At 35.6% G+C, this 72089-nt stretch overlaps 1 protein-coding gene and 2 long non-coding RNA genes across 5 annotated transcripts; all 3 read right to left on the bottom strand.

The window, feature by feature from the left end:
- Positions 1 to 29389: 29389 nt before the first annotated feature.
- On the bottom strand, positions 29390 to 36081 carry LOC131937278 (uncharacterized). Of its 2 annotated transcripts, XR_009386183.1 has the most exons (4): positions 35973 to 36081; positions 35394 to 35503; positions 31995 to 32968; positions 29390 to 30229 (listed from the first exon to the last, which is right to left on the bottom strand). It is a non-coding gene; the product is annotated as an uncharacterized LOC131937278 (long non-coding RNA). The 2 variants fall into 2 exon arrangements; XR_009386184.1 differs by lacking the exons at positions 35394 to 35503; positions 35973 to 36081 and adding an exon at positions 35232 to 35276.
- A 9809-nt stretch (positions 36082 to 45890) lies between these two features.
- LOC131937299 (uncharacterized) lies at positions 45891 to 47826 on the bottom strand. The gene is made up of 2 exons (XR_009386197.1): positions 47537 to 47826; positions 45891 to 46209 (listed from the first exon to the last, which is right to left on the bottom strand). It is a non-coding gene; the product is annotated as an uncharacterized LOC131937299 (long non-coding RNA).
- Positions 47827 to 50356: 2530 nt separating this feature from the next.
- LOC131937292 (uncharacterized) lies at positions 50357 to 59513 on the bottom strand. Of its 2 annotated transcripts, XM_059294580.1 has the most exons (6): positions 59415 to 59513; positions 57993 to 58150; positions 55337 to 55435; positions 52322 to 52445; positions 51497 to 51600; positions 50357 to 51259 (listed from the first exon to the last, which is right to left on the bottom strand). In XM_059294580.1, exons 3-6 carry the CDS (start codon positions 55381 to 55383, stop codon positions 50995 to 50997), a joined length of 540 nt encoding a protein of 179 aa, XP_059150563.1. In that variant the 5' UTR covers positions 55384 to 55435; positions 57993 to 58150; positions 59415 to 59513; the 3' UTR covers positions 50357 to 50994. The 2 variants fall into 2 exon arrangements, with proteins under 2 accessions (XP_059150563.1, XP_059150564.1); XM_059294581.1 differs by lacking the exons at positions 55337 to 55435; positions 57993 to 58150; positions 59415 to 59513 and adding an exon at positions 53086 to 53191.
- Positions 59514 to 72089: the final 12576 nt, after the last annotated feature.

Genomic DNA, 72089 nt, shown 5'->3' with positions numbered 1-72089 from the left:
AATGCTGTTAAAGTACCTTCTAGCGAAAGTTATGGTGTTCGAAAACGAATACTAGAGCACATATGAATGTTAGATGCCCTGAAAGACAATTTTATTACAGTTACAATTTTGGTAAAACGAGCGATCTTCGCACTTTTTTTCTTTTACTTATGGGACAGTACAATCACCTACCCCCATTCATTTCTGATTAAAGTTTCGTCAAAGATGTAGGTTTAAGTCTATAAAGGCACCCAAAGGTAATAGTTAGGAACTTTATATTTACTTTACTCTTGAGTACTAAAAAGGAGGTTTACAAATATGTAAAAAGTAAATCGATAATCAATACAATTTGTGTGGGCTAAGGCTTGAAACTCAGGTATTCGTATTTTGCTCTATGAATTGTTCACAATGCTGTGAAAATACCTTCTAGTGAAAGTCTATGGTGTTCGAAAACGAATACTAGCACACATATGAATGTTAGATGCCCTGAAAGACAATTATATTACAGTTACGATTTTGGTAAAATGAGCGATCTTCGCACTTTTTTCCTTTACTTATGGGACAGTACATTCACCTACCCCCCATTCATTTCTGAATAAAGTTTTGTCAATGATGTAGGTTTAAGTCTATAAAGGCACCCAAAGGTTACACTTAGGATCTTTAATTTTATTTTACCCTTGAGTACTATAAAGGAGGTTTACATGTATGTCAAAAGTAAATCGATAATCAATACGATTGGCGTAGGCTAAGGCTTGAAACTCAGGTATTCGTATTTTGCTCTATGAATTGTTGACAATGCTATGAAAATACCTTCTAGCGAAAGTCTATGTTGTTCGAAAACGAATACTAGCACACATATGAATGTTAGATGCCCTGACAGACAATTATATTACAGTTACAATTTTCGTAAAATGAGCGATCTTCGCACTTTTTTTCCTTTACTTATGGGACAGTACAATCACCTACCCCCCATTCATTTCTGAATAAAGTTTCGTCAGAGATGTAGGTTTAAGTCTATAAAGGCACCCAAAGGTTGTAGGTAGGAACTTTAATTTTACTTTACCCTTGAGTACTATAAAGGAGGTTTACATATAGGTAAAAAGTAAATCGATAATCAATACAATGGTCGTAGGCTAAGGCTTGAAACTCAGGAATTCGTATTTTGCTATATGAATTGTTGACAATGCTATGAAAATACATTCTAGCGAAAGTCTATTGTGTTCGAAAACTAATACTAGCACACATATGAATGTTAGATGCCCTGAAAGACAATTATATTACAGTTACAATTTCGGTAAAACGAGCGATCTTCGCACTTTTTTTCCTTTACTTATGTGACAGTACAATCACCTACCCCGCATTCATTTCTGAATAAAGTTTCGTCAAAGATGTAGGTTTAAGTCTATAAAGGCACCAAAAGGTTATAGTTAAGAACTTTAATTTTACTTTACCCTTGAGTACTATAAAGGAGCTTTACATATATGTAAAACGTAAATCGATAATCAATACAATTGGCGTAGGCTAAGGCTTGAAACTCAGGTATTCGTATTTTGCTCTATGAACTGTTCACAATGCTGTTAAAATACGTTCTAGCTAAAGTCTATGGTGTTCAAAAACGAATCCTAGCACACATATGAATGTTAGATGCCCTGAAAGACAATTATATTACAGTTACAATTTTGGTAAAACGAGCGATCTTCGCACTTTTTTTATTTACTTATGGGACAGTACAATGATCTACCCCCCCCCCCCCCCCACATTCATTTCTGAATAAAGTTTTGTCAAAGATGTAGGTTTAAGTCTATAAAGGCACCCAAAGGTTATAGTTAGGAACTTTATTTTTACTTAACTCTTGAGTACTAAAAAGGAGGTTTACATATATGTAAAAAGTAAATCGATAATCAATACAATTGGCGTAGGCTAAGGCTGGAAACTCAGGTATTCGTATTTTGCTCTATGAACTGTTCACAATGCTGTAAAAATACCTTCTAGCGAAAGTTATGGTGTTCGAAAACGAATACTAGAGCACATATGAATATTAGATGCCCTGAAAGACAATTATATTACAATTCCATTTTAGGTAAAACGAGCGATCTTCACATTTTTTTTTCTTTTACTTATGGGACAGTACAATCACCTACCCCCATTCATTTCTGATTAAAGTTTCGTCAAAGATGTAGGTTTAAGTCTATAAAGGCACCCAAAGGTTATAGTTAAAAACTTTATTTTTACTTAACTCTTGAGTACTAAAAAGGAGGTTTACAAATATGTAAAAAGTAAATCGATAATCAATACAATTTTTGTGGGCTAAGGCTTGAAACTCAGGTATTCGTATTTTGCTCTATGAATTGTTCACAATGCTGTGAAAATACCTTCTAGTGAAAGTCTATGGTGTTCGAAAACGAATACTAGCACACATATGAATGTTAGATGCCCTGAAAGACAATTATATTACAGTTACGATTTTGGTAAAATGAGCGATCTTCGCACTTTTTTTCCTTTACTTATGGGACAGTACATTCACCTACCCCCCATTCATTTCTGAATAAAGTTTTGTCAATGATGTAGGTTTAAGTCTATAAAGGCACCCAAAGGTTACAGTTAGGATCTTTAATTTTATTTTACCCTTGAGTACTATAAAGGAGGTTTACATGTATGTCAAAAGTAAATCGATAATCGATACGATTAACGTAGGCTAAGGCTTGAAACTGAGGTATTCGTATTTTGCTCTATGAATTGTTGACAATGCTATGAAAATACCTTCTAGCGAAAGTCTATGGTCTTCGAAAACGAATACTAGCACACATATGAATGTTAGATGCCCTGAAAGACAATTATATTACAGTTACAATTTTGGTAAAACGAGCGATCTTCGCACTTTTTTTCCTTTACTTATGGGACAGTACAATCACCTACCCCCCATTCATTTCTGAATAAAGTTTCGTCAGAGATGTAGGTTTAAGTCTATAAAGGCACCCAAAGGTTGTAGGTTGGAACTTTAATTTTACTTTACCCTTGAGTACTATAAAGGAGGTTTACATATAGGTAAAAAGTAAATCGATAATCAATACAATTGGCGTAGGCTAAGGCTTGAAACTCAGGTATTCGTATTTTGCTCTATGAATTGTTCACAATGCTGTGAAAATACCTTCTAGTGAAAGTCTATGGTGTTCGAAAACGAATACTAGCACACATATGAATGTTAGATGCCCTGACAGACAATTATATTACAGTTACAATTTTCGTAAAATGAGCGATCTTTGCACTTTTTTTCCTTTACTTATGGGACAGTACAATCACCTACCCCCCATTCATTTCTGAATAAAGTTTCGTCAGAGATGTAGGTTTAAGTCTATAAAGGCACCCAAAGGTTGTAGGTAGGAACTTTAATTTTACTTTACCCTTGAGTAATATAAAGGAGGTTTACATATAGGTAAAAAGTAAATCGATAATCAATACAATGGTCGAGGCTAAGGCTTGAAACTCAGGAATTCGTATTTTGCTATATGAATTGTTCACAATGCTATGAAAATACATTCTAGCGAAAGTCTATTGTGTTCGAAAAGTAATACTAGCACACATATGAATGTTAGATGCCCTGAAAGACAATTATATTACAGTTACAATTTCGGTAAAACGAGCGATCTTCGCACTTTTTTTCCTTTACTTATGGGACAGTACAATCACCTACCCCCCATTCATTTCTGAATAAAGTTTCGTCAAAGATGTAGGTTTAAGTCTATAAAGGCACCAAAAGGTTATAGTTAAGAACTTTAATTTTACTTTACCCTTGAGTACTATAAAGGAGGTTTACATATATGTAAAACGTAAATCGATAATCAATACAATTGGCGTAGGCTAAGGCTTGAAACTCAGGTATTCGTATTTTGCTCTATGAACTGTTCACAATGCTGTTAAAATACGTTCTAGCTAAAGTCTATGGTGTTCAAAAACGAATACTAGCACACATATGAATGTTAGATGCCCTGAAAGACAATTATATTACAGTTACAATTTTGGTAAAACGAGCGATCTTCGCACTTTTTTTATTTACTTATGGGACAGTACAATGACCTACCCCCCATTCATTTCTGAATAAAGTTTCGTCAAAGATGTAGGTTTAAGTCTATAAAGGCACCCAAAGGTTATAGTTAGGAACTTTATTTTTACTTTACTCTTGAGTACTATAAAGGAGGTTTACATATAGGTAAAAAGTAAATCGATAATCAATACAATTGGCGTAGGCTAAGGCTGGAAACTCAGGTATTCGTATTTTGCTCTATGAACTGTTCACAATGCTGTTAAAATACCTTCTAGCGAAAGTTATGGTGTTCGAAAACGAATACTAGAGCACATATGAATATTAGATGCCCTGAAAGACAATTATATTACAATTACAATTTTGGTAAAACGAGTGATCTTCACATTTTTTTTCTTTTACTTATGGGACAGTACAATCACCGACCCCCCATTCATTTCTGATTAAAGTTTCGTCAAAGATGTAGGTTTAAGTCTATAAAGGCACCCAAAGGTTATAGTTAAAAACTTTATTTTTACTTTACTCTTGAGTACTAAAAAGGAGGTTTACAAATATGTAAAAAGTAAATCGATAATCAATACAATTTGTGTGGGCTAAGGCTTGAAACACAGGTATTCGTATTTTGCTCTATGAATTGTTCACAATGCTGTGAAAATACATTCTAGTGAAAGTCTATGGTGTTCGAAAACGAATACTAGCACACATATGAATGTTAGATGCCCTGAAAGACATATATATTGCTGTTAGAATTATGGCGAAATGAGCGATCTTTGCACTTTTTTTCCTTTACTTATGGGACAGTACATTCACCTACGCCCCATTCATTTCTGAATAAAGTTTTGCCAATGATGTAGGTTTAAGTCTATAAAGGCACCCAAAGGTTACAGTTAGGATCTTTAATTTTATTTTACCCTTAAGTTCTATAAAGGAGGTTTACATGTATGTCAAAAGTAAATCGATAATCAATACGATTGGCGTAGGCTAAGGCTTGAAACTCAGGTATTCGTATTTTACTCTATGAATTGTTCAGAATGCTATGAAAATACCTTCTAGCGAAAGTCTATGGTGTTCGAAAACGAATACTAGCACACATATGAATGTTAGATGCCCTGAAAGACAATTATATTACAGTTACAATTTTCGTAAAATGAGCGATCTTCGCACTTTTTTTCCTTTACTTATGGGACAGTACAATCACCTACCCCCCATTCATTTCTGAATAAAGTTTCTTCAGAGATGTAGGTTTAAGTCTATAAAGGCACCCAAAGGTTGTAGGTAGGAACTTTAATTTTACTTTACCCTTGAGTACTATAAAGGAGGTTTACATATAGGTAAAAAGTAAATCGATAATCAATACAATTGCCGTAGGCTAAGGCTTGAAACTCAGGTATTCGTATTTAGCTCTATGAATTGTTCACAATGCTATGAAAATACCTTCTAGCCAAAGTTATGGTGTTCGAAAACTAATACTAGCACACATATGAATGTTAGATGCCCTGAAAGACAAATATATTACAGTTACAATTTCGGTAAAACGAGCGATCTTCGCACTTTTTTCCTTTACTTATGGGACAGTACAATCACCTACCCCCCATTCATTTCTGAATAAAGTTTCGTCAAAGATGTAGGTTAAAGTCTATAAAGGCACCCAAAGGTTATAGTTAGGAACTTTATTTTTACTTTACTCTTGAGTACTATAAAGGAGGTTTACATATATGTAAAAAGTAAATCGATAATCAATACAATTGGCGTAGGCTAAGGCTGGAAACTCAGGTATTCGTATTTTGCTCTATGAACTGTTCACAATGCTGTTAAAATACCTTCTAGCGAAAGTTATGGTGTTCGAAAACGAATACTAGAGCACATATAAATATTAGATGCCCTGAAAGACAATTATATTACAATTACAATTTTGGTAAAACGAGCGATCTTCACATTTTTTTTCTTTTACTTATGGGACAGTACAATCACCGACCCCCCATTCATTTCTGATTAAAGTTTCGTCAAAGATGTAGGTTTAAGTCTATAAAGGCACCCAAAGGTTATAGTTAAAAACTTTATTTTTACTTTACTCTTAAGTACTAAAAAGGAGGTTTACAAATATGTAAAAAGTAAATCGATAATCAATACAATTTGTGTGGGCTAAGGCTTGAAACTCAGGTATTCGTATTTTGCTCTATGAATTGTTCACAATGCTATGAAAATACCTTCTAGCGAAAGTCTATGGTGTTCGAAAACGAATACTAGCACACATATGAATGTTAGATGCCCTGAAAGACAATTATATTACAGTTACAATTTTGGTAAAACGAGCTATCTTCGCAATTTTTTTCCTTTACTTATGGGACAGTACAATCACCTACCCCCCATTCATTTCTGAATAAAGTTTCGTCAAAGATGTAGGTTTAAGTCTATAAAGGCACCAAAAGGTTATAGTTAGGAACTTTAATTTTACTTTACCCTTGAGTACTATAAAGGAGGTTTACATATATGTAAAAAGTAAATCGATAATCAATACAATTGGCGTAGGCTAAGGCTTTAAACTCAGGTATTCGTATTTTGCTCTATGAATTGTTGACAATGCCATGAAAATACCTTCTAGCGAAAGTCTATGGTGTTCGAAAACGAATACTAGCACACATATGAATGTTAGATGCCCTGAAAGACAATTATATTACAGTTACAATTGAGGTAAAACTAGCGATCTTCGCACTTTTTTTCCTTTACTTATGGGACAGTACATTCACCTACCCCCCATTCATTTCTGAATAAAGTTTCGTCAAAGATGTAGGTTTAAGTCTATAAAGGTACCCATAGGTTATAGTTAGGAACTTTATTTTTACTTTACTCTTGAGTACTATAAAGGAGGTTTACATATATGTAAAAAGTAAATCGATAATCAATACAATTGGCGTAGGCTAAGGCTTGAAACTCAGGTATTCGTATTTTGCTCTATGAATTGTTCATAATACTGTGAAAATACCTTCTAGTGAAAGTCTATGGTGTTCGAAAACGAATACTAGCACACATATGAATGTTAGATGCCCTGAAAGACAATTATATTACAGTTACAATTTTCGTAAAATGAGCGATCTTCGCACTTTTTTTCCTTTACTTATGGGACAGTACAATCACCTACCCCCCATTCATTTCTGATTAAAGTTTCGTCAAAGATGTAGGTTGAAGTCTATAAAGGCACCCAAAGGTTATAGTTAGGAACTTTATTTTTAATTTACTCTTGAGTACTATAAAGGAGGTTTACATATATGTAAAAAGTAAATCGATAATCAATACAATGGGCGTAGGCTAAGGCTGGAAACTCAGGTATTCGTATTTTGCTCTATGAACTGTTCACAATGCTGTTAAAATACCTTCTAGCGAAAGTTATGGTGTTCGAAAACGAATACTAGAACACATATGAATGTTAGATGCCCTGAAAGACAATTATAATACAATTACAATTTAGGTAGAACGAGCGATCTTCGCACTTTTTTTCTTTTACTTATGGGACAGTACAATCACCTACCCCCCATTCATTTCTGATTAAAGTTTCGTCAAAGATGTAGGTTTAAGTCTATAAAGGCACCCAAAGGTGATAGTTAGGAACTTTATTTTTACTTTACTCTTGAGTACTAAAAAGGAGGTTTACAAATATGTAAAAAGTAAATCGATAATCAATACAATTTGTGGGGGCTAAGGCTTGAAACTCAGGTATTCGTATTTTGCTCTATGAATTGTTCACAATGCTATGAAAATACCTTCTAGCGAAAGTCTATGGTGTTCGAAAACGAATACTAGCACACATATGAATGTTAGATGCCCTGAAAGACAATTATATTACAGTTACAATGTTGGTAAAACGAGCGATCTTCGCACTTTTTTTCTTTTACTTATGGGACAGTACAATCACCTACTCCCCCCCCCCATTCATTTCCTAATACATTTTCATCAAAGATTTAGGTTTAATTCTATAAAGGCACCCAATGGTTATAGTTAGGAACTTTAATTTTACTTATCCCTTGAGTACTTTAAAAGAAGTTTACTATACGTTATAACTAAATGGAAACTCAATACAATTGACGTACGCTAAGGCTTAAAACTCAATGGTTATATTTTCTTACATGTACTGCTCACAATGCTGTGAGTATACTTCCTAATCTAAGTCTATAGTATTCAAAAACTTATACTTTCACACATATGAATGCTATGTGTACAGAAAGAAAATTATATCGCAGTTAGAATTTTTGTAAAATGTGCGATCTTCCACCTTTTTTATCCTTAACTTATGAGGCATTATTTTTTCTGAATAATTCGTCAAAGATGTAGGTTTAAAACTATAGAGCGACTATAGAAAGTAAAGAACTTTAATTTTATTTAATCCTTGAATGCTGTAAATGAAGCTTACATATATGTACAATTCAATCAATTTTGCGTTACACATGGCGTACACTAAGGCTTAAAACTCCGGTATTCGTATTTTATTCCATGGAGTGTTCACAATGCCGTGAAAATACCGTCTTTAATATGCTTACACACACACACGCACACACACACACACACACACACATATATATATATATATATATATATATATATATATATATATATATATATATATATATATATATATATATATATATTATATTAAAACGATATATATGTTTTAATATATGTTATGAACACACTGACACGCCTATGCAGATTACTCAGTGCAAGACAAAGAACCAAAAGCATTCTAGAAAAGTCTGAAGTTTCAATAAATATTTGCTGACACGTCAATACACATTATCATTTGCGTAGTGCAATATACAAGGCTAAGAAACAAAACCAGTTTACAAATGAGCAATTATATTTAAAGGGGTATAACTGATTAAATTGTATATTTATATTCCATGAGTTATCTCCTCTAAAAGTGTATTTTGTTTTTGAAACAAATAGCCTATCACAGAAAATAGAAAAAAAAGAGAGTTAACTGATACTGGAAAGTTTATACGAGTAAACTCGAATTGCTTTTCTTTATAAAACAAAACATTTAATTTGTAATTCATTGCTTTACTGTTCAATGTCCAATTAGCATTAATACCAGTGTTATGAAATTTAATTTAAAAAATATTCCTAGTTAAACAAATATTTCTTGTTAAATCATGTTTACAAAAAGGACAATTATTAACTTTCTGCGATTTTACCTTTTTCTATATTTTAATGTGTGCATATAATATGTCAATTTTAATAATTTTTAGTTAGAAACAATAAATTAATGTATTGAATATTTGTATGTGTGAGCAATATGATGGGTTAATTCAATCTGCACGCATAATTATGATTAACACACGAACCACATGTGTGGTTTAACAAACATTAACATGTTGAGCTAAATAAAGCGATTGTATTAGAATAGTCTATTGTGCATTAGTAAAGTGTATAATTGTATACTTCAATTAAAACACACATGACAGAAACAAATAACCAGAATAGTGTATGTAATGATATCATATTTTTTTTTGTTAATATAATATCAAAAGAATTATAGTAAGTGTATTATATTATGTTTGAGTTATATTTTAAAACAGTATTGACTCAAAGAAAAAATGAATTCAAAAATGTATTTTAAATGGGGGGGGGGATTCTGTCCAGACTACCCCCCTACCCTCCATATACACAAACACCTTATTATGTTAATGAAGGTTCTTGGCTTTTGTCTCTTTCATTACGTACGAGGAGATAATTGCTTTAAATTACGGCTGTCGTGATTTTGTTCCATGGGTCAATGAATTTCTACGCTGCAGGACCGTAATTTACAGAAGCTCGAGGCGACGATGTTCATAAAATTATATCTATTCGACGCGCCTTTTTGTTGTTGTAGCTCATAGAAGTTCTAGATATTTTAATGGAGATGGGGTGGAATCAATTCAAGCCCCTACCCGCCGTCAGAAAAAAAAATCAATACTTTTCATTTACTCTCAGTCCACGCTCGCGTCAACATCGTTTCTTACTTATGGCTTAGAGTTTTACATTAAAGTTGTAAATGCTACACAAATGAACAAACATTATATATATATATTATATATATATATATATATATATATATATATATATATATATATATATATATATATATATATATATATATATATTATATATATATATATATATATATATATATATATATATATATATATATATATATATATATATATATATATATATATATATATATGTGTGTGTGTGTGTGTGTGTGTGTTTGTATATATTGGAAATATTGTTGCTAAAAGTCATGTAGCAATGTAGTATAGTATGAAAAAGAAAAACAAATCATAATAATATGAGAGAATGTTATTTCACATCTGTTATTTTTTTTGTCCAGGTCAAAATTATATTATTGTGAAATATTCTCAATCATTACTTTACAATACAATGTCGTATTGACTTTTATATTAGAGCTATAAAGTGTGGATATATTTATATATTTTTAAAAATATTATTCTGATTTAGAGTATAAATCTATGATGATGGTAAAAAAATAAAAATAATTATAATTAAACTTATATAAAATAAATATTTGATATATTTATATATAAATGGATCCCGCCTTTTTCAAGCTTAAATAGAATAGAATTATGACTGTAACATTGATATACTGAATTTTTAAAAAAATATCATAAAATGAATTTGTCATGTAGAGCAGCATGCTCAGACAATTTAATATTAATTAAGTTTCTAAATTATATGTATTAATAGAAATCTTTAATACATACACCTGACAAAAAATAAATATTAATTTATATTAAACTTGTGGGAAGGAGTGGTCTAGCGGTAGAAGGCTGGACTGCTAACCCGTAAGTCTCGAGTCCGAAACGGGGTTCAAGTCAGTAGACCGTCCCTGAGTCCACCCAACTGTGATGGGTACCTAACTCACATAAGGAAAGTAAAGGCGGCTGGACATAGTGCTGACCACACTATCTCTTCATATGCCGAGGTCACAGAAACAAGTGAACTCTACTTCACTTGCCCCATAGACCGTCAGGTTTGAAAGGGAAACTTTTTTTTTAAATATTAAACTTAACCTATAAATATTAATAAGCGTACGTGAAAACAGAAGTCAAATTGTGCATGTATGTTGTCTTCACATATATGTTATATTAAATATAATTTAATCATGTGAGCGTTCATGAGTCCACCCAGCTCTAATGGGTACCTAGCTTATATTAGGGAAACAAAGGCGGTTAGGCATAGTGCTGACCATGCTAGTTCTTCATATGTCTAGGATTCTACTTCATCTTCCGCATGTGTCTCGGTCAAGAATTGAAAATGATGATATTTGGTGCATATTTTCGGTATATTTTAATCCAGTGCTGACTCTAGCGAAGACAAAAAAGAAATGAATACAAAAATTTCTTTTAAAAAAATGGGGCGGGTGGGGGAATACTGCACTAACATATCCCCTACCCTCCCTCCACACAGACACCTTAGAATGTTAATGACAGTTCTTACAATTGGGCTTAATCACTAAGTACGTCGAAATAATTGCTTTGAATTGAGGACATTTTCTTTCAATTCCACGGTTCAGTGAGTTTCTACGCCAAAGGGCAGTAATTTACTGAGTCTCGAGGCGAAGATATTTCTAAAAATAGATCTATAGACTACGTATTTTCCCCTCTGACTCATTGGGAAATCTAACCATTGTAAGGGGGTGGGTGTATTATCAAGAAAAACCCCCACCAGTCAACATGGAAAAAATCAATATTTCATCATTTCAATTCAGTCCTCGCTTGCTGCAACATCGTTTAAAACTATCGGTTTTATTCTAGGAATTTTTTAAATATACAAATATACACTATATATATATGTGTGTATATATATATATATATATATATATATATATATATATATATATATATATATATATATATATATATATATATATATATATATATATATATATATATGTATATATATATAGGCCCTACACACACGCATTTGTATTAAGGTTCAAATTGAAAATATGCTCTTTGAACTAAATTTGTGTTTAGATAGAAGACCTAAACTGTTGTCTTGCCCCCCCCCCCCTCCCATACTGACTCAGACTAGAAAAAAAAGTAACACGACAAGAAAAATAAACATTTATCCATTGTGAGAAACTTAACCTGAGAGCCAATGAATGGCTAACATGAAAAACAAATTGATTTTTTAATCAACAAACGTTCATTAAAAAAAATGTTTTTATTTCCTTATAATAATATATTATAAATACAAAGTATTAATTTTTTTTAAAAAGAATAGTTAAAATCTGAGTAAGTTTCTCTAAAACCTAGTATAAATTTAGTATAAATCATACAAAATTATCTCAAGCCTGTACTTCAAGTCAGTCTTGCCTCATGCGGCGATAAAGTAAAATGAATTTAATTTTTTTTATTTAAAATGGGACAGGTGGGGGAATTCACACACACCTTTACAATTGCTAATTAATTTTTTTTACACTTCACCTTTTCTGTATCATTTTACTTCTTCTCCATGGTTCATGTATTTTAATACACGTGGGTTCTAAGTATTAGAGGCTGTTTTTTTTTGCAGTAGGGGGGGGGGGGAAGACAAAGGTTCCAACCCGCCCTTGTGAAGAATCAATAATCCTCATTCCAAATCTGTTGTTGCTTGTGTCAACATCACTATACAATATCAGTTCATATATATATATATATATATATATACATATATATATATATATATATATATATATATATATATATATATATATATATATATATATATATATATATATATATATATATATGTGTGTTATTTAGTCGCTGTTAAACGAAATGTGTTGCTTCAAATATATAAAAAAAAACTTAAAATAGAAAAAATAGTTGTATGCATGTTTTTGCAGTGAAATATGCATAATATAGACAGACGCATAAAGATGAGAGATAAATTGAGAGTGATAATGACGCTAAAAATATTAAGATTCGTAAAGATTAATACATAAATTTACATTGTCCATTATTTTTATTTTTATTTAAGAACACAGATCCTTTACATTTGTATTGAAATATGATTTTTTTTTACTATAACGGTTAGTGCTCTATCATGCAGTCTAAACAACTTAGATTAAAATGAATATACTTAAAGGTTTTATTACATTAAAATTAGAATATACTTGTAAAACGAATATATTATAATCGTGTTTTAGTTCAGTGTTTACACACGCGACAGCGATGTGGAAATGAATTCAAAATTTTATTTTTAATGGGGCGGGTGGTGGGAATTCTATCCTGACACACCACCCCCAAGTTTACAATGCTAACTACAGTTTTTACACATGGCCTGTATCATTATTCTGTTGACATAATTGCTTTTGATTACACCTGGCGTTATTCTGTTCCACGGTTCCATGGGTTTTCACACCTGAGCTGTAATCTACGTCGATATTTCTAAAATATACTTATCTCCATATGAGTCATTTTTTATCACATTGGGTTAGGGGTAAATCTAAAGAAAATATTCCCACATCACCCGCCCCCACAAAAAATCAATATTGGTTTCATTTTCTCTCTGTCGTAGATAGTGTCAACAGTGTTTTGAAATACAGTTCGCAGTAGTTACATAAATAAATAAATATATACGTATATATATATATATATATATATATATATATATATATATATATATATATATATATATATATATATATATATATATGTGTGTGTGTGTGTGTGTGTGTGTTTGTGTGGGTGTGGGTGTGTACATGTGTGCAATAGAAAAAATAATGAAGAAATAATTCACTCTGAACGTGTTACATATGAAACATAAAATCAACTGATTGATTATGTATAAGGTCCTCACTATCTATAAGTGTAGAACCCAGGAAGATAAGACAATAGGGATCTCCCGCACAAAAAATCACGCGTTGTAAATTTTTCGCCCTTTCACCATCTTTAATTAAACACCTTCACACTTTAACCTGCTTCTTCGCTAATAAAATGTCATACAAAAGGCTTGTTATTAGTAATTTTTTTCTCTTCATTATACTGAATTTTAGGCACTGTTCATTTATTTTACGTTTATCTATAAAGTAAAATTATTTTATAAATAAACATTATTTTACGATTAGCATGAAATTTCGCTTGAACGTATGTATAAGCTGTAACAACAGCTGTAAATACAGATTATTACTTTAATGTAAATGACAAATAGGCCTACATTTAATCTTGAGTTAAAATAAAAATTAGGACTAAATAAATGAATAAATGAATAAACAAATAAATAAATAATATATAAATATATATTACTAGGTTTAATTTTAGGTTTAAAACTATTACTATTTTCAATCAGTGTTGACACAAGCGATAGCTATGAACAAATGAATTCAAAATTTTCTCTTAAAGGGGGCGGGTGGAGTAGACCTAACCTAACCCCCCCCCCCTCCATACACACACATTTACAGTGCTATTGACAGTTTTAAGACATGTTCGATATTGTTATATTTTCAAACAGACGTTCTTTCTTGAGGTTGTCATGTTTTTTTTTTGTTTCAACGAGGCTATACCCCGAGGGCTGCAATGTGTCAATAGATGAAGAATAATGTGGATGGGATGGGAGTATCTCCCCCCCTCTCCCCACCCATCTTAGAAAAAATCAATATTTTTCATTTCGTTTCTATCCGCGCTCTTGTCAACAGTTTTTTGTAATATCACTACACCATTTTAGAAAGTCTTACTTTTAAAGAACTAATATGAGATTAGAAGTGTTTTTTATGGTAACTGTATACATATAGGGCCTACACACACACATACACACACACACACACACACACACACATATATATATATATATATATATATATATATATATATATATATATATATATATATATATATATATATATATATGCATCCATAATATATAAGTCTATAAATGTATATCCAACTTTGATAATTAAAAAATGATATAAACTTTTAATCAAAATGAACCTTCACAGAAACATTTTAGCCATATTTTAATGTACAAGTTTGACCGATAGTCGATTGTATTCAATTTGTTTGCATTATTATACCTTAATTTTTTATGTTAATAGTTAATATTGAAACAATCATCACAACAATCCAGGGTGTAACTCGAAAATGGCTAACAATGGATTTGACTATTTTAAAAAAATATCAAAATTTTATTTTAATAATTTAATTTTAACACTTTAAATTTTGGTAACATTGTCAGTATAAGTCTATACTGAAGTTTCTGTGTTCTAAAAAAGATTACACATTAAAAATAAAATGTGTAGCGCATAAAAAAAAACATTAAGAAAGACGGGGCATTTTATTCATATTTAAAATCAGTGTTACCGAAAGAGTAGACGATGTTGAAATTATTTTTTAAATTTTATTTTTTAACGGGCGGGTGGGGGAATAGTTTAACCGATTCACCTCCCAACCCATTTAATTTTGATTATACCTTTAAGCTCCTTGCATTTGTTCTGTGTGAATCAATGCGTTAAAAGACATGTTTTGTGTTTCTGACTTGCTGAATTTTAAAACGTGGGCTTTTTACATTAGGGAATCAGGACGTCAAAATAACAATATCGTGATTTGAGAAAACGGCTTTAAAAATATAAAAAAAGCTATAAGGAAAGATAATGGAATAGCGGATGCGGAATTTTAAAAGCAGCTTATCGATTGTTTTTACTTCGATGAATGAGAAAATATTTCAGCGTATGAATGGATAGAAAGAAAGCTTTTTGTCTGGGGGAGAAATTCTATGGGGGAAGGGGAGGTTAGTGAAGGAAAATACGGAGACCACTCAATGTGATTGAGATCCAAGAAAAAAGAAATAAAAATTGTTTTCAGTCAAGAGAGTAAAAGAATGAAAAGATACAAATTTATAAATAACTTTGGGCCTACGCAAGGCAAAGTAACATGAATGCAAAAAGAAGCCGCTAATAATAATTTTAAGATCAACGAAGGTCATAGAATCATTATACTTGACAATTACAATGATTTTAAGTGGGTGTAATGAAAAAAAAACAAGATTAAAAATTGGGAATGTGGTCGAAAGAAGATATAATAGCCTTTTTGGTGCTTAGTCTGGTGGTTTGCGGATGAGTTTGCAAAACATTAAAATATAGAGTTGATGTTATTATTATATATACACACACACACACACATATATATATATATATATATATATATATATATATATATATATATATATATATATATATATATATATATATATATAAATAAATAAATAAATATCTATATCTATATATATATATATATATATATATATATATATATATATATATATATATATATATATATATATATATATATATATATATATATATATATGTGTGTGTGTGTGTGTGTGTGTATGTGTGTACTAAATCGAATAGGTGTATGTTTGATTTATAATTTAGTATGATATATTTGGAAACACGAAAATAATTCGATACAAACATCTAGGATTATGTTGTAATTGTTTTTTTATTTATACATTCTATTTTATCAAAAAACATAAAACAATGTTGTATTTATTTTGTTAATTTTAAAAAAAAGTGAAGCGAATTACTAATTTATTATTTATGAGAGCTAAATTATTTTTCAATAGCGATTTCTCTCTATAGGGCTATATCTCTATTTTTAGTAACAATCGCAAAACCAGTGTTGTCATGCGTGACTAAAAAGCAGAAATTAATTTAAAATTTAATTTTAAAATAAGCGGATGGGGGTTTTCTCTAAAGGCTCCCCCCCCCCTACAAACCTTAACAGAATAGTTTCAATTTTGACTTAAAGATTTTTACACGCGTTATCTGTTATTGAATTCGTGGCAATAATTGTACTTGATTATAGCTGGCTTGTCTCTGTTCCAAAATTAAGTGCGTTTTGAAACTGAAAGTAACGTAAGATAGAGTGACAAAGATGCCTTTCCACGCACGATGGCCGTAATTATCATCGACTTGGGGCGCAGGTGTTTGCCATTTTGAAACTGAAAGTAACGTAAGGTGGAGCGAGAAAGTTTAGTGCTTTTCTACGCGCGGGGGATGAGTTAGATATTTCCAAGAATAATTTAAAATACAATTTTGAAACTGAAAGTAACGTAAGATGGAGAAAGAATGTTCTTTCTATACACGGGGGATATAATTATCATCGACTTAGGGCGCAGATGTTTGCAAATTTGAAACTGAAAGTAACGTACGAAGGAGCGAGAAAGTTAAGTGCGTTTCTACACACGGGGGATGTAATTATCGTCGACTTGGGCGTAGGTGTTTGCAATAATTATACCATTTAAACAGGTGCGTGCGACGGCTAAGTATGGACTTGTAGCCGCTATGAAAAAGAGTTAGATATTTCCAAGAATTTTAAAATTTTAAAACACAATTTTGAAACTGAAAGTAACGTAAGATGGAGCCAGAATGTTCTTTCTACACACGGGGGATGTAATTATCGTCGACTTGGGCGCAGATGTTTGCAATGATTATACCATTTAAACAGGCGGGGGTGTCGGGTAAGTGGGGAGTTGTGGCCGCTGGTAGATATATATTTCCAAGAATGATTTAAAATACAATTTCGAAACTGAAAGTAACGTAACATAAAGCGAGAAAGTTAAGTGCGTTTCAACCCTCGAGGGATGTAGTTATCATCGACTTGGGGCGCAGATGTTTGCAAATTTGAAACTGAAAGTAACGTACGATGGAGCGAGAAAGTTAAATGCGTTCCTATACACGGGGGATGTAATTATCGTCGACTTGGGCGTAGATGTTGGCAATAATTATACCATTTAAACAGGCGGGGGCGTCGAATAATTGGGGACTTGGGGTTGCCGAGGAAAGAATTTTGAAACTGAAAGTAACGTAAGATGGAGCCAATAAGCGCGAGCTTGTAGGCGTGAAAAAGATCGTTGGGTTTTTCTGAGAATACAATTCGATATCGAAACATCGAAACAGAAAATGAAACAACTGTAAGATGATGCACGTTTCTTTCTTTAAAAGTGTACCTGCTTGTTTAGCTGTATGAATCAATAATAATGGTTTTCTACAGCAAGGGGTAGGGGATATAGACAGAACAGACCCCCACCCGCCCACAGAAAAAAAATCAATAATTTTCATTTTCACTCTGGCACTGCTTGTGTCAACACTGTTTTACAAATGTCGGTTCATTGTGTTAAATTGTTGTAGAATTGTTCAGAAAGATTACTAAATAAACAAAAGATTTACACTTTTTGATAAAAAATTTGAGAAATAAAAATAAGGCCGCTTCCAGCCGAAAAATAGATACGCATGCGCAATGAAGAGAAACTACGACTTGGCTTCGGTGCGATGTTTTCGATGGTACTGCACATGTGTGTGTTTACAACAACAAAACCCTAGCCCTAGTCCTAACCCTAACTCAAACCCTAACCCAAACTCTAACCCTAACCCTAACCCTAACCCTATCCCTAAAGCTAATCCTAATCCTAATCATAGGCCTTACCCTATCCATATCCCTAATCCTAACCATAACTCTAGACATAGGTCAATGCGCATGCGCAGAACTATCTTTAGACGACCAGGTGGAGACGCTGGGGCGAAAAAAAAAATCTCCGAGTAGTCATTTTGTAAAAGTAATTAATATATGTTCTACAGCTGAAATTATCATAGTTAGTAATAATTACATTACATACTATATATATACATAAATATAATTAATAAATTTTGCAACCATATTTTACAAAGCAGTAACGATTTTGTTATATAGTTATCTAATGAGATTTTAGTGTCCAGTTTTAATTGGTTACATAACCATGTGTCAACGAAAATAAAATATCCTACACTACACCCCCTCCCCTCCCAAACAACCACACAACAACACATATGAATGTTTACCTATGGATGGAAAGCATCATTTTAAAATGAAAAGTTGCACTGTTTTAATATGTTGTTTTTTTTATAACTAAATGATATAGATAAATACCAACATATTTTTTTCCAGTTCAATTTTACTGATAGCATCTTGTGAAAAAAACAAAAATAGCAAAATTTAAAATGTTTTTGTTCCATGTAAGCAGTCTTTTAAATATCAGGCCTATCCTGCTACATTGAGATTTACGTTGATATATTTTTTTACATTGTTGAAAATTTCCGGGTGCGCGGACACTGGTTATAGTATATATTTTTAATACACATTTAGATTGTTCAGGGGGATGGGGTGGGGTGGGGTGGGGGGGGGGTGGGGAGGACGGTAGACGTTTTTCTTCCCCGAAGAGATGGCTGGAAGAAACTCTGCCTCCGTCGCTCCTCGTAAGCATATGAGAAATATCATTATGTGGATGCAAATTTTAATTTGGCATTATATGTGCCCATATTATTATTTTTTAATTGTCAGTCAACAAAGCTGCGCCACAAAAATCATCACAGTATCGCCATTCACAATTCGTTCCTCACTCAATTATTTGCCCACAGAACAAAACACTACAAAGTATAGAAAATAATTATTATAGAGCCGAATTCAAATGGACCTAGAATTTCGTATAATATATATATATATATATATATATATATATATATATATATATCACGAAAAATTGTTAAAAATTAAAAATTAAAAGCGATATAACTGATGAAATAAAATAGTAATCTAAAAATCATGAGTTATCTCCTTTAAAGCCGACTACAAAGAAGAGTTGTGATTTACCCTTTTCTCTCATTGGAGCACATGAGAAAGATGATTATGTGGACACACATTTTTATTGTGCATTTAAATTCATTCAAAAAAATTCATTTAAAGCGGCATAACTGATGAAATAAAATGTGAATCTAAAAATCAAGAGTTATGTCCTTTAAAAGAATGTATTTTGTGTTTTTTGAACAACAATTACAGAAAATGGGAAATAGAATAGCAAGGGAGTAAACCTATAAGAATAAGTGTATGTTAGAATACATGTATTGCTTCCCTTTGAAGATATTTAGCAACAAAAAAAAAAAAAAAAACTCACATATAATCAAAACGATTGTGCTAAATAACATATGTTTAAAATATGAAAATATAAAACAATATATTAGAATATAAACTTAGAGTAAGTTATCTTCATAGACATATTCAATAAAAACTAGATATCAAATTTATGTCAGTCAAGATGTATTTTATTTTTTATAATGATGGAATTAGTATATCGAAATATTATTGTAAAATGTTTAAACAAGAATATACATTCAAGGGTCAGTACTAAGGGTATAAGGGTGGGTCTGAAACTTAATAATAACTCCAAATATAAGTCGATGGGGTTAAAAAACAAATAGTAGCAGTCATTTCAATATTAGATGCACTTAATGCCAGTTATCTTACTGTTAGAGTTTAAGTAGAATTAAGGATATACCCACCTTTTCCCCAGAAATTAATAAAAAATGAATTTGTTTGTTTGTTTTTTCTTTGTGTTTGTATTGGTGTTTGTGGTAGTGGTTGGGTTTGATGTTATGTTCTTGTTTTCGCTTGTATTTGTAATTGTGTTTGCGTTATGTTTGCATTTTTTGTTTTTGTTTTGGTTGGCTGTGCTTAGGGTGGGCAATGCCGGGTATATGCTGATTACTCAACACTCAGGTAATGGTCCTTACCAGAAAGGTTTTTCACAGAGACCAGAGCAGGGCCTGGCCGTGACGGCTAATATATATATATATATATATATATATATATATATATATATATATATATATATATATATATATATATATATATATATATATATATATATATATATATTCTGTATACCCTTATAAGCATGTGTATATTCATGTGTATATGTATTCAAATAAATACGTTTTTTCTTGATGTATTTAATTATTTTTTTTAAGCTGCGCATCTTTTATTTAACTTCGTCCTTAAAATTATTTTTTATTTATAGGGCAATGAGTAACATAGTGGTAAACCCTTTTTTTAAACATTATTTGAATCCGCTAGAAGAGCTTTACCTTTGATGGGTATACTAAATTTGGTCAAATTATTATACATGCATTCACATATCATTTCACTGCCCCCCTCCACTCTCTGCCCACAGACCAATAACAATACATAATGCAATTCCAAAAGCCAAATTCAAACAAGATTATAGTAAAATAAAGGCTTATATTATGTAAAAAAAAAATTTTTTTTTTCAAAGCGGCATAACTGATGAAAAAAATGTTAATCTAAAAATCAAGAGTTATTTCCTTTATTTTATATTTTTTAACAACGGTCAAAGAAAATGAGAAATTGTATGGCAAGGGAGTGAACCCATAACAGTATTTGTATATACTAATACTTGTATTGCTTCCCTTTGAAAATTTAAGCAAAAAAAAAAAAAAAAAAAAAACACTCACGGATAATCAACACGATCGTACTAAATAATAAATGTTTAATAGATGAAAATATAAAACAATATAAAGGAAAAAATACTGCCAGTCTATTACGTTTTAGAGCACAGGATTACCAGTTGTATTACCGATAGAATTTTAGGAAAAAGAGAGTCGATTCAACGTTTTTCTCACACCAAAATGGACATGACATTGACCTAACCCCCCCCCCCCTCCTCCGTATATTCGTACACATTTTTTTTATAAAATAAAGTAAGATTTACACCTTAGAGTTGACTACAAATAATAGTAAGGAACCTATATTTTGATTAGCACGTGTTTTCTTATAATGACCTTTGCATTATATATGTAAAAATTAAATCGATAACCATTACATATAGATCAGAGGCGTAGCGAGGGCGGGGATTGCGGACTGCACCAGGTGACACCTTTTTTTTTGGGGGGGGGGGGGAGGGGTGACACCAGGGCAATGAATTGCAAATTGTGCAGAAGAAAAGCTTACTTCTGGCAGATCCATTTGTGTTTAATTAAAGCTAAAGTTTTCAATACTGATCTACATTTATTACAAGAAGGTGAGGTTAACACCATGACGTAAACGTGATAACTATAACGAAAACAAAGCTATATATATATATATATGTATATATATATATATATATATATATATATATATATATATATATATATATATATATATATATATATATATATTTATATATATATATATATATATATATCTATATATATAATTCTCTTCTTCGAGCCGTTAGAAAACAAGCTGCAAACGCTCTCCCTACCTCCCCACCCCTACATGGTTTTAGTGAGCTGTGTTCACTCTAAATGTTTACAAGCAGAGCCAACGATTTTAAAGGTAGGGGGGGAGGCGGGGGGGGGGAAAGGAAAGGGGGGGGGGGGATTATGGTCCTTAACAAGCTACTTATAGTGTTTTAAAGAAATATTTTCAGTGTCAGCGTTAGTACTGCCGAATTTACAAATTATGAATTATTGAAAATTAGAAACAACTAAATAGCGGCGTATGTTATGCCGCGGGCCGGCTCGTATATATATATTTTGTTTGTTTCTGTGGGGGTGACACCACGAAGTGCCGCACTGGGTGACACCCCACCGACGCCACTGCGCTAGGGACAGAACCTCAAGTATATGTACTTTCTTCTATGTAGTTTTAACAAAGTTTAGAGAATTAAAATAATTAATTTAAGTCTATGGAATTCAAGGACAAATAGTAGCAGTGAATTTAATTTTAGGTGCATAACATGTCAGTTGTATTACCGTTAGAATGTTAGTGAAATAAGTGATGTAACCTAAATCTTTAATAAACAATAATAGACATAATATCGACCTACCCCCCCCCCCCCCCCCATCAATATCGCTGCACATCTTTAACAAAAAGGTAAGATTTAGACATTAAAGACGACAAGAAAATATTATTATCAGAGTTTACAACTGAAAATTTGTTTAATACGTGTGTCCTGATAGGTAACTTTGCATATATGTAAAAAATCGATATTCATTACAAATGACGTACTCTAGCAAGGCCTGAAACTAAAGTGTTAGTATTTTTTTTTCTATGTAGGGTTCATTAACATGAGAGGATACGTTCTAATTCAAGTGTATGGGGTTCAAGTAAATAAAATTGTAGGTGCATGTGATGTCAGTTATATTACTGTTAGAATTTTAGTAAAATGAGCGATATACCCATTTTTTAATAAAACCTTATAACCTATTGACTTACACCCCCTCCCCCCATGAATATCACAGCAAATTTAAAACAATGAGTTAAGAGTAGGACCTAAAAAGCAACCATAAGTAATCGTTTGGAAATTTTGTTTAACACGTGTGGCCTAATGATGAACTTTTTCTAGATAGTGTTAGCTATGCTAAGAAATTACCTTTTTTACGGCTATGGGGTTCAAGAACAAAAGATAGAGATTTTAAAGGCGAAAAAGTTTTTACTTTAATTGGTGTTTTGTTATTGAAGTTTATTTTTAAAATCTAAATAGATGGTTTTCAAAACGTGTGAGTATAACCCTACATCATGCATAAGGCTAGGGGGTTACAAAAACAAATAGCAGCAGGCAAATTAATTTTAGGCGGGTGACACCAAGGCAAAAAATAGCAAAATATATGGAGAAAAACTTGAGGGGGGTGCAAATCGAAAGTTTGAGGGGGGGGGGGGGGGGTGCAAATCGAAAATATGAAAGTTTCTCCGCGGGAAGGGTCACTACGCCTCTGGGGGGTGACACCATTAAGTGCCGCACCGGGTGACACCCGACCTCGCTACGCCACTGCATTTATGTATTACCTCATAGTGGACACATTACTTCAAATGAATGTCTTTGTTTATATTTTGTGTTCATAAAGTTTGTAGAATATATTCAAATTTAAGACTATATATCTTCTGCCCATGAAATTATTAATAGTTTTTAAAATTAAGTTACGGTACGGTCAAAGACTGGAAATATGATTAAAAAATAATTCAGACTCGTAACTAGAGTTTCCTACAGGTATCTCTTTGGGAGGGGGGGGGGTGCTCTCTTTTCCCCCACCCCCCTCCCTCTCCACCCCCAAACAAAATGGAACTGATATAATAAATATATACTTTACCAGTGTCCGCCATCCTCTGCCCCCGAAAAATTTAGTCCACTCCCCGAAAAATATCAAGTGCCCCCTAGCCCCCGGAGCAAAAAAGTCTGAAAGAAACACTGCTCGTAACCAGTGGCGTCGCTAGGCCGGGTGTCACCCGGTGCGGCACTTCACCCCCCCCCCCTTCCAAGTCACTTAGCATATATATATATATATATTTATATATATTATATATATATATATATATATATATATATATATATATATATATATATATATATATATATATATATATATATATATATGTGTGTGTGTGTGTGTGTGTGTCGGCCTATAATTTAAATATATGCCACATACGCGTACATGTATGTGTAAAAGCTTTAATGACTGCAGACTTAACGGTGTTTATGTTTAGTCTGTTAATAATACAGTTGGATGTAGCATTGTTTTCTCTATAGTTAACACCTATGTGATGGTGTCACCGTTACCCCTCTGTAATTATAGTTGATTCGTACTTAAAAGACTATTTAACTTTTATTAATCTTTAATGGAACTGGCAAAAAATCATTTATCTTCTGTATATTTTGCCTTTTTTGCCTTGATGTCCCCCCCCCCTAAATGGTGTCACCCGGTGGCGTCCGCACCCCCGCGCCGCCCTCGCTACGCCTCTGCTCGTAACAGAAGCTCTTTTGTTAACAAAACATTTATTTACTCAGTGTGTATTTATACAATTTAATACACATACTTTTTACACATCACAAATAATCCCTAAAAATATATTGTTTTCTTTCAAAAAGTGCTGTTTCTCTCCCTTTACCCCTCCACATATCAGAGAAATATGATCATACATGTAATATACTTTTAAGTGCTAGTCTAGTTTCTTATACGTTGAATTGTTTACAAAGTTTAGGGATTTTCGTGACAAAGGTTTGAGTCTTTGATTATGTAATATTTTAAACTGAACTCACGTCATTTTTTAAATTTAAAATTGATAATTACTTCATTTGGGGGGGGGGGGGGTGAATGTTATTAATTAAGAAATTCATTTTGTATTTAATCTTATTCTGTTGAAAAACAGTTTATTATTTTGAACAATAAAAATATTTTCTTTTTCTCTTTTCTTCTCAAACCATGTTACTTCATGCGACGACGATGAAAGAATGGAAAAAAATCGATATTTTTTATAGGGCGGGTGGGGCCTGTGTTAACCGTACCCCCACCTTTACTTTTTACAAAAAATTGATATATTTAAAGTTCACAACTGCTCATTATTTCTCGCTGGAGGGAATTCGTATCCTGCGGAAATCGATGATTCCGCCAGGAAACGGCATAGCTCCTCCCACATCGATTTCTCTACCTCACACCTGACCTATCGGAACATTTTTACTGGCTGAGATTGTGAAAGAAGATCCGGCAAAGGTAATAACGGGGTGCTTCTGCTCCAACCGACGACCAGCAACGATTCCTAAAATGTCAAAATATTTAGCTGTAATTACTTAATAACTTTGCACCTTGTTTATTTTGTGAAAATGTATCTAATTAAAGTACGGAATTGCGATAATTAAACATGATTTTGAGGTGAATCATAAATCTAGAAAGACATTTTCGTGGTAATTTTGTTATTTTCCCCGCCTATCAATTAAGTTATGGTAGTTTTGAGGTGTCAGCCCGTGTGGTGTTATTAAATCCCACCCCCTTAAACTTAATGGCGGGGGTTAACCTTTACGCATCGATGAAGTCAAGTATTGTCCTAAAGGTTTTCACACTTATTATTGAAGAATAAAATTGGAGAAAATTGGAGAAAATTGCACTTGATTATAGCTGAAACCTCTCTATTCCACGCCTCACTGAGTTTTCATAGGGCTGTAATTATCTAAACATCCATAACATCAATGTGTCATCGCTCTGGTCATTGATTTTTTGGGAAAATGTTTTCTCGCATATGTTATTAGATAGATCTTTCTGGAAAAGTTTTTAGTTTCAATTTCTAAAAATATACATTCCCCCACTCCCCATATCCACCTCCCCTACCCTCTCAACACCCCCCCCCCCTCTTCTCTTTACTGTCCCAACACAGTGCACTTAGATTTTTCTAGAAAAATAGTCTTATTTTTTTAAATATACCCCCCCCCCCCCACTCCCCATACCCAACTATACCACCTCACCCCCACCCCTCTCTGGACACCCACCCTAACGAACACAATTTTCTCCCAGCCCTCGTTCACATTATTCTAAACCCCACCATCACCACAGTCTGTTGGAAAAGATTGATACAGATTTAGTAAAGTTTTACGTTTCTATATTATTACATGGAATTTACTGGAAAATTTTCCATGATTCACTTTTAGTTCCACACAGCAACGTTGAGAGCTAGGGTTGGGGGTGGTATAGGTGGAGGAGGAAGGGGTGTGTGTGAGTGTGTGTGTATATGTGTGCGTGTGCGTGCGTATGTATGTGTGTGCATGTGTGTGTGTCTGGATGTGTGTGGATGTGTGTGGATGTGTGTAGTTATTTGTGTTTGGGTGTTGGATATAAAAAAGAACAACTTTTATTTTACATTTTATTTTTATTATTACAAGAAGAATAAGTGTAACAAAAACTAAAACAAAAAGTAAATTTGTGCTGGAATTGAGACTGAGAGAAAAGCTAGAGAATTAAAGAACTGATATACTTCTTAAAAATAGAGATAGCTAGGACAAGGATAAATGTAAATTTAAAAAAAAAAAGCCGTATAGAAAAAAATGAAAATATGTATTTATTAAAAATAAAAGAAAGAACTAAGGGAGAGCAGAGAAAAATATTACGACACATTTTACACACCACATATATAATGAATACACATACAGTCTTTTGTTTTATTGTAGCAAACAAGTTAAAATAATTTACGAATTTAGATGCACTTGTTTATTGAGACCTTTCGCGTGTTTAAATGGTGAGCTCTTGGAACCAGTCAATACTTTATAATACAAATTATAATTAATTTTTGTTGAGCATTTTTATGAACATGGTGTGGCGTGGTCTAGCGGTAGAGAGTTAGACTGCTAACCCAAAAGTCTTGAGTTCGAATCCGGGTTCAAATAAAGTGGAACGTCCATGTGTCCACCCAGCTCAGATGGGTATCTAAATCACGTTACGAAAACTAAGGTGTTGGGCATAGTGCTGACCACAATTATGCCAATGACCTCTAAAGTATATGAACTCTCATCTGCCCCATGTGTCACGGGCACGAACAAGAGGATGATTATTTATGTACATAGAAGCATGGTCGGAATGTAGATCTCTTGACCACCACTTTGATTGACTTGAGTTCGAATCCCACTAATTAGATTGGATTGGCTTTTTAAAATCCATCTTGTTTTATAGTTTATTTAAGTAAAGTACGCCAGAGTCATAACGGCAGATGAAGTAGTGTTATACTAGTGTTTATTATAATATCCACTAACTCAAATCGATTATATAGCACCTGTAAGTGCTAAATTCTTCTCCACCTGCTATCTTGACCATTAAGACTCTTTTCAAAAGCGAAAGTTCCATAACCGTGAGAAATAGATTGTTTCTACTGCCGTCTACCCACGCTACTCTCGAGCCCTAAATGACACCTTATCACGTGACAAAATGGCGGGTCTCACTATGACACACTTGAAATTAAATACAGCCATAACGTAGGCCCTAATTCATAATCAAACACGCCCAATCTCGACGTTTTGCTCCTTTTCTTTGTTAAACGAACGTTACATAACTTCCCTGCTGCGTTTTTAATTTGGTACAATTACCATCACCGGCAGCCTGGTCGTAAATTGTGCATCCATTGAGGACTAGGCGGGGGAGGAAATATGAATGAACGTAGCGTAAATGCGTGGGAAAATTCCTGTCTGGCTGTGACAATTATCGTGGCAGTCTCCAGCTGTTGTTTTGACTGGGTTTATTTTTAGAAAATTGATCCAGGTTTTGCGTCATTCATGAATGAGTACGCTACACACTGAGTTTGTGAATGGTAATAAATAAATGCGATGAGCCTTTGATAAATAAAATTGTTTAAACTCATTTTGGTGCTCTTTTTCTTTAAAAAAAAATTTAACGCATTTCAATTTAATGTTTTACTAGAGAGAGTTATTGAGAAAATGTTTTATACAGTGTTTTAGATATTAGTATATAGTGTGTGTGTGTGTATGCGTGTGTGTGTGCGTGTGTGTGTACGTGAGTGAGTGAGTGAGTGAGAAAGAGAGAGAGAGAAACAGAAATAACGAGAAAAAGAGATAGAGGGAGAGAGAGAAAGAGAAAGAAAGAGCGAAAGAAACAGAGAGACAAAGAGAGAGAGAGAGAGAAAAAGGGAGAGAAAGAGAGAGATAAATTGTTCTAGGTCCATTCTTCAGCTAAACGCAACAATCAGTATTTCATTCCATATCTGTATTTCTGTGTGGTCATTACACATCTGTATTTCTGTGTGATCATTACATATCTGTATTTCTGTGTGATCATTACACATCTGTATTTCTGTGTGATCATTACACATCTGTATTTCTGTGTGGTCATTACACATCTGTATTTCTGTGTGATCATTACATATCAGCATTTTTTGACAAGATTTTTATCAACCTCTTTTTTTAAAACTAAAATGTCTTCAAGCAGTCATTTTGATGTAGCTATTTTCTTGTTTATTATGTATTATGGCATTAGTTTCCACATTTGCATTTAATACATTCATGACGCTCAAGAAGTGACAGGTAAATACATAAAGCATACATCAAATATAAGTCAAATTCAGAATTAAAGGTTCATTTTTTAATTCAAATTTTTTGACAACATTTAACTCCACATCATAGAACACCAATACAATAAAAGTGCAATTCACACATGACAAAGTTGAGAGATACAAAAAAAAATGAACAATTAAAAATCACATGTTTGTGCGCTTAAAACGTTCACGGAGTTACACGGGAAAAGGAAACGACTTTAGTTGATGACGTCAACACTTATTTTAGATTCTCTTCATATTTATTTGATGTGTTATCTGAAGAGTCTCTAAGGCCCCTGTGGAAAGTCTGCAATGAGGTGTGGGTGCCATACACCTGTCTGCACTTATTGAATGGGTAAAATGTCTTTATGGCTCCGTTGAACAGGTATATTCAGGTGTTAGAGCCTTACACCTCTCTGCTCGTTGTTGAAGCTTGGACCAAACGTCTAAGAAACTGACGACAGTAACATTCAGGTGCGCGGGTTTCCACCTGTCTGTTACTTCGAGAAGTCTGGCCCAAACTCTTAGGATACGATGAATGCAACAACCAGGTGTTCGGCAATACACCTGACTGCTAAATCTTGAAGTTTGGACCAGAGTTCTAAGCTAAGGATCCGATGATTGGTGCAACCAGGTGTTCGTCAATACACCTGTTTGCTGCTTTAGAAGTCTGGCCCAAACTTCTCAGGATACGACGATTGCTGCTACCAGGTGTCTGCTACATGTTGAAGTTTGGACCAGAGTTCTAAGGATCCGACGATTGATGCAATCAGGTGTTCAGGAATCCACCTGTCTGCTCATTCAAGAAGTTTGGACCAAGGTTCAAAGGATCTGATGAATTTTTTTAAAAGTATTAAGGTGCCCGGGCAAGCACCTGTCTACCAGCTCTAGTATTGAGCACGTCTGTGTGGCACTGGTGGATGATCAGCATTCAGGTGAGTGGTGCCATTACACCTGTCGGCTGTTGAAGATGTACGCATGTCTGTACGGGTGAGTTGGTTGCATTCAGGTGCGACGGCCAACACCTGTCTGCTAAAGTCTGTCTTTGTGGCACTGGAGAAAAGTCTGCATCGAGGTGTGGGTGCCATACACCTGTCTGCAAATATTTGAGTGAAGGTTATGTCTTTTAGGCCATGGTGAATAATCTGCATCAGGTGTGGTGCCATTCACCTGTCTGCGAGCTCAGGTATTGAGCTTGTTTCTATGGCACTGGTGATTTTCTGCATTCAGATGTTTGGTGCCATAACACCTGTCTGCTTGATGTCTTCATGGCACTAGTAAATACGTTGATCTCAGGTGCGTGGTGCCATACACCTGTCTGCTCTTTCTGGTGATGTAGACAACTATTTCTCTAAGAGCTGGAGTACTGCCTTCATCTGTTGTCCAATCTCCTACGCCATGGATTAAAACTCTCATAGGAGATGGTCGACTTGCTGGTGTCGTCTAACGAAGTTGAAATGGCCCAGCCAATTCCAGCTCTCTATTGTTGGATTCATCTGTCTATGTTGCCATTTAACGCCAACATCTCCTACGACTTGTGAGGAGTTTCTGGCATGAACTGTAATGGGAAAAAAATCAAAGTTATAGCATTTGGATGTGGTTATGTATTGCTAGAAAAAGACATGAAAAATAATAAAACAATAAGTTAATCTATAAAAAAAAAAATGTGTCTCCGAGTATATCTGACTCTCCGAGTATATCTGAAACAATAAATCATATTTTGTTTAGTAGCAAGAGAAAAAACATACATACATATTGTCCTTTACACACAATAAATATACACAATAAATTTAAAAAGGATAGTTTGATAAAAAGAGTACAACGGGTAGGCAACAAGATTGAACAATTTTTTTTTAACAGGTGAAGTTATATCTGCTGTGTTGAAGTGATGTCTTGAAGAGCTGGATGCACTCTGGTGCAACGAGTGATGAATTCTAGAAGTGTTGAGGTGTCTCTGAAATAAAACATGCATTCAACAAATGGTGCATTACAAGTATGTGCTACTTTTTACAACATCATGTGTATTTGGGGGTATTGCATAAGCTGCATTTAAATTTGGTTTTAAATTAAGCCTGTTTAGAGTATTAAAGGTTAAAGAAAACTCATTATAAGTGTTAATAAATAAACATTGAAAAACTGAAGCAAATAATATGGTTAAAAACAGTTTCATTTCATGGGAATACACAAAAACATGCAAAAAAATCAAACATTTTATTACATTAATAGACCCAACAAATATTATATAATATGGTTTGTATTACTAACGAAGATTAAGAGCATTTCTTAGAACAAAACATGCATAATACATTATGACAAATATTAAGTGCAAAGAAAGAAACAAAACACATTTGATTTTTTAAATAATTTTATTTTTTTTAAATCTGAAAAGAAAAAAAAAAGATTAAAGCATTTAAATTGTAAGTATTAATCAGCATAATGTCTGTAGAAGCGATTCTGTACTTCATTAGAGTTTCCTACAAGATCTGTAAAGGGGTTTATTCAAACATATTAGTAGCATGGCATTTTTTAAAAAACATGTAAAAATATCAAACATTTTATTACATTAATAGATTACATAATATGGTTTGTATTACTAACGAAGATTAAGAGCATTTCTTAGAACAAAACATGCATAATACATTATGACAAATATTAAGTGCAAAGAAAGAAACAAAACACATTTGATTTTTTTAATATTTTTATTTTTTTTTAAATCTGAAAGAAAAAAAAAGATTAAAGCATTTAAATTGTAAGTATTAATCAGCATAATGTCTGTAGAAGCGATTCTGTACTTCATTAGAGTTTCCTACAAGATCTGTAGAGGGGTTTATTCAAACATGTTAGTAGAATGGCATTTTAAAAAAAAAACATGTAAAAATATCAAACATTTTATTACATTAATAGACTCAACAAAGATTACATAATATGGTTTGTACTACTAACGAAGATTAAGAGCATTTATTAAAACAAAACATGCATAATACATTATGACAAATATTCAGTGCAAATAAAGAGACAAAACACATTTTAGTTTTTTTATATTTTTATTTTCTTTTAAATCTGAAAAGAAAAAAAAAAAAAGATTAAAGCATTTAAATTGTAAGTATTATTCAGCATAATGTCTGCAGCAGAGATTCTGTACTTCATTAGAGTTTCCTGCAAGATCTGTAGAGGGGTTTATTCAAACGTGTTAGTAGCATGGCATTTTAAAAATAATCATTTAAAAAAAATTATAAACATACAACAATCTGAAATAAATTGAAAGAGATTAGTTCATGTTAAACAGCCAAATCAACCACATCCCCTTCTTATTTTTTTTATACCTTGTGTGTCTCTTATGTAGGAGTGTTTTGTAGTTTTTTCTTTTTTTTTTTTTTTTTTTGACTTTTTTATGATGATATTTTTTTTTTGCTCTAGGGTGTGAGCTAAAAAGCATCTGTGCTGAGGCGTTGTGAAATTCAATTCGTAGATGATACAATATGCAGAGAAGGTGGAGATTTTGGACGAGCAAAATGCATTCTGTTGCAGCTAGAGATGTTGTCGAGAGCTTGAAGCGATGATGTTTTCATTAGCAGAGCATTGCTGCGGAGATGCCAGAGCATGTTGCAGGAAAATGTAGCAGCTACCAGCCCTGGCAGTGAAGTTGTCTAATGCTGGGTTAGAGGAAGATTTCGTGGTGATGTGGTTTAACAGGAAATTCAAGCAGTGAAGATGTTTAACGCAGTTCAACATGAAGAAAGGCAATGAAGTCGTTTAGCAGGATGGTGGATTGCTGGTGTAGTTTAACAGGAAATTCAAGCAGTGAAGATGTTTAACGAAGTTCAACATGAAGAAAAGGCAATGAAGTCGTTTAGCAGGATGATGGCTTGATGATGTAGTTTAACGATGTTTAACAGGAAGAAAAGGCAATGAAGTCGTATAGCAGGATGACGGCTTGGTGGTGTAGTTTAACGTTGTTTAACAGGAAGAAAAGGCAATGAAGTCGTTGAGCAGGATGATGGCGTGGTGTTGAAGTCTAACGCTGATCAACATGACGATCTGGCAAATGATGGAATGCTGGTGAAGGTGGTGCGCAGGTGGCCAAAGGCTCGCGGTGCAGGTGAGGTAGATATGTGCTAAAGTGCCAGTCGTCATCTCTCTGCCTTGAGACGGGAACAGCCGGCTGTGCGTGGAGACTCGACTGATGTGTCAGCTGTCATTTTTTTTTCTTTCTTTTCTTGGACGGCGGCAGCTTGAGTGTTGATCTATGCCTGCTGGCATACACCATTCTCAAACTGTACCGCCAACCGGCGACAAACTGAAATTAAAAAAAGAAAAACTCGTTAATATAAAGGAAATCAATTTACTATAAAACTATCAACCTCGATGCCTTAAGGCTTTTTTTTCTATTCTATTCCCGCCTGTCTCGCTTCTCTCCCCTCTCTTCCATTCAAACGATCTGTTTTCCTCCCCCGCTAATCGTTTAACATCCCGCTGAGGCCCTAACGATCGGCGCTCGTCTGCGCGCGACTGGCTTCACGCTTGACTTTAACGATTGTGTAACTCTATTAGAGTTTACGTTACGGGCTGTTTTTTTTTAACCTAAAGTGTAAACGACCCGTTTTTTTTCAATTAATACGCGAATGACATATTTATATTTATTATACCGCAGAGCGCTTTAAACCCCCAAATATCTTATCACGTCGGCTTATGTAACGGGTCTTTAATTCAGAGACTAATAAAAACATTAAATTCCGCAAAACTTTAGTCTAAATCGGTGAAAAAATTATTTGTATTCGTCGGTAAAATATACAGCACGTATGCCGTACGCTGGCAGACGTACCCGCAAGACTCTTGTAACTCAGTAGCTCAGTGACGGACGACTTGAACCTCGAAGTCGTAAAATATTTTAGTCACGAGCCGGAAATGTGACTAAGTCCCGTATTTTGCTATATGCGATGCTTAAATCCCTATATACGATGCTTGGACTTTTAAAAAGTGACTAAGTTAGTCACATTTTTCCGCAGAGAGATAAATTAAGTAGTCTTAAGGCGCAGTTTTATATATTTTCTGTAAATATTTAATATGCGCGTGCTACGTACGGAATCTAAAGACGCGTGTGTATCATTGATAATGATATAGATGACTTGGACCTCAAAGTCGTAAAATATTTTAGTCACGAGCCGCAAAATGTGACTAAGTCCCGTATTTTGCTATATACAATGCTTAAATCCCTATATACGAAGCTTCGACTTAGTCACGTATTTGGAGCTAAGATATTTTTTTTAATCGTAAGGCCGAGTTTTATTCCTTATATTTAAATATTTAGCTCGCGCTTGTTACGTGCGGGATCTACTCACGCGTTAGACCCATTGGCGCAGGAGCCTCAAGGATAAAAGGCTTAGACCTCGAAGCTACAAAATATTTTCAAGCCGCGAGCTGAAAAAGTGACTAAGTCCCGTATTTTGCTATATGCGATGCTTCAATCCCTATATACGAAGCTTAGACTTCGTCACGTTTTCGACGCTGTTTTATAAAATTCTGAATTCGCGAGGCTAAGTTTTAATGTTCCCTATCAAAAATCAGCTCGTGAGTAATACGGACGTAATCTGTTAATGCGATTGTTTCATTAGAACAGGTTTCGGATGAATGAATCCCTTAGACATCGCTCTCGCAAAAATGTTTTCAAGCCGCGAGCTAAAAATTTGACAAAGTCCCGTATTTTGCTATATGCGATGCTTAAATCCCTATATACGAAGCTTAGACTTCGTCACATTTTTGACGCTGTTTTACAAAATTCTGAATTCGCGAGGCTAAGTTTTAATGTTCCCTATCAAAAATCACCACGCGCGCATTACGAACGTAATCTGTTGATGCGATTGCTTCATTAGAAGACGTTTCGGATGAATGAATCCCTTAGACAATGCTGTCGCAAAAATGTTTTCAAGTCGCAAGCTAAAAATTTGACAAAGTCCCGTATTTTGCTATATGCGATGCTTCAATCCCTATATACGAAGCTTAGACTTCGTCACATTTTTGACGCTGTTTTACAAAATTCTGAATTCGCGAGGCTAAGTTTTAATGTTCCCTATCAAAAATCACCACGCGCGCATTACGAACGTAACCTGTTGATGCGATTGATCCATTAGAAGACGTTTCGGATGAATGAATCCCTTAGACAACGCTGTCGCAAAAATGTTTTCAAGTCGCGAGCTAAAAATTTGACAAAGTCCCGTATTTTGCTATATGCGATGCTTCAATCCCTATATACGAAGCTTAGACTTCGTCACATTTTTGACGCTGTTTTAGGAAATTCTGAATTCGTGAGGCGAAGTTTTAATGTTCCCTATCAAAAATCAGCTCGTGAGTAATACGGACGTAATCGGTTGATGCGATTGTTTCATTAGAACACGTTTCGGATGAATGAATCCCTTAGACAACGCTGTCGCAAAAATGTTTTCAAGTCGCGAGCTAAAAATTTAACAAAGTCCCGTATTTTGCTATATGCGATGCTTAAAACGCTCTATACGATGCTTGGACTTAGACGATTTCTCTCGCGCTTAGCTAAACTGCAGGATTACCGAGCAGAGCGTCGTGAACTGGCTTCCCAAAGTTGTGTTTCCGAGGCACCAAAAGGCAGGGTTTATATTCTAAAACAATAGCCCGGGGACGGGAGATGATTACCCCACGCGCTGGAAATAATCACCCACCGCGACCGGAAAAAGCTGGCACCGTCTCATTACCTCGCCGTGTTGGGGAACTTTCTTGGTGTTCTGGAAGATTCCATCCGAGGGTGTCCATCGATTCCGATGATTACAGGCTGTCAGGGATAAACCCGAACGTTACCTCTGAACTGTAAAAGAAAATGACAGATGTCGAGGGTGCCAATTATGAATTTCTCGGATGAGAAATCTTTCGAAAAATATTTTTCCGTCCGAAATGTCACGATGCCCTAAAGATAAAAAAAATTATACATAATAACCGCCTAGGGTATAGATCTAGCCGAAGGGGGATCGAACTTGGGTGAGACATCAACTTCGTACTTGTTTTTTCTAAGAACAAAGAATAGTTACTTATGAGAAAGAAACATAATGGCATTTAATTAGCGCTTAATTAAGGACAGGCAGTCACGCTGGAACAGACCAATTAGTTTTCTAACTGAAAAAACATGAACGCAGTAACCTTTTTTTAGTGAAAATGAAACAGGCCCAAAATAACAACAAAAAGGCATATTACCCTAATCCCCTATACGCATCTAAGAATTAAGTACACACACAATCCTAATATGCTGTTTTTAAATTTAAAACAAAATAAAAACCAACAAAAACCTCATTTTTCCAATAACAATAGCTTTCTACAGTAGCATCCTTTGGTTTAAATTCCCGTAGTTGAATGAAAGCCTATGGTATAAGTAAAAATATAAAGAAAAAAGGAATTAACTGATTATTTACACAATTAAAAAGGTACGAACCTTAAAAATGTGTTCATTGTATGTAAATAGATATACATAACAACAACATTCACATTGGGATTTAATCTTACTGAAAATAAAGATTTAAAGCTTTACTTTCAGTTTCTAAAATGTTGGTCTATAGTCCAATTTTTGTTATGATTTTGAGAAGGGCAATAATTCATGCTAAATTTTATCATTTTCTGGTTATTTCCCTTGAAGTCATTTTTATTTTTTTCTATAGAAGCTTTTGTTTAGGGCCTCATACATGAAATCTTATTTATGGTGCGCGCCAATAAATTAACAGAAATGTATAATATAATATTTTTAACACAATATTCATGTTTATATTACACATTTGTTATGTTTAAAATTTATGTGTTTAAATGTATATGACTTTTAAAGAATTGGGAAACAAATATACTTTTATCATATATGCCTTTTTTCTCTTTTTATGATATATAATAAATATTAACCAAAGTTTGTTATGTAAAAATACAACTTTTTTTGCATATTGATTATGTCAAGCAACAACGACCCCCACCCAACCATGTATGTAATATTTATGTTATTATCATATCAATAAGGCAGCGGGAATTTTGTAGAGGCAACATCGAGTTTTGAGCCTGAATTGATTCTTCCCTGTAGGATGGGGTGGGTATGGAGTGGTAGCTAGTGTTCCAGGCTTGATTTGCCATTGATTCTATTGCATTTCTGCAGTTGCATGCTCGTGTGCATCCACTGAACGCGTGCAGAAAAAAAAAAACGAAAATATGATTTTGGGCCCTAAACCTCGCCTATTTCACTATGGGATTAGACAAGTGGCATAAAACGATGACCACTAACAAATCGCGTTATATGTGATATGGTCAGCTGTGTAGCACTGTTTTATATAGGTCCATTTAAGAAAGTTTTAGTTACTTTCACTTTCATTTCTCCGTCTTCTAAATAAATCTATTGATTTTTTTTTTCTAGGAAAATACTATAATTTTCTAATCAATATTTTTTCTAGAACATTCGCCCGATACATTTTATCTCGAGTGAAACAAAGACATTGATTCGGTGACAGGTTGGGTCACTGTGACATAGCATACCCGCCAGTCAAAAGATAAAATATGGCTATTTCATGGGATGAGAAAACGAAAAGCCAGATTAATTCCGTAGCAAAATGGCCTTCGATTTTTAATAAAATCTTTAGCTCGCGCGTGACTTTTCGCGCTGAGCCCTGCGCGTGACTCTGGCTTTGATGTGCGCGGCGAGTGAGCCGTTACGGCCCTATCCAACTCGATACTTTAATCAATATCGCCCTCTTGCGATACACTCTTTACTTTAGCTAAGACACCTTAGTATCGTTACGGCCCTAGCCGACTCGATTCCTCAAATCAATAGCGCCCTCTCGCGGACAACTCCTCACTGCCGTTGTAACACTTGATCCAGCCCTCGTCGCCTTGATGCCCAAAACAGATCAATATCGCCCTCTCTCGCCATCAACACCTTACGACAGTTCCAGCATTACAAAATTTAATTGACCGAAACAACAACAAAGCAGGCCTCGCTTAGCTGTGTTAGAGTGACAAAGATTTAGAGACAGCGCCGCCATCTTTTGTAGTCGATATTTCCTTGCGTGCCCAATTTCTTCTTACCAAAATCGAGAAACAGTTGACGGTATTATGGAGTCGTAAATCATGGATATATACAATACAAGCGATATCGAATATCCATACCAGCATATTCGTATAGGGGTACTTGCGATGATGATACAATAAACTTAAGCGTACCGCTAAGGGAAATAAATTTCCGCTGTGAGACCTTTCGTTGTTAGTGTGAAGGGCCCAATGTGATCTAACGATAGCAGACTATGCCTGAATCGTGTGAAAAAAATAGGCATCACAGTTTCAAACAAAGAGAAAAGTATCCTATAGGGGAAAACTAATTTTGAAATGAAAGAAAAAAAACTTAATGGCGATAAAAGCAACAAGTGCCCTGATGTAAAAGGAAAACAAATTATTAACACAAAAAAAACCTAGCTGGACAGCATAAAAAAGCCTCTTCCAAAGGTGTCCACTGCAACCCCCCCCCCCCCCCAAAAAAAAGAAAAAGAATTTATATAGCAAAAATAAATACATTTTGACTAGTGTCCACCCCACATCCCTTGGAATTTTAGTCCTCCCACCCCACCACCTCCCCCTACCGAAAATTTCAAATGCCCCTCTCCTCCCCCCATCCAGAAGAAAAAATTCTGGATGAAACACTTATAATTAAAAAAAAGAGCCCTTATTGAATTAAAAATAATAATCCCACTATGTTGTTTTTTTAATCCTGCCCTTCATTCTATTACTTCATTTATTTTTTCTTATTTCATAATTTTTTTTATTAAATGTATAGTTAAATTAGCATAACTTAAAAGTCCTTAAAATCAAAATTTGACTCAATCCTATTTAAAGCGCCTTTTGAAAAATAAAAAAAAATATATAAAAAACTACAAAACTACATTCATCATTCAAATACGGAGTTAAACGACATCGTCGCTTACGGCCCTTAATGTGATTGACGACAAACGCTGCGATGCTCAACATAATAACATAACAAGAGCTCTCACTGTGACGAAATCAATGTAATGACGCCGGTCTCAAGTACCTAAGTTGCAAGTATTGCTCCAACAACACTCAGAACACTTGAGGCCCGTTAAAGGGGCTTGAATCGATCAGTGTCAGGTGGAATGATGCTCAGAAGAAGAGGATAATAACAGTTTAGGTGCTGTTAAGGGCTTGAGTGTTGAGTTAAAGAGACGTAATCGGTGTGGTTTAGCCGGCTTTAGCGTTGTGGTAAGAGGAGGTAATAGGCATCGATTTAACTTGCGGTAATTAATTACTGCGATTAGGTGCTTTGAGTAAAGCTGGTGGCTTTTTTATTTTACAATATGTGGTGTGAAAAATTTCAATGGTTTTATTTAGTTTAAAAAAAAATAATAGTTAAGTGCTTTTGTGGTGGCAGTGGCGTAGCTTGGGGAGAACGTTGGGGCGGCTCCCCTCCCCATTCTACGATTGCCCACCCTAAGGGGCGCCGAAAGGGTAGAATAAAAATGAAACGTCTACAAGGCTTTGCACACTAATTAAACTGATGTTTACATCAAGTGCGTTGCACACAAAAAAATACATTGTTACGGGATCGTTTCTAGTAACAACCAATTATTCACCAATATTATATATATATATATATATATATATATATATATATATATATATATATATATATATATATACATATATATATATATATATATATATATATATATATATATGTGTGTGTGTGTGTGTGTGTGTGTGTGTTCGGGTGGGGGTCGAGTGGGTAAGCTTATAGTTGCTAAACCAAAAAGTCTCGAGTTCGAACCCTTAGGCAGATGAGGCTCGTTAGCTTGGGACAGCCACTCTTCTAGGAGCGACAACTCCAAAATTAAACAACTGCTGCCTTGTAGCTTGTTCTTGGTTGGACAAAGGCTATAGAAGAAAATCAATAAGAAAAGCAGACTGAAATTGGAGTCAATGGCCTAAATGGCGCACAACCAGTTGATACGTATACTTAATTGTGTTGGATGGGATAACTTGCATCACTAAAATTAAGAACGGAGAAGAATAAGAAGAAAAGTGGGGGTCGCAAAATTTATAATTCGCCGCTTGCGCCGGAAGGGGGGTAGACACTCATGCAAATCGAGATTGAGTGTGATGTTGTGTGTGTGAGTGAGTGTGTGTGTGTGAGTGAGTGTGTGTGTTTGTGTGTGTGTGTGTGTGTGAATATCATAAAAAATGAATTGTTTCAAACAAACGTCATACACCTGAATCAGAGGCGTAACTAGAGGAAGGGTGGTGGGGCGGCTGCCCCAGGCACCTACAATAAGGACGGGGAGGGGTAGAATAAAAGAGTTAGAAAAATAATTAAAGGGCATTGCGAGCTGCACTACCGAATTATACCTTAAATTAAACACTTCTACTTGGCGTAACAATGGGACGGCGTGGCCTAAGTGGTAGAGCGCTAGGATGTTAACTCGAAAGTCTTGAGTTCGAATCCGTGTTCATGTCAGTAGAACGTCCCCGAGTCCACCCAGCTCTGATGGGTACCTAACCCATTTTAGGAAAAGTAAAGGAGGCTGGGCAAAGTGCTAGCAACACCGTCCCTTCATATGCTGAAGGGGGGGGGGGGGGGGGGGGGGGTTCTTACCAACTTGAATAACTACATATGAATAGGGTTGTGGGGGGGGGGGGGGGCAAAACTGACAGTTTGCCCTGGGAGCCAAATTTGTTTGCTTGGCCTCTGGATTAACCTACACAAAAATTAGTCAAAGGATTATAAGTGGTGTGTGCTCGTGATATAGACCCATTTCCTACTTTCGGCCGCTAAACCTAAATCATGCACACCTAGAGATTCACTGGGCAGATGAAGTAGATTTCATGTGTTCCTTGTCTCAGCATATGAAGGGAAGGTGTGGTTTGCCCAGACAGGCCAGACAACCTTTACTTTCCCTCAGAGCTGGGTGGACTCATGGACGTTCTATGGCTACACTGGTTTACGACTCCTACCCATATCTCACCCATTTTACATCACAAAAATTTGAGTCTACCCTGTGCACTCTCTGGCTGCACTGGTTTATGACTCCTAGACCTATCTCAAACCGTTAACATCACAAAACCAATTTCCAACTCACAGTCGATGTTGTTACATACTATTTCCAACTCACAGTCAATGTTGTTACATACTATTTCTAACTCACAGTCAATGTTGTTACATACTATTTCCAACTCACAGTCAATGTTGTTACATACTATTTCTAACTCACAGTCAATGTTGTTACATACTATTTCCAACTCACAGTCAATGTTGTTACATACTATTTCCAACTCACAGTCAATGTTGTTACATACTATTTCCAACTCACAGTCAATGTTGTTACATACTATTTCCAACTCACGGTCAATGTTGTTACATACTATTTCCAACTCACAGTCAATATTGTTACATACTATTTCCAACTCACAGTCAATGTTGTTACATACTATTTCAAACATCAACGTCAGGGAAGCATCAGGCAAACGTCAGGGCAGCATCAGGCAAACGTCAGGGCAGCATCAGGCAAACGTCAGGGCACCACCAGGCAAACGTCAGGGAAGCATCAGGAAAACGTCAGGGCAGCATCAGGCAAACGTCAGGGCAGCATCAGGCAAACGTCAGGGCAGCATCAGGCCAACGTCAGGGCAGCACCAGGCAAACGTCAGGGCAGCATCTGGCATACCATCAGGACAGCATCAGGCAAACGACAGGACAGCATCAGGCAAACGACAGGACAGCATCAGGCAAACGACAGGACAGCATCAGGCAAACGACAGGACAGCATCGGGCCAACGTCAGGACAGCATCAGGCCAATGTCAGGACAGCATCAGGCCAACGTCAGGACAGCATCAGGCCAATGTCAGGACAGCATCAGGCCAACGTCAGGACAGCATCAGGCCAACGTCAGGACAGCATCAGGCCAACGTCAGGACAGCGTCAGGCCAACGTCAGGACAGCATCAGACCAACGTCAGGACAGCATCAGGCCAACGTCAGGATAGCATCAGGCCAACGTCAGGACAGCATCAGGCCAACGTCAGGACAGCATCAGGCCAACGTCAGGACAGCATCAGGCCAATGTCAGGACAGCATCAGGCCAACGTCAGGACAGCATCAGGCCAACGTCAGGACAGCATCAGGCCAACGTCAGGACAGCATCCGGCCAATGTCAGGACATCATCAGGCCAACGTCAGGACAGCATCAGACCAACGTCAGGACAGCATCAGGCCAACGTCAGGATAGCATCAGGCCAACGTCAGGACAGCATCAGGCCAACGTCAGGACAGCATCAGGTCAACGTCAGGACAGCATCAGTCCAATGTCAGGACAGCATCAGGCCAACGTCAGGACAGCATCAGTCCAATTTCAGGACAGCATCAGGCCAACGTCAGGACAGCATCAGGCCAACGTCAGGACAGCATCCGGCCAATGTCAGGACAGCATCAGGCCAACGTCAGGACAGCATCAGGCCAATGTCAGGACAGCATCAGGCCAACGTCAGGACAGCATCAGGCCAACGTCAGGACAGCATCAGGCCAACGTCAGGACAGCATCAGGCCAACGTCAGGACAGCATCAGACCAACGTCATGACAGCATCAGGCCAACGTCAGGACAGCATCAGGCCAATGTTAGGACAGCATCAGGCCAACGTCAGGACAGCATCAGGCCAACGTCAGGACAGCATCAGGCCAACGTCAGGACAGCATCAGACCAACGTCATGACAGCATCAGGCCAACGTCAGGATAGCATCAGGCCAACGTCAGGACAGCATCAGGCCAACGTCAGGACAGCATCAGGCCAACGTCAGGACAGCATCAGGCCAAGGTCAGGACAGCATCAGGCTAACGTCAGGACAGCATCAGGCCAACGTCAGGGCAGCATCAGGCAAACGTCAGGGCAGCCTCAGGCCAAGGTCAGGACAGCATCAGGCCAACGTCAGGACAGCATCAGGCCAACGTCAGGACAGCATCAGGCCAACGTCAGGACAGCATCAGGCCAACGTCAAGACAGCATCAGGCCAACGTCAGGGCAGCATCAGGCAAACGTCAGGGCAGCATCAGGCCAACGTCAGGACAGCATCAGGCCAACGTCAGGACAGCATCAGGCCAACGTCAAGACAGCATCAGGCAAACGCCAAGACAGCATCAGGCAAACAACAACTGACCCGTAACACCAGACTTGGCTTTCAGTGCTCTACCGCTTTAAGCCACGCCGTCTATAGCCTACTAGAGTACAATACTAACAAAAAAATATAGTAATTGAATTTTGAAAACAATTATATTTTTAGTCTTGAAATACAAAATAAGTTTAATTAGGCCTTCACCAAATTAACATATTTTTTTAATTACAAATTATGTAATAAGCAGAGTCTAACTGTTACAACTTCGAGGAGACTAACTATAAACATCATTGCATGCATAAACAAGCTACACCTCAAGACCTCTCATGTTTTGTTTTTCTCCATCTTGAAATGATCAGCGTTTGATTTCTAGAGCTGCTGCATTTCTGATGTTGCATTGCTACTACATCGTTATATTTTACTGACTTCAAACATTGTCCATTGCCATTTTAGTCTTACGAGACCGCATCTGAATGCCAGTTTTCTAGCGCTGTAGTGGTTTCCATATTGAGCTTCGAAGCGAACAATGATTTCGTCGTTCATCGCAATTTAAAAGAATTAAAGCTTTCTTAAGCGTGCTGGGTGCACATCTTTGCAAAACGCGGTGACGACGATGACAATCAGTATGTGGATATATCAGCTTACCAGTTGTGTTGTTTTTAAATGTCTTCTTTTGAAGCACTTTGATAAAGGCTCCACGAATTATCTTCAACTCGATAGAGCATTTGGTTAGGTGTCTTGTCAATACTGATGGAAATATCCACAAAACACCCCTTTTGACATTTTAATCACATCCGCGGAATTATCCTAGAGATTGCTGGCAATAATGTTTGTTATTTTTCGCAATAACTGGTTTTTTCAGCTTTTGATTCAGCGTCGCCTTGTTAGTTTTCTTAAAACTATCCAGGGCATTCCAGGGCCTTAAGCATCCTTATTGCTGTAGGATTAAATATTTCTTCTTAGTGACAGGCATTTCATAACAGTCTTCACTACATGAATGCTTCTGTATCTCAGTCGCACAACATTAAAAAAAATCTTCCTGTACAAAGCCTGTAATGTAGCTGCATTATAAGAATCCTACTTGTGGTTCATTGAAGCTTCTTTCTATTCATGAGCTGCAGTTTCATGAAGACAATGTGAGTGTAATAGTCTTTAGCTCTCGGGGGAGGGCTCTGATTTTCTTCACACAAAGAGTGATTACTGTCCTAAATGTAAACACGGCTGGATTGAATGGACATCACCCCTCGTCAACTGTTCGGTTGTAAGGACGATGGTATTAGTAAAGCCAAATTTAGTCATAAATAAATCAGATCTGCCTCATGTGTTTCGGGCAGTAACGGGTGAAGAAAGTGGTGATGATGCAGGGGGACTGCAGTTGTAGCTTGCGGTACACCTTGCGCTGCTTGACGTACAGCTTTCTCTGCTGCTGCCTTAGCTGCCAGGCCAAAAGTTTTGGCATATGATTTTGATCATTTATAATTACATTTGGCTTAACCACTGCAAATAACATGCGCCTCCCAAACCTGGCCAATGTTAACACCGACATCTGCGTAATAGGATGAGTGGGGACGTTTTTGTCATGCCCAATCATTGAACGCAGTGACGAGTGGACATCCAGTGGTGCTTACAGACCTGCTGGGAGCCTGCAGCTGTTGCCCGTGGTACAACTTGAGCTGCTGGAAAAGTTTTGCGATAGTTTGTGAAAAGTCTTCTGGTGCTTTTGATCACCGTCATACATGAATACATGTTGTATTACTAATGTGAGCGCCCCTACAACCAAGTACATTCGGCCATGTTCATATTCAGGACAATGGTCTAAGTATCCAAATCCCGGCCAATGCCATTACCAATAGCGACACTGATACGTTAATGGGATAACTGACGACGTGTTTCCCATCTCTCATCATGGGACGAAGTGATGACTAGACGTCCATTTCCTGCTTACAGACCGTATCAGGCGAGAAGCCTGCAGATGTCTCCTATAACTTGAGCTGGTTGAGACAGTCCTTCCTCTGCAAGGCTGAACTAATGGGATGGTTCATGGCATGCATTGGTCATGTATAACCAATTTTTGCTTTACTAATCCCAGAGTCCTTTCAGCCAAGTTATGGCATTTGGTTGATGTTATATTGTTTTTGAGGACTAAGGTTGGTTTTCAACCAGCACGGCCACATAACCTGAGTATCCGAATCTTTGCAATATCAATGGCAACACCGATACCGTAACGGGATGACTGAAGTCGATTCTGTCATATCCCATCATAGGACACTGTCATGAGAAGACAGCCAGTGCTGCCCCTTGACCTATCAGGCAGGGGGGGGGCAGCATCTGTTGCCCGTGGTATAGCTTGAGATCCTTGACACATAGTTTTCTCTGCAAGGCCAAACATTTCGGCTAGAGTATGAAATGTCTTATGGTGCATTTGATTACCATCACACACGACTAACTAATGCTTTCTTACTACCACTGCCTTTACATCCAAGTTCAGTTGTATGGTTAATGTAATATTGTTAAATGGCTATGGAGGTTTTCCAGCTCATCCAAGTTTGTTAACATTCAGGAGAGTAATCTCTCTAAATTTTGGAGAGTCTTTTAGAGCTCTCTCATTACAGCTGAAGGTTACAGCACCCACAGTATCCACATGAAACTATCTGGTAGACAAGGCACGAAGTTTTAACCAATCACACAGTAGGAATCTTGTTATCACAGCCACATTGCAGGCTTTGTACAAGACGCCATTTTAAGTTTCTTTTCTTTAAACTATCCAGGCATGCGTTATACACCTTGATATATATGGGATTATTGCAATCTTAGTATCCTGCATTTCTTACTAGTTCTTCTTGAATGCGTGTGAATCTCCAATCGGCAGCGCAATTACAACCAAGTGCAGGTCAGTGGTTGATTTCAGATTGTGATGTTCATATATTCCTGTCATGTTTACATTCACGACAGTAAGCTCCCTGTTGTGTTGGGGAGTTTACTGGAGCACTCTCCTGGCCGTTGAATGTTAAAGCACCCAATTTGTCTACATAAAACTGCAGTAGTAGAAAAGGCAAGAAGTCTCTATCAATCACGTAGTAGGAATCTTCACCACAGCCACATTACAGGCTTTCTACAAGATGCCATTTTGAGTATGTTTTCTTTAAACTATACAGGCATGCTTTAAATACATTGATATGTTATAGCACCCACTTTGTCCACATGAAACTGCAGCTAGTAGAAAAGGCAAGATGTTGTCATGAACACCAGCATAAAGGATCCAGTCGTTGTAGCCACATCTCAGGTTTTGTACCTGAAGAACTTGTGTTCTGATATAAAATAGTCCTGTGATTTTTCATGGCTGTTGGTCACTTCAGTTGCAGGCTCTAGAAGATCAACAGCTACGCTGAAGAAATAAAAATAAACAACTATGAAGATATTCACAATTAATTTTTATATTAGGGAGTATTATATTTTGAAAGTATGTACAAAAAATAAGTCAAGGATAAGCTTAAGGCTCAGGTCAAGGGTAATGTGAATATCTCGGTCAATTTGGTTACGCTGACCTACCCTACTTTTAAAAAAACTAAGTCAAGGATAAGCTTAAGGCTCAGGTCAAGGGTAATGTGAATATCTCGGTCAATTTGGTTACGCTGACCTACCCTACTTTTACAAAAACTAAGTCAAGGATAAGCTTAAGGCTCAGGTCAAGGGTAATGTGAATATTTCGGTCAATTTGGTTACGCTGACCTACCCTACTTTTAAAAAAACTAAGTCAAGGATAAGCTTAAGGCTCAGGTCAAGGGTAATGTGAATATTTCGGTCAATTTTTTTACGCTGACCGACTTACAAAAACAAATATAGGCGTAAGATAATTATTTTTTAATTGATTAAAAAAAACATAATCCTAATCGACACCGAACCAAAAACCTAATAGATAGACTCATTACTCTTGATTCTACCAGGCAGCGCTTGAAATAGTCTTCAAATAACGGCACTTTATGGCGACCCCTTCTTGTAAAACCAAAGTGATTAGTGACGCAAATAAAATTAACGGACGCTGTTTTAGTTTGGTTTAGTATTCATTGTGGCGACCCCTAGAAAACCCATCGCGACCTATAGATTGGTAGCCCGTGTTTTAGAGGTTTTAAAATACGATAGCGATCACCAGTTCAAGAAACGAACACAGAGGCGTAGCGACCCTTCCCGGCGCCCGCGGACAAACTTTCACTTTGCACCCCCCCTTCAAACTTTCAATTTGCATCCCCCCCCCTTTCAAACTTTCAATTAGCACCCCCCCCCTAAATCTTTCAATTTGATTTTCCAACCCATTTTGGCGCCTCTAAGGTCGGCGCCCGGGGACATATGTACCCCCACCCCAGTAGCGTAGCCAGGATCGTCTCATGGGGTGGGGGTGGGGTGGGGGTTAAATTTTTACCCGGGGACAAACTTCCGATTTGCATCCCCCCCCCTCAAACTTTTGATTTGCACCTCCATCAAACTTTCGATTTATCGATTTGCACCCCCCCCCCCCTTCAAACTTTCGATTTAGACCCCCCTCATACTTTATATATATACCGAGGGGTCTATGGGGGGTTATGACCCCCTAACCCACCCCCCCTACCTACGCCACTGCCCCCCCCCGCCCCCTCCTCTCCCTACGCCTCTGCACGAGCAAGTGGCCTTCAGATTTTAGCATGTATCATAAAAAATAAATATTCTAAAAGACTTACCTATAATCATTTGACTCTTTACGTTTCGTAGAACGAATCCTTTTTAGTGAATTAAAGCGTTTCATTTTATCAAAATGAAAAATGTTTCTGACCATTTTGATTACGGTTTTTATTTAATGCAAAAAAAAAAAAAAAATTTTTAGAGTATATTCAAATCGACTTGCTACTGGCAATGATAGTGATAGTATGAAGGACTGAGACTGTAGATAAACGTATGCGCATGCGCAGAAAAAAATTATTATCTAGGTCAGTATTCGTCCAATGGAAATAAGTTTAACAACTTACTCAAATAAAATGAGTTAATAATAATTAAAGCTGGATATTATGTTTTTTAATACATGCAATCTAGCGATAATAAAAAGGACGTTTCAATAATGTATAATATTTTTAATAATTAGGCTAAATAGTTGTTAACTGAACATTTTATTTTTATAAGTATTTATAATTTATAATATTTGAAAATCTGCCATCACGGTTATCTTCCTTTGCTTCTCTATTTGCTGTGGACGGGGAGCGAACACTTATTTAATGCTTCCAAGTCAGGGGCGTAGCGAGGGGGGTCGGGGGGTGTGGACCGCACCGGGTGACACCATTTAGGGGGGTGATACCAAGGCGAAAATAGCAAGATATATACAGAAAAATGATAATTCTACTTAATTAGGTGATTCATTAGAGCGTTAGTCTTCTAAGAGCGAATTTGACTAATCCCGACAAGGGTGAAGGGGGGGGGGGGGGGGGTGGTGACACCATGGCGTAAACCTGCTAATGATGGAGAAAACATGCTACATCAAGCTGTATTTGTAACCGACTATAGATAAAAATCGTTAGTATTGTATCTGAGCATAGTTTAAAGCAATAGCCTTGGGGGTGGTGGGGGGGGGGGAGGGGTGAGTGGGGGGGGGGGGGAGTTACATTAACTCAACGTTCCAAAATATGCCCGAGGTAAACGGTTTGGTTGAAAAACGTAATAACTTATATATATATATATATATATATATATATATATATATATTACGGGGGGGGGACACACCATTAAGTGCCGCTACGAGTAACACCCGACCTCGCCACGCCACTGTTCCAGGTCCAATACTTTGATTGGTACTTTGTCAAAATAAAGTGAAATTGCTGACTTGATAAAATATGGCTATGACTTTCTCATTTACACACTAAAAGACCCTCATTTTAGCCCCTTCATTTCCGGTTGTTATGGCATAGTATTAGTTCAACTTCATCTGGTAATTTTACGAACACAATTAGATAATTATTCTGGGTCTATTGCTTAACATTCACTAGACGCCCTTAGACGTGTTGATGAAGGGCAGTTTACAACAACTATTATATCTGTCCATCTTGTCATAATCTTTTATCAACGAATCCCAGGAACACTGATTAAATGACATGTCTAATATGCTAGCATGTAATCCAAGCTTAAGGGACGGTGTGGCCTAGTGGTAGAGAGTTAGAGAGCTATCCCGAAAGTCTTGAGTTCGAATTCGGGTTCAAGTCTTTAGACTGTTCCTGAGTCCACCTAGTTCTGTTGGGTACCGAACTCACGTTCGAACTAAAGATGGCTGAGTATATTGCTGACTATACTATCCCTTCACATGCATAGGTCACTGAAACAGATGAACTCTACTTCATATGGGCAGGAACGGGAAAAGATGAGTATGTGATTCAAACATTTCGTCCTGATATTCCAGGTAAAGCGCATAGTTGCTAAACCGAAAAGTCTCGAGTTCGAACCCTCGGGAAGATGAGGCTAGGGACAGCCACTCTTCTAGGAGAGACAACTCCAATATCAAACAACTGCTGCCTTGTAGTTTGTTCTTGGTTAGACAAAGGCTATGGAAGCAAATCCAAAAAGAAAAGCAGGCTGAAATCGGAGTCAATGGCCCCATTACAACCAGTTGACACGTATACTTAATTGTGTAGGAAGAGGATCCCTTCCAACACTAAAATTAAGAACGAAGAAGAAGAAGATTCCAGGTTCCTATATTTGTTCTTCTAGCTCACGTTTCATGTCCCTAAGCTTGATCACCAGAATCGTCTTACATTATTGATCCTTGTTTTTTTAAATACATAGGCCTACATCTAAGACTCCAACGTCTCCCAAACCATTTAATAGTCTGTGGGTAATTTTTAACAACAACACAAAAATAAACAATAAAGACAATATTTTTATTTAATGTGCTTTTATTGGTGGAATCCCCAGTCGTTCATATACAGGAACATTTGTGTCAGTGAAAGTGAAAGTTTGGCAACTAACATAACATTGATGTGCTAGACCCGCTATCTCTGTGATACAATCACATTCCTAACTAATTGCTTAGTCTCATTGTAATGTTGGCTTTAGATGTTTGTTGCCAATACAATTTTAACAGAGATTTAACTGTCGATCATATCGCCATCTGTCGCCACACGGGGACACAATATAACGTGTTTTGCTCTGTCTAACAATACTCACTTTTGGCACAGAGACAATTTCCTACCCTAGAGATTGTACACACATTAAATAACACGCAATAGAAGCATTTAACAACCCCACTTTAAATTTAAATTTAAAATACCATAGAACCCATTAAATTATATTCTTAGAAATCAACAACCCCACCATTAGTTAAAACAAAAGAAACCCATGAAACAGGGGTACAAAAACATATGTTGGTTTTCAAACTTATTATTAAATCACATTATTTCATAACTCACTACCTGTTCATCTAATTAAAATTTCCTTATTTTAAAAATTAAATTAAGTATTTTAAATATATCTATACCAAAGGTACCCATAAAAAATATTTTTTAAAAATCATTACTCAATCCCAACTACATCCAGTGTAAAAAAAAAATTATTACTAAAGTAGAACACCAAGATTATTTTGTAACCATCCTCTAACCAATATTTTTTGTATATACAAAACATCTGCAAATTCCAGCCTGTGGTGCTATATGATGCTTATTCTTTTACTTCTGCCCAAAGATTTATAGCCAAATACACAAAAAGCGCTAGTATAGAATGCTGTAGATATTATTTTCCCCCAAAGATTTATAGAAAAACGCACGTTACAGAAAATACAAGCATAGAGTGCTACATGATTACATCAACTCATGCATAGATATATTGGTTATAAAAATTTTGTAGTCACGTATTTTGTTTTGAAATAACTCAAAGTTGTTTTTTTTTTCAATTAATTTTCTGGTTGCTTGTTATACTAAATTTTAAATTAGATATTGCAGTGTTTCTATATGATTCCACGTAAATGTGCTTTCCGTTTTTGGTTATACAAAAGTTATACCTAGATTTTGAGCAGAAAGCATGCTTTACCTAGCTTAAACTTTGCATCCACATTTTAAAAAAACATTTTTGGCAGTGAAAGAATAGTGGTACAGCTTACAAAACACTCACAGCTCATACACACGACATTAATTTATCAGATTTTTCTGAGAGGTAACAATTCACTTCAGAAATTCTGGTGCACCTCGGCCTGGGTGGTTATCTGCTGACCGCTGGTCTTGGGGCCTGGGTCGGACAGGAAAAGGCGTGGGTCGTTGGTCATGGGTGGGGGGACGGTCCTGGAGTTGCGAAGTTCGGTGGTCAGTGGTCGTTGTTGAGAGGTCGATGGCTGGTTCACATCCCTGTTGTATTCGGAGTCAATGCTGTAGATGGAATCGATGTCGAATCGCTGCATCTCAACGTAGTCTCCATCTTGAAGGCTGGGGTCACCACTGCAAAATAATAAGGGGTATTAAGGCAAAGTGTTAAGGAAAAAAAAACCTGCTTCAATTAAAGAATCAATTTTCTCTGGTATTATACTATTTAAAATTTGCAGCTGTTCATAAAGCTCTTTATATTTTGTTTTGTCGTAAATGACATTAGCTGACATTATTTTTAAAAAAAAGATTTTCAAAATATTATTTCCCTTTTTGAAGTTGCATTACTTCCCCTGCTAAAATTACACTAACCTGGAATGGAACGAAGCTGTGTTGTACACATGCTCAGGACGCCTAGGTCTTCCACAACAAGACAACAAACACTGCCAAAGCCTGCAGCCCTTTTTTTGCCGCCTCTGCAAAACATAAAAATAAATAAAACACCCATGTAAACAGTAAAAACTAGGTACGAAAAATAACTTGTTAGACTCATTACTTAATTAAATACAGTGACTTTTTTAAAAACGTTTTCGTTAGACTCGTCCAGCGAAAACGGTTACAAAAAAAAATCGATTATTGTATTAGATTCTGCCATAATACACATTGAAACTGGATGTTAAACTAAGTACAGACATTTTTTTATTAGAATCGTTCATAAAACTCAGTAACAATTAGTATATCAACTGGTCACGAAACATAACTCTCTTTATTTCATTAGTTCATAAATCGAAGTGAAAGTTTATTCATAAGCATGATACAGAAAATAACTTAATACATGTGCATCAATACTGCTACTAAAAGTATTATAACTTTTAAGAATGGATGTGGCATTCTTCTTTTCAGAAATTGTTGCTGTGGTAGAAGGAAGAATTTCCCGGGAGGTGGGGGGGGGGGTGGGGGGGGGCACTGGTAAAAGTATACATTTTCTTTATAAATTTTATTTCGTTCGGGGTGTGGAGGGCGGGAGAGGGGGGGGGGGGCGGTAGACGATTTTAGTCCCCCCTGGAAGAGATGCCTGAAAGAAACTCTAGTAGCTATTTAACCACACACCCACATTCTAAAGTAAAGATGAATTCTTTTAATGAACGCACACACATCAACTAAGAAGTTTGCTACTGTAGCAGCTATAACTCTTACATTCCTAGCGGCAGCCTTTCTCTTTGGCACCACCACTGGCACCATCCCAATCTGCACGGACTGGACACTGTCGCTCATCTTCTCTATAGTGTCATCACACTTTATGAAGTAGCCACTGGGTATCCTGGAGGGGAGATAAAACATCATCAGCTGACAGTGGTTTACATGTTCATACGTTTGGGGAAAATAAACACATAATTTAGCACAGTGGTTTATAACATGTGTTTGATCGAACCCCAGGGGTTCGGTGAGTTGGAAGGGGTTCGGTGGAGATCAAGACACATAACCGATCAGATTGTGTCAACGCGGACGTTAGGACTATTAAGAATTGTTCGTTGTATGCGCATATAAAACGTGTGGGGTTCGGTACTCCCAAAATGGTTGAGAACCACTGATTTAGACTTAATCATATAATGGCGTGGTCGTTGGGTAGACTAACTAGAAAGTCTTCCAATCTAATTCAAGTACCTGACTTGATAACAAACAACATGATAGTGACCATCTGGTCAATTTTTATACAGTACACAAACAATCGAATAGTACCATATTAGCCATTTTGTCTTACAGAGTACTTAATCTTCCTTTAAAGAGGACTGTGAAAATGATTTAATCCATGTTACTAATCGAAAAAATAATAGCTTAATATTGTTAAACATAATTTTAATGTAAAGTAAAATATACGTAATCGCAATGTAGAAAGCTGATTAAGCGAAAATAAATTTAGATGCCACAAATTTAAATAAACAAGTATTTATTCTACTTACTAAATTTATTCAATAAAGTCCTACTCTTGCTCAAGCTTTCTTACTCAAGCTTACTTTAACTCACGAATTGCCTAAGACGTATGATCTATTGTTATAGGTTTTTAATTAAATCTCACTTCTGCTGATTTGTATCTACGATAGGCGATACTTTATTCCGATACAGCGCGACTTGAATACTGTGCTGTATGACAAGTCTTTAGAATTCAGTCTTTTAAGTCTTGTCAAGATTAGAAATCGCCATCCCAATACCCATCTTGATACTTCTATTTTTAGTAACATTATAGGCCTATTTGAAACTGAACACAGTTCGTTTATGTGCATACAGCTTGCTTATTTATTTTTATATTTACTAAACAATAATGATTAAAATGTTACTAGTCAAATTAAATTTAATCTCTTTAGTCACTTAATTTGCATGTAACCGCCTTCAAAAGCTGCACATAAAACAATATTTTCACATTAAATTAGATTAAATGTTACCTGTTTTTTGTGTCAAATTAATAAATCCCAGTTAAACCAGCCTAATACATCATTAACATGTTGAAGATATCCGTACAAAACCTGACTAGCTCACATGTGTTTTAAAAATCCAACTAATATTAGACAGGGCTATGAAAGCATGTTGATGGTGAAACACAAGGGGCGACAACTTTTGTTTATAAACATGATGACAGATGATTTGAAATTTTTTCAAACATTGTATTTAGCGTAGGTGTTGTTTCGGCGTGTTAAATGTCTGCAGTAGCCCAGTCTAGTGGGGGCAGGGGGGTTGGGGCAAGGGGGTGGGGGCAGGGGTTGCGTTTCGGTCTGCACTGGGTAACACTGTCTGTGAGAGTTGACACCAAAACTGAACACTTTCAAAACTGAACACTTTCGAAACTGAACACTTTTAAAATTGAAAACACAAAACTGAACACATACAAAACGGAACACATACAAAATTGAACATTTACAAAACTGAACACGTACAAAACTGAACATTTGCAAAACTGAACACTTTCAAAACTGAACACACAAAACTGAACAGCTAGAAAACTCAACACTTTTAAAACTGAACACTTGCAAAACTGAAAATCCACAAAACTAAATACTTACAAATCTTACCAAAGTTTGTTACATAATGTGTGTAAATTAATAAACAGCATCATTAAGCTTATTACAAGTTAGTACAGGAAGGACGCCAAATTACACCAAATAAAAGTATGTGCGTTTTATTGTAATAATTTACAAGTTATCATAGGCGTCACACGTAAGTGAAGGGGATCAGCTGATCCAACCTGGATAAACTGTTAAATATAAATTTCTAAACCGAAAGTCTCGAGTTCGAGTCCTTAAGACGTCACTGAGCCCAACCAGCTATAATGGGTACCTGACTCAAGTTAAAGAAAGTGAAGATAGCTGAAGCAAATTACGGACCACCATGTTCCTTCTTATGTCGAGGTAACAGAAACAGGTGAACTCTACTTCCCCTGTCCCAAGGTTCGAAAGAAAAAAACCTACTACATCTATATATATATATATATATATATATATATATATATATATATATATATATATATATATATATATATATATATATATATATATATATACCAACAGAGAGTAAAACACAGCAGGGGAGAGAGAAAAGTGGAAATCCCCTACTCTAAATATGCCTGACCACTGTCCCATGTAAAAATATAGAATGTTGTAATCCATGCAGATTATTGCTGAAATTGTAAGATGAATGATAGTCTGGGGTAACTGGGTAATTGGAAAATATAAAACTAGAAATGCTTAATATAACACAAATCAATGTTATGTCATTCGAAAAAAAAATGTTTGAAATGTTAATACAATTTTTCAAAACGGCGGATTCTAATAGTTTTTAAAAATATTTCCGTTTAATTGAAACTTTGTTAACTGGATGAAAAAGCACATCGCAGGTTTATAAAAGTTTACTATTTTAAAACCTTAATAAAGTGAGCGGGGCAGTGGTGGCATACATTTCAGTTTATTACAAAAATTGCATTTATTTGCAAAACACATGTCATACAGATGAATGGGATTTTAAAGAAATAATACAAAAAAAACCAACAATTTTAGAAAAGTGCTAAATTGAACATCACTTGTGAAGAACGTCAGTAAATCAATATCGACTATAGAAATAACTTATATGAGAATGTCACGATGTAAAAATAATGTGTGTGTATCAGATACAAACTTTGAAAAAATATCAACTTTATTTAAAAGTTAGAAAACAAAAACTTACTGCAGCTTACAGCCGTTGAAGATTTTACTCTCGTCCCATCCCGCCATTTTCTTGAAGCAAACGTCTTCACCCCAAAGCTGTTAACACATTATAGGTCGTCTACACAAACACAGTAGGAAATTAATTACAATGACTTTCTTCGACGTGAGCAGCCGTCAGTTAGCGTCATCTGTGGGGGTGTGTCCTGACCTTATGTTCACAGATACAGGGGTGGGGGGAACAAAGATACTCGGGGATGTATATGTAAATAGGTTTTTGACACATGCATAACTTGAGCTCTACAGTAGCCTAGATAGTAAAGGGTTAAGTTTTGATTGTCCACTGTGACCTGTCCATTACATAGGGGTCATCCATAAATGACGTCACGCTTTTTTTGACGATTTTTACCTCACCCCTACCCTCCGTCACACGTCGTCACAAAAAGCCATACCCACCCCCCATAAAATGACGTCACACCTCAGCCGACAACCCCCCCTCAAATTTTTTTTTTTAAACATCAATATTTTTCTAAAATCTTGTCTGAACTCTATCAAAATAGAGTATTTTAATCAAATAGTTTTCTAAAACGCGAAGTAACGTCTAAAATTCGTTTTCTAAGATTGAATTTTTTATAATGCAAAAGTGTGACGTCGCACCACCTGAACCCCCCCCCCCCCCCCCCACCCTCCCTCCTCCCTCATCACACCTACGAGTGTGACGTCATTTATGGACGATTCCATACAAACACCTCAATTACCTTTAAAGAAATTTGAAATTTTTATTTTGGACCACGAATTTTGTTTTATAAAGTTCGTTCCTTTTTCTGTTTTGTTTTCAATGTCCGTGTGAAATCGGCCGTTAATGATTAATTATTTTTACATTATTTTCTATTTACTCTAAGATAAAAAAAAATGGGTTAATTTTCTTTATAGACCTGCGAACCTTCGAGCAGAGGAAGTAGTTTATATGTTTCTTGGTCCAGGCAAGGCAGGGTTAGTGTGGTCAGTTTAAATTATGTACCCATCAGTGCTGCGTGAACTCAGGGACGTTCTACTATCGAGAGCATGAACCGAAATTCGAACTCGAGATGTTTGGGCTAACACCCAAACGCTCTACCATTCAACCACGCCTTCCCATTATATTACTACTACTGTAAGATAATTCAGTTCCAGAATTATCGATAGAAAATCTTACAACTGTACATGGCAATGTTCCTGTTTCAGTTCAATAGTGCTGTGTGCTTACAAAACGAAAACAGTCTAAAAAAACCCTTAGGTTCTAGTTACTACCACAATCTTGCCACATCAAGTTGCTTCAGCAGATTTTTTTTTGTAGTCTGACATTTGACCAATTTCTGCCAGTTAGTCGATGAACAAAGTTGTCGTTACTGACATTCACAATTGATTTGATGAACAAGTCTTTGATCAGAGTGTCGCAACCATCTGCATTGCGACAAGTGGAGTTTTACATGTAAAGTTAAATGTATTGTTATGCACGATCATATTTTTTTACTTGCCTCCCCTGATTGTTTTGGGCCTATATCTTATAGTTAATGGGAAATAGAAGGGAAGTAACTGGAAAAATCAATAACAAAATAATTTTCTATTTTTAAATAGAGTACTGGTCTTACTTAAATTTCGAGGTATGTAAATATGAAAAAAAATGCAGTTGATGATATAAACATTGAATATAAAACAAGCATGAAAGAAATACATGTATATTGACAATCACATAAGTATATACAATTGTAAAAGAGTTGTGTACAAAAATTTGGGGTCCATCAAAGGTTTTTATTTTTAATTAAATCACGAATTTTGTTTTGTATTTTAAATTCTCCCTAATAGATACTTTCCTTTAATTTAACAACATAATTAATTAAATGAAATTCAGGTATGAAATAGTCGTACAAAACACATAATCATTTTTAATCTGTATTTTTCGTTGATTTTTAAAGGCCTGTTTCAACCCTAGCAGGGCCTCAAAGATAAGTTTCGAGTAAACCCCAATACTTACTACAATTTTCTATGTCAATGTGTGTTAATACACACTTACACAAATATATATATATATATATATATATATATATATATATATATATATATATATATATATATATATATATATATATACATGTGTGTATAAAGATTTCTATATTTTCATATGAATATATCAACGATTACTCATACATCTTTGTATGAACGAACCAGGTATGGTGTAACCCTCATTGAGCTCACCAGCCCCAGCCCACCCTCCACCCCCTATCCACCCCTCTCTCCGACAACAATTAAGTCAGACTGAGCGATCTAAGCTTTTCTTTACATCTGCTGGTATAATAAAGGGCAATAGATTTGTCACTTGGCTATATTGATTACCACTTAGAGAAAGGTTAAATGATATCGACAGTGATCACGCGTGTTACATAAATCACGTTCGCATACATACAGAAATACATTCATATATACGTATATATACACATATAACATTCATACTAAAATATGTACATCTATTTATGAATGTGCCATTGTGTGTGTATGTTTGTGTGTGTGTGTGTGTGTGTGTAAGTTTGTGTGAACAAATGTCTATGTGTATGTTCACGTTTTAACTTTTATTTTAAATTGTAAATTGAATGGCATCTAAGTGTTTTAATTAGTGTGTTTGAAATAAATACAAGTCTTACTTATTTTAAGCATCCCCTTTTAAACAAGCAGTAAATCAACTGTATTATCGGTTTATGTAAAAGATGTTCACTGTAATCGATTGACGTCGTAGGGGCTTCCCCTTATACGTAATTCAGATAGCAGGGGATTCCCCTTGCCCACGTGCCTTCTCAACTAACTGTTAGTGATACAACAAACAGAATTTTATAAAAACAGAATTTTAGAATATATATATATATATATATATATATATATATATATATATATATATATATATATATATATATATATATATATATATACTTAACATGTTTAATAGTATAATAAGGTATTAAATTTAAATTAGCATTAGCTGAATATTCTTCTTCTTCTTTTTTTTAAAAATTAAATACGTCATTGTTTCTTTTTTTTTAATTGTAAATACATTATGAAAAGGGAAATTAACCTGCTACTAAAGTCTTTCAGGGTATAAACATTTTAATTCTTTAATTCTGTTTGTTTTTGTATGGTAATGTTTTTGTTAAATGATAGATCCAGAATTCAGAGGAGTAGCGAGGGGAGTGGCGAGGTTGCGGACAGCACCGGGTGACACCATTTTGGGGGGGGGGGGGGGGTAGAATATATACAGAAAATAATTTAAACTGCACTTAATCAAATGATTAATTGGAGTGAGTTAAACCAGCTAATGATAGAGAGAACTTGCTACATCAAGCTGCCTTTATAATCGACTATAGATAAAAAAAAATCGTTAGTATTAGCTGAGCACAGTTTAAAGCAATCACCGTGGCGTTGGGGTGGGGGTGGGAGGGATTCCAGCAACTCAACGTTGCATAATATGCCTGAAGAAAACGGTTTGGTGGAGGGGAGGGGGGGGGGTAAACATTTAAATACATCCAGAAAAAAAATTACATATACACAAGCGTATACACATACTTACAAGTATATATATATATATATATATATATATATATATATATATATATATATATATATATATATATATATATATATATATAATTTTTATAAATTTTTTTAACAAAGGGGGTGGGGGGTGACATCAGGTGCCGCACCAGGTGACACCCGACCTCGCTACGCCAGTGCCAGAATTTGCAGAAAGCTATTTTCTAACATAGAAGCAAAGCCTGAAACGTTAACAATAGTTTTATTTCACTTGAATAATGTTTTTTGCTGTTTTTCTTCTGTTTTATTACTTTAAACTTTAACATGACGTTTTTTTTTTAATTAGAACTTTCTTTTAAAACCTTTTTTCGCTTAAAATATTAACTACACCGTCTTTTATTGTGCATAAACAAATTTTAAACATGAAGTAAAATACACATTTAAACATGATAATTTAAAAACAAAATAATCGAAGTTTGTAAACTTTCAAAACATTCCAAACTCACAAAGCCATTGTATAAAGAATAGTAAAGGAAACTGACCTTAAGCACCTGATCTGCTTGTTTGGGTCTCTCGTTCGAGCAGTTTGTAACATGATATTGACTGAGGTTGTCTGTTGTCGTAATTCAAGGAATCTTCCCTAAACGGTGAACGAAAGTTAAGAAGAAAAAAAACTACTAGAATGTATTTAGGGATGGAGAGATAGAGGAACAAAGAAGAGTTTTGAGGGTTTGGTTTGTGATGGGGGTGGGAATGAGGTTATAAATAGGTTTTTAATTACGTTTTAGTTATAAACCAAGCAATTAACAATTAGTATACAAAACAAACTAACAAACAAATTTACAAACAAATAATGAGTTATAATTAATGATGAGGTTGAAGAAGGTGAAAGGGGGAATAGTAGGTGGGTAATTTCTAGCAGAGGGTGGGGTCAGTGTTTCTTTCAGATTTTTTTTTTCTCCGGAAGGGGCGGTGGGGGGGGGGGGCACTTTAAATTTTCGGGGATGGGGGGGCAGACTAAAATTTCCAGAAGGGGGGGGGGGCACACTGTTAAAAGTATATATTTTACATATAAATTCCATTTCGTTCGGGTGGGGGGAGGTGGCGGTAGACTCTCTTCGGCGGGGGGGGGGGGAGGGGGTGCTAAGCCCCCCGAAGAGATGCCTGGAAAAACACTAAGGGTGGTTCTTGCCTTAGGAGTAGACCTTGGTTACTGTTTAAGCAGGGTATATAAACATACATGAGATTTTGTATTATACAATACAAAACGTCATAGCTTTTAAGTATATACTTTTATACCCTTGCACCCCCCCCCCCAACTGTATATTACCACCTACTAAAAAATTAAAATCGATTGCCATTATCAACAGTTTATATAGGATATATAACAATTTGTGAGATTTTTTTAAAACAACACAAAACTGTCATAGCTTTTAATTATTTACATTTTATACCAGTGCCTTTCCCCCCCCCCCCCAAATGTATATTACCTCCTTCCTAAAAACTTAAGTCAATCCCCCCCCCACCCCAATCAACAACACATTTATCTCGATACTCTGAACCATCGCCAAATATTACACCATATTTGATTGATGATGTATGAGTAGGAACGAAAAGTAAATATTGTGTTGGGTGACCTCTTGTTGCTATTAACAAATTAAGTTTAGAGGTAAATGGCGACACAATTCATACATGCTAAGCTACCAGGCTGTTTTCTATGGATCTTGGGTTAGATCTTGGATCTTTGTCTTTTACACTTTACATCATTATCAGGGCTGACCGTCGTGTCTGTCTGAGAACCTCTTGAAATAAAATGACCAAAGTGTTTTCATGGCACTGTGTTTATGTCGCCCTGTGCTCCACCTGTAACTCGAGCAGTGCAATTTGTTGGTGGGTTCCATTTTGATGCTTACGTCATAGCCTGACCTGACCGCTTTGTCTGGCACTGCCGTCTGTATATAACAGGAGTGAAAATCTTTTTTAAAGACATGTAGTTCAAAAAGTCACCTGTACTCTTCTTTCTTTAGTTCTTTACAGGCTTCGTAATAAGAACATCTAGATTCAAACCTAGAGAAATGTTTATAATTCATTTTTATATAATTCAGAATATAAAATTTAAAACAAAAAATATTCACTGTTTTTAATATCATTTAAAGGTTGTATTCATGGTAAAGCTAGATTTCAATGTAATATAAGCAGCGGTTGCTATTCAAAATTATTAAAGCTATTCGTTAGAGAGGTGAATGGCAGTGAAAAGGTGAAAAGGTGGGGATGTAATGGAATGCAACGTAATGCAGAGGCGTAGCGGAGGGGGGGGGTGCGGCGGGGGGGGGGGGGGGAACCAAAATGGGTTGGAAAAACAAATTGGAAGTTTGAGGTGGGGGTGCATATCGCCGGAAAGGGTCGCTACGCCCCTGACGTAATACCTTACATCATTAAAGGATATTGACTTTGTAGTTTATACTATTAATTGCATCTAAAGTTAATTAATATCAAATAATTTGATATTGATTAACTTAGTAAAGGTGAAAAATTATTGAGAGAGTTCCATAATCTCTAGAAAAAAAACAATATTTTAAAGCATGTAGCATGTAGCATATAGCATATAGCATAAAGTATGCAGCGTGTAGCGTGCAGCGTGCAGTGTGTAGCGTGAAGAGTGTAGCATGTAGAATTAGATTTTTGCTTGAGGCATGTGGTGTATCACATCTATCATAATCATAAATAATATAGTATACAGCAAACAGCTAACTTAAAACAGCATACTGCATACTCATGTACACGTACACGTACACGTACACGTATACGTACACGTACACGTACACGTACACGTATATGTGTACGTGTACGTGTACGTGTACGTGTACGTGTACGTGTACGTGTACGTGTACGTGTACGTGTACGTGTACGTGTACGTGTACGTGAACGTGTACGTGTACGTGTACGTGTACGTGTACGTGTACGTGTACGTGTACGTGTACGTGTACGTGTACGTGTGCTTGTGCGTGTGCCTGTACGTGTACGAGTACGTGTACGTATTTAGTGTTATTTATGTTATTTCATGATGTATAATGATATATCTTTTTATTTATTGTACATGCGGCTTACTGCATTCAGCATATGTACGTGTACGTGTACGTGTACGTGTACGTGTACGTGTACGTGTACGTGTACGTGTACGTGTACGTGTACGTGTACGTGTACGTGTACGTGTACGTGTACGTGTACGTGTACGTGTAAGTGTAAGTGTAAGTGTACGTGTACGTGTACGTGTACGTGTACGTGTACGTGTACGTGTACGTGTACGTGTACGTGTACGTGTACGTGTACGTGTACGTGTACGTGTACGTGTACGTGTACGTGAACGTGTACGTGTACGTGTACGTGTACGTGTACGTGTACGTGTACGTGTACGTGTACGTGTACGTGTGCTTGTGCGTGTGCCTGTACGTGTACGAGTACGTGTACGTATTTAGTGTTATTTATGTTATTTCATGATGTATAATGATATATCTTTTTATTTATTGTACATGCGGCTTACTGCATTCAGCATATGTACGTGTACGTGTACGTGTACGTGTACGTGTACGTGTACGTGTACGTGTACGTGTACGTGTACGTGTACGTGTACGTGTACGTGTACGTGTACGTGTACGTGTACGTGTACGTGTACGTGTACGTGTACGTGTACGTGTACGTGTACGTGTACGTGTACGTGTACGTGTACGTGTACGTGTACGTGTACGTGTACGTGTACGTGTACGTGTACGTGTACGTGTACGTGTACGTGTACGTGTACGTGTACGTGTACGTGTACGTGTACGTGTACGTGTACGTGTACGTGTACGTGTACGTGTACGTGTACGTGTACGTGTACGTGTACGTGTACGTGTACGTGTACGTGTACGTGTACGTGTACGTGTACGTGTACGTGTACGTGTACGTGTACGTGTACGTGTACGTGTACGTGTACGTGTACGTGTACGTGTACGTGTACGTGTACGTGAACGTGTACGTGTACGTGTACGTGTACGTGTACGTGTACGTGTACGTGTACGTGTACGTGTGCTTGTGCGTGTGCCTGTACGTGTACGAGTACGTGTACGTATTTAGTGTTATTTATGTTATTTCATGATGTATAATGATATATCTTTTTATTTATTGTACATGCGGCTTACTGCATTCAGCATATGTACGTGTACGTGTACGTGTACGTGTACGTGTACGTGTACGTGTACGTGTACGTGTACGTGTACGTGTACGTGTACGTGTACGTGTACGTGTACGTGTACGTGTACGTGTACGTGTACGTGTACGTGTACGTGTACGTGTACGTGTACGTGTACGTGTACGTGTACGTGTACGTGTACGTGTACGTGTACGTGTACGTGTACGTGTACGTGTACGTGTACGTGTACGTGTACGTGTACGTGTACGTGTACGTGTACGTGTACGTGTACGTGTACGTGTACGTGTACGTGTACGTGTACGTGTACGTGTACGTGTACGTGTACGTGTACGTGTACGTGTACGTGTACGTGTACGTGTACGTGTACGTGTACGTGTACGTGTACGTGTACGTGTACGTGTACGTGTACGTGTACGTGTACGTGTACGTGTACGTGTACGTGTAAGTGTAAGTGTAAGTGTAAGTGTACGTGTACGTGTACGTGTACGTGTACGTGTACGTGTACGTGTACGTGTACGTTTACGTGTACGTGTACGTGTACGTGTGCGTGTGCGTGTTGGTGTACTTTTGCTTGTACGTGTACGTGTACGTGTACGTGAATGTGTACGTGTACGTTTACGTGTACGTGTACGTGTACGTGTACGTGTACGTGTACGTGTACGTGTACGTGTACGTGTACGTGTAAGTGTACGTGTACGTGTACGTGTACGTGTACGTGTACGTGTACGTGTACGTGTACGTGTACGTGTACGTGTACGTGTACGTGTACGTGTACGTGTACGTGTACGTGTACGTGTACGTGTACGTGTACGTGTACGTGTACGTGTACGTGTACGTGTACGTGTACGTGTACGTGTACGTGTACGTGTACGTGTACGTGTACGTGTACGTGTACGTGTACGTGTACGTGTACGTGTTGGTGTACTTTTGCTTGTACGTGTACGTGTACGTGTACGTGTACGTGTACGTGTACGTGTACGTGTACGTGTACGTGTACGTGTACGTGTACGTGTACGTGTTGGTGTACTTTTGCTTGTACGTGTACGTGTACGTGTACGTGTACGTGTACGTGTACGTGTACGTGTACGTGTACGTGTACGTGTACGTGTACGTGTACGTGTACGTGTACGTGTACGTGTACGTGTACGTGTACGTGTACGTGTACGTGTACGTGTACGTGTACGTGTACGTGTACGTGTACGTGTACGTGTACGTGTACGTGTACGTGTACGTGTACGTGTACGTGAACGTGTACGTGTACGTGTACGTGTACGTGTACGTGTACGTGTACGTGTACGTGTACGTGTACGTGTACGTGTACGTGTACGTGTGCGTGTGCGTGTGCGTGTGCGTGTGTGTTTGCGTGTACGTGTACGTATTTTATTTTATTTAATGCTGTTTAATGTTATTTATTTTTCTTTAATGCTTTTTATTGTTATATAATGTTATTTAATGTTATTAAAAGTTCTTTAATGTTATGTGATGTTGTTTAATGTTGTTTTTTTTATGTTATTTAATTTTATTTAATGTTATTTTATGTTTTAATCGATATTTAGTATTATTTAATTATGTTTAATATAATTTAATATTTTTAAAAAATCATTGAATGTTATTTAATGTAACCTAATGCTATGTAATGTTATTTTATGTTGTTTAATGTTATTTAGTGTTATTCTATTTTATTTAGTGTTTTTTGATGTTTTTAATGTTATTTAATATTATTTATTGTTATTTAATGTTTTTTAACGTTATTTAATGTTATTTAATTTTATTGATTGTTATTTAATGTTATTTAATGTTAACTAATGTTGTTTAATGTCATTTTAGGTTATTGAATGTTATTGAATGTTATTTAGTGTTTTTTATGTTTTTAATGTGACTTAATATTATTTATTGTTATCCAATAATTTTATATTTAATATTATTTAATGTAATTTAGTTTTATTTAACGTTTTTTAATGTTATTACTGGTTATGTAATGTTTTTTATGTTATTTATTGTTATTTAATGTTATTTTATGTTTTTTTAGATTTATTTAATGAGTTAATGTTATTTTATTTTATTTAATGTTATGTAATGTTATTTAATGTTATTTCGTTTTATTTAATAATATTTAATTTAAATTAACGTAATTTAATGTTATTTAATAATATTTATATTTATTTAATTTCATTTAATGTTATTTGGTTTATTTAATGTTATTTAGTTTTATTTAATGGTATTTAATTTTATTTACTGTTATTTAATGTTTTTGTTAAGTCATTTTATGTTATTTGATGTTAATTTATTTCATTTTATGTTTTTTTAATATCATTTACTGTTATTTAATTTTTTTTTAAAATGTCTTTGCTATTATTTATTTATATTTATTATATTTAAGGGGTCGGCGTGGTCGAGTCGGTAAAGCTCTTGGTTGCTAAACCGAAAAGTCTCGAGTTCAAACCCTCGGGAAGATGAGGCTCGTTAGATGGGGACAGCCACTCTTCTAGGAGAGACAACTCCAAAAAAATCAAACAACTGCTGCCTTGTAGTTTGTTCTTGGAAGAAAATCCGAAAAGAAAAGCAGGCTGAAATCGGAGTCAATGGCCTTAATGGCGCATAACCAGTTGACACATAATCCTTAATTGTGATGGAAGCATGGTCGAGTCGGCAAAGCTCATGGTTGATAAATTCGAAAAAAAGTCTCAAGTTAAAACCCTCTGGCAGATAAGGCTCGATCCCTCCCAACACTAAAAAATTAGAACGAAGCAGAAGAAGAAATTATATTTATTTATATTTTTTTTTTAAATTGTATTAATGTTTATAAATGTTTATTAAGATTTTTAAAGATTTATTTAGCTTTACAAAGATTTTTAAAGATTTTTAAAGATTTGTTTTAAAGATTTATTAAGATTTATTAATTTTTTCAGTGTTCATTATTTTGAAATTTATTAATATTTATAAAGTTTTATAAATATTTTGAAAATATTTATTTATTTTTGTCTTAATTTTTTTAATTTCGAATATTAATTTTATATTGTTTTTACTTTGAAACCGTTTTTGTTTCAAAATGTTTAATATATCAGAATGTTTTAATTAATTGGTAGCGTTGCACGGTAGAATGTCACCCTGTGAGGTCCTCACCCCCCGCCCCCGAATAGCGACACCTCTGAGTCAGCCTATTCATCTTTATTTATTTTTTATTACTTAGCATATCAATGGATAGGTTAGTTTTTCTATTCAATTTGTATCTTTTTACAAGTCTCAATCTTTTAGAAATTTACTCCCTTAGTCTGTTTGTCTTAGCTGAGTATTCGGTAAATTTAAATTTAAAAACCAAATAATCAATAAAATTAAGTTCTCTAAATTATTTATAAAATCTTGAAAACGCAAAATAGGCATAAAATAAAATCCAACACCCTAATTGTGCAAGCTCTTCCCTTTTTTTGTTGCCGATAGATAGTGAAAGAATTAGAAACAATATTAAGTTAATATAGATTCAAACGGTTTTATTTTATCAACTGCGTATATTGTCATGTTTTAAATATAAATCATTCTTAAAGAATGTTGATCATTAAAACGTGATTGCGAGAACATTTTTAAGGTATTGCAAGGTGCGATCAATATATTAAAATAGCATTTTAATTTTTTAAAGTTTTAAAATGGAATTGGTATTTCCATATAGATTACCACTGAAATTAGCTTAAAGTAGGATTTCGTGATGAAGAGGGACTATTTTCGCTTTTGGATATTGATTCTTATTTGGATTTGAATTTAGATGTAAGTGTTGATTTAGATTTGGATTTTCCGTTTGTGTTTTGATTTCCTTCACAACTACTTGGTGTTAGTCTATACACAGTAAGGCCAGTACAATACAACTCCAGCTAGCTTTTCGTTCTGGATTATCTTTGTAATGAACACGGACTATTTTCACTTTTGGATATTGATTCTTATTTGGATTTGAATTTAGATGTGTTGATTTAGATATGGATTTTCCGTTTGTTTTTTTATTACCTTCACAACCACATTGTATTAGTCTATACGTCACATAGACTGTACAATACAATTGCAGCCAGCTTTTTCTTCTGGATTATCTTTGTAATGAACACGGACTATTTTCGCATTTGGATATTCTTCTGATTTGGATTTGAATTTAGATGTGTTGATTTAGATATGGATTTTCCGTTTGTTTTTTGATTTCCTTCACAACCACTTAGTGTTATACGTCATATGGCCAGTACAATACAATTCCAGCTAGCTTTTCGTTCTGGATTATCTTTGTAATGAACACGGACTATTTTCGCATTTGGATATTCTTCTGATTTGGATTTGAATTTAGATGTGTTGATTTAGATATGGATTTTCCGTTTGTTTTTTGATTTCCTTCACAACCACTTAGTGTTAGTCTATACGTCATATGGCCAGTACAATACAATTCCAGCTAGCTTTTCGTTCTGGATTATTTTTGTAATGAACACGGACTATTTTCACTTTTGGATATTCTTCTGATTTGGATTTGAATTTAGATGTGTTGATTTAGATATGGATTTTCCGTTTGTTTTTTGATTTCCTTCACAACCACTTAGTGTTAGTCTATACGTCATATGGCCAGTACAATACAACTCCAGCTAGCTTTTCGTTCTAGATTATCTTTCATTGCTTTTGTTCACACGGACATCAGGTTGTTGACTAGACACCTCTAAGGTCAATGTGATTTAAACACTATAATGAAAGTGAGTGACAATGTGAACATGTGGTACTTGTGATAATAGACTTAAGTTGTTATTGCTGGCAAATTCTCAAACACGGGTCTACACGTAAGTGTTTACAACTTTTTAATAATATTTGGTATTTTCATTTACCTACGTCAATTGCCACGCCGTAAATTAAGTGTATGATGATTAATATTTAGATAAATACAGTAGCGTTCTTTGATTAGAAAAGACGACAAACAGACTATACGAAACTGAACTTTTTAATTTAATAAATTCGAGGTAGTAAAAAAAATCAACTTACTAATTAGTGATCAAATTGATAACCTCAAGAATGACTCATGACTTAATTTCAGTCATTTAATATTAAAATTAGCCATTGGTTGTTGTTAATGTACTTCGCACATTTTGAATTTTATTTTAAAGTTTTCAAACCCAAACTGTATATAATAGTTAATTACATTTGTATCTCTTCTTTGTTGGACTCCTCTTTTCTATTTCGTTTTCGTCAATGTGGATAACACTAATCAGTTTTTACTAATCGCAACATTCGTTGTTTTTCGATATGGTATCGCTACAGTTCAGTGCAACACCCCTTTGCATCCGTAAGAACGTTTTTCAATATCGCCAAGTGTATTCATTTAGCAGCTGCTAATAATTATTTTAGTGAAAGTTGTATTAATATTTTTAATATTTTTAATATATATATATATATATATATATATATATATATATATATATATATATTTATTTATTTATTTATTTATTTATTTATATATTTCGTTTTTATATACATAAAAAGAGAGAGATAGAGACAACAACCTCCGAAGAAAACTAAAAAAAGAACAATGGGAGATTATATACCGTGTAAAAACTTAATTTGTAACAATGCTTGCCACTGCGTTGCATGTGGAGCAACACTTAAATCTATTTACAAAAAAACAAGTGTATGAGCTAATTCTTTCACTGGCGTATCAAACCTTCCTATAGAAACCAATAACAAAACAAAACTGTACATAATGACTTATTGTCATACACACTAAGTTTACTTTTATTTGAAAATAATATGTGAAAGTATTGCTGATTCCTGATGTTCATTATAATATAATATAATACCTATTACATTTGTATATATCTCAGCTACCAACTCGACTTAAAACTGTACATATATTTACGAATGCATGGTAATATATTTTCTCATGTTTCTTTCTGTATTTAATTTAACTAAAAATATATTTCTTGCTTATAAATAATTTTTAAACTTCCTCTAATGTTATTTAAGTATAGTTTATCATCGATATTTACTGATATTTGCTGACAAATCCGCTTTAAAAGTCAACTTGCTTTATTGTTTAATGTGCTTCGTTAAAGTTTTGTAACTATTCAAATAATTATTGATACTTTGATGGCGGATACAACTACACATATTATAGTCCATAGAGTGACTAATATTGTTTAAATGAAAACATTGTAAATAGTTTTACACATGGGTTTTGTACCCAATTATCTTTTCTTTAAATATCTAATATTTTTTAATATTGTCAAAGTTACTAAAACGCATATTTTATCTACTATCTTTTATCGTATAGGCAATCGGTTTGGTCTGTAAAACATGCATAAGTCAATGCTAAAACAAATCACTTTTCGTTCCCCTGTCGCCAGCCACTAGATCTAAATATTTTGGTTTTATTAGACTGTTTCTTCCTTTCTAATGACTATATACTATATGATTCGATTTACAAACATTCTTATCTGATGATAATAAAGAGGCTTTCACAGACTTCGTACTTTCTGTGTTAACAAGTTAATTCAAGTCTTTCTTCTACTTGTTTTACTTTTGTGTTGTTACTGCTTGCTGCAGCATTGAACATTATCCCTACAGAGCACAATTTTTTTTATTTCCTCTCGCAGAATAGGAGAATTTCCTCTGATTTCTTAACTTTGTCCATTGCCAAAACTTATTTTAGTTCGGTCAGATGATTATCTGTAGTCTCGTGCCCGTGTAACAATCTCTTGAAGTTTGGATTAACAAGCGGGTAATGCTGTATTGGTGCATTTCATTTAATTCTTTTTCAAATATATTTGATAGTAAATTTGCCGTTTCAGACCTTACGGTTAATACGGCAGGTAAGGTAAAATGAATCTGTGTATATGAGTTTCTAACGAGGTATCCATCAGAACTGGGCTGATTTGAAGACGTAAGAACTCACAGCCCAGCCCCTTTATAAGTAGCAAAAATATTTTACTAATACCGCAGTCTTTTTACACATCGTTACGTCCCTTGTTAATATGTATATCGTAGTTACATCCCTTGTTTACCATGTAGCTGATGTATGCCTGTGAGACAGTTACATTACAGATAGACCAAGAGACAGGACGTTTGGTCTATAATAATAAAGTGCCAAGGTTAACTTAGAGAACTGTGTTTGTTTAATTAATGTAAAAATCGTTACAAACATAAAGTTACCTTTTTTTTAATTTAAAAGTTTTTTAATATTCTACAGAAAAATGCATGCTAATAATTATAATTATTGATCAACCAAAATAAAATAGTTATGTAATGAATCATACGTTTTTTATTTAAATCTACATCATCTACATAGATTTCGAGAAAGCATTTGATAGCATCCACCATCCATCATTATGGAAGATACTTGAGCTATATGGCTTTCCAGGAAAAGTCATAAACATACTTAAGGACATGTACTATGATAACCAATGCTGTGTGCGACACGAAAATCAGCAAAGTGAATGGTTCAAGGTAAAAACAGGAGTCAGACAGGGCTGTGTCATCTCACCTGTCATCTTTTTGGTGGTAATAGACTGGATTATGAGAAGAGCCACTGAGGATAAGCCAAGAGGAATTGTTTGTGAACTTACCAACCACCTAGAGAACTGTGACTTTGCTGATGACTTGGCTTTACTTTCACATGCCCAAAAAGACATCCAAGCAAAAACCACAAGAATAGAGCAAATTGCCAAAACCGTTGGGCTAAAGATAAACTCCGGAAAAACCAAGCTAATGAAAATAAAAACCAAAAGCGCTCTCAAGACCTTTGCGAATGGAGCAGAGCTAGAAGAGGTCGAAGACTTTAAGTACCTCGGCAGCTATATATCAGCAAATGGCAGCATGGAGAAAGAAATTGCCACCAGAATAGCAATGGCAGCACAAGCTTTCAACAGACTCACTAAGCTCTGGAAATCATCCTCACTGCAGCAGAGAAATAAATTAAGGATCTATAAGTCTAATGTACGTTCTGTACTCCTCTATGCTGCAGAGTCATGGAAACTAAACAAGAAAGGAGAGAGCCGACTCAGAAGCTTTGAAAGAAGATCCCTCCAACGCATCCTCAGGATAAAAAGGAACGACAAAATCCCGAACAAGGAAATATGGCGAAGGACAGGATTAAACGACATTGTCTCAAAATTTCGAACGAGGAGATGGAGATGGCTGGGCCATGTCCTACGCATGAGCAAAAAAAGACTCCCCAACATGGCGCTGAAGTGGAACCCACCCGGAAAGAAAAATAGAGGAAGACCACTGGGAACATGGAGGAGAGAGATGGAAGAAGAAGTACAGGCTACTGGCAAAACCTGGCATGAACTAAAGTGGCTCGCCCAGGACAGGGTGGAATGGTAGAGATTTGTTACTGCCCTATACTCCACAAGGAGTGATGAGGATTAGGTAAATAAGTAAGTTATAGGGGCCGCCTTGTAAGAGGAATTGTTTGTGAACTTACCAACCACCTAGAGAACTGTGACTTTTCTGATGACTTGGCTTTACTTTCACATGCCCAAAAAGACATCCAAGCAAAAACCACAAGAATAGTGCAAATTGCCAAAACCGTTGGGCTAAAGATAAACTCCGGAAAAACCAAGCTAATGAAAATAAAAACCAAAAGCGCTCTCAAGACCTTTGTGAATGGAGCAGAGCTAGAAGAGGTCGAAGACTTTAAGTACCTCGGCAGCTATATATCAGCAAATGGCAGCATGGAGAAAGAAATTGCCACCAGAATAGCAATGGCAGCACAAGCTTTCAACAGACTTACTAAGCTCTGGAAATCATCCTCACTGCAGCAGAGAACTAAATTAAGGATCTATAAGTCTAATGTACGTTCTGTACTCCTCTATGCTGCAGAGTCATGGAAACTAAACAAGAAAGGAGAGAGCCGACTCGGAAACTTGAAAGAAGATCCCTCCAACGCATCCTCAGGATAAAAAGGAACGACAAAATCCCGAACAAGGAAATATGGCGAAGGACAGGATTAAACGACATTGTCTCAGAATTTCGAACGAGGAGATGGAGATGGCTGGGCCATGTCCTACGCACGAGCAAA

Source organism: Physella acuta, unplaced genomic scaffold, assembly GCF_028476545.2.
Source record: "Physella acuta isolate Inbredline_101_S28 unplaced genomic scaffold, ASM2847654v3 ptg000206l, whole genome shotgun sequence".
In the NCBI taxonomy this organism is placed as follows: domain Eukaryota; kingdom Metazoa; phylum Mollusca; class Gastropoda; family Physidae; genus Physella; species Physella acuta.
Note: the sequence above shows the minus strand (reverse complement) of the source record. Positions and strands in the feature narration are given on the sequence as shown.

Coding starts and splice junctions, on each gene's coding strand:
- LOC131937292 (XM_059294580.1), bottom strand. CDS start 55,383: ATGGCGGGATGGGACGAGAGTAAAATCTTCAACGGCTGTAAGCTGCA. Junction 52,446..55,336: donor TTCAACGGCTGTAAGCTGCA/GTAAGTTTTTGT, acceptor TCTCCCCTCCAG/GATACCCAGTGGCTACTTCA. Junction 51,601..52,321: donor GAAAGGCTGCCGCTAGGAAT/GTAAGAGTTATA, acceptor TATGTTTTGCAG/AGGCGGCAAAAAAAGGGCTG.